Source organism: Dioscorea cayenensis, chromosome 19 (genome assembly GCF_009730915.1).
Source record: "Dioscorea cayenensis subsp. rotundata cultivar TDr96_F1 chromosome 19, TDr96_F1_v2_PseudoChromosome.rev07_lg8_w22 25.fasta, whole genome shotgun sequence".
In the NCBI taxonomy this organism is placed as follows: domain Eukaryota; kingdom Viridiplantae; phylum Streptophyta; class Magnoliopsida; order Dioscoreales; family Dioscoreaceae; genus Dioscorea; species Dioscorea cayenensis.
Window position 1 is genome coordinate 17,871,310 of NC_052489.1, and position 72,089 is coordinate 17,943,398.

General features: G+C 35.3%; 1 protein-coding gene, 1 non-coding gene and 1 pseudogene across 2 annotated transcripts; 1 reads left to right on the top strand and 2 right to left on the bottom strand.

The window, feature by feature from the left end:
* Nucleotides 1-31,185: 31,185 nt before the first annotated feature.
* LOC120250747 lies at nucleotides 31,186-31,292 on the bottom strand. The gene has a single exon (XR_005533086.1). It is a non-coding gene; the product is annotated as a small nucleolar RNA R71 (small nucleolar RNA).
* A 652-nt stretch (nucleotides 31,293-31,944) lies between these two features.
* On the top strand, nucleotides 31,945-33,195 carry LOC120284098 (annotated as a pseudogene).
* Nucleotides 33,196-43,645: 10,450 nt separating this feature from the next.
* Nucleotides 43,646-56,163, bottom strand: LOC120283352 (auxin response factor 12-like). The gene is made up of 15 exons (XM_039290011.1): nucleotides 55,830-56,163; nucleotides 55,634-55,749; nucleotides 55,436-55,534; nucleotides 55,283-55,339; nucleotides 55,036-55,191; nucleotides 54,847-54,931; nucleotides 51,656-51,746; nucleotides 51,402-51,566; nucleotides 51,196-51,318; nucleotides 50,884-50,959; nucleotides 49,324-49,471; nucleotides 46,257-47,248; nucleotides 45,990-46,180; nucleotides 44,857-44,977; nucleotides 43,646-43,949 (listed from the first exon to the last, which is right to left on the bottom strand). Exons 1-14 carry the CDS (start codon nucleotides 55,876-55,878, stop codon nucleotides 44,887-44,889), a joined length of 2,439 nt encoding a protein of 812 aa, XP_039145945.1. The 5' UTR covers nucleotides 55,879-56,163; the 3' UTR covers nucleotides 43,646-43,949; nucleotides 44,857-44,886.
* Between the last annotated feature and the right edge of the window lie 15,926 nt (nucleotides 56,164-72,089).

Below are 72,089 nucleotides of genomic sequence, written 5' to 3' on the forward strand. Positions count from 1 at the left end.
TAATAATGTTTCTTTTTATTTTGCAGGAAAAAAAGAAGAAATGGCACTTAAGAACTTAACCATGTCTGGAAGCCCGAAACTCACAATTTCCCTTGGTGAAGGAACTGAGGTTCAATTACCCAACTGCACCTTCAATAAACATTGGAGCTACAGGACCTGAGCTGACATTTGGCACAATATCTGAGTCAGTGCAATTTGTAAGGAGACCTACACCTTTGGAGGAGAACTTGACAGTCCCGCGCTTCCATCTAAAGGTCGTCACCCCAATGTGATTGTTCCTGCAACTAGCGAGGATGTTACTGTCAGGGAGTCACCAAAAGTATCTGCATTCAAGAGGCTATCCCACCCTAAAAGGGTAATTCCTATGAATGATGATGATGATGAACCCACCTTTACCATTACAGTAAAGAGGCGGGAAAGTAGAATTTTCCATTCATCTGATGAAGACACGCCAAAGAAGAAAAGTGTGTTTTCAAGGCTCACACAAAGGAAAGTCAAAATTCCAAAACAAAGGAAACTCAATTTAAAAGGTATTTGTCAACATGTGTGAAGAGAAAGTTGTTTCAAAATTTGCAAGAAAGAATCTTTTTCCAGTCTATAGAAGTAGGAGGTAGTAGTAATGTTGAAATGCTACTAGCCCTTACAAATGGCAAGATTGATATGGCAAAAATAAGAAAAGTTGTTGCACATTAAATACTCATGCATGAGCACCCCTGTCACGTGTTACGATTAAGAAGGATTGCATTCAAGTTTATAAGGCTGAAACAAAGAATTTGAAGGCATTATTGAAGAATGTAAGCAAGATAAGCTTGACCATGGATTTGTGGAAGTCAATTAATTAAAAGATTGAGTATATGATTTTGACGGCCCATTTTATTGATTCTAATTGGAGGTTTCAATAACGTATCATCAATTTTGTTCACATTCCACCTCCTCGTCAAGGTGTTGAGATTGTAGATTGCATTTTTAGGCGTTTGAAGGAATGCAGAATTGAGAACAAAATGTTTACTATATCTGTTGACAATGCTTCAAGCAATGATGTGGCAATTAAAAATCTTAGAGATACTTTTTAAGAATGAAGAAGTTGCTTTGTGGAGGAAAGTTGTTTCATGTTCGTTGTCATGCACACATTCTAAATATCATGGTTCAGGATGGTATTTTTTATATTAAAAATATAACTGAATATATTCATGAAAGTGTAAAGTATATTAATCAGAATGAGGCAAGGCTTATTTCATTTTCTGATATTGTGCAATATTTGCAGTTGCCTGAAAGAAAACTTATTCTTGATTGTAAAACAGTTGAAATTCAACATTTGAGATGTTATCACTTGCAATAAAATTCGAAGAAGTCTTTCCAATGTTAAAAGATCAAGAATCTCTTTATCAATGTTGTCCAAACAATGAAGACTGGGAAAAAGTGAAAAAAAAATTGTGAAATTTTTAGATGTGTCTAATGCAGTCACAAAATTATCTCTGATAGTAATTATCCAACTTCAAGCTTATTCCTAAATGAATTCTTTCATGTGAAAGTGTTGCTAGATAAAAAGACAAATAATGAAGATGATTTTATTCAGATGATGATTTGTCGAATGAAGATTAAATTTGACAAGTATTGTGGGGATTGCAATTTGCTAATGTTTGTTGCTGTTATCTTGGATCCAAGGTGCAAAATGAGGGCCTTTGAGTAGGATGTACTCAGATGCAGAAGCAAGATAAAATATAATCAAAGTTCAAGCGGCTTTATATGAAATTTATGAAGAATATGTTTGTGAGTATCAAGATGCCAGCTAGTATATTGGTGAAACTCTAATGGGTGGCAATGATCATATTGGTAGGAATGACAAATCTTCTACTTCAGCTTGGTCTGAATTTGCAAGTTACATAAAATCTATTGAAAAAGAACCACTACAAAAATTTGATCTTGATGCCTATCTAGCTAAAGGTTGCTTTATTTTTTATGAAGATCCTAATCAGTTTAATACTTTAGAATTGTGAAAAAGTAGTTTTTTGAAGTAACGCATCTTGTCTAGCATATTGTGAAAAATTTGATCTTATTGTGCTTCATTAGCTCCTGAAATAGTGTAAGCATTACTTCATGGAGGAGATTGGTGTCGAAATCTTCATTGAGTGAAAAAGAAGAACAAAGTTGGTTCATAGTTACTTTTTTTTCCTATTTCAAATTAATTTTGTTTTTGTTTAAGCCTTATTAATGATTTTTCTTTAACATGTCCTACTTGATGGAATTTAATTGTAATTTTATTGTATTTAATTCAATATTTTTCTTTTATTTTTTTAGTAATGCTTTAGTATGATTTGTTTTTTACTATATTTATTTTACTTTGTCTATTTTAGAAAGAGAAGAAGCCAATTGAAATTACACTTAAAATACCTTGAAGTTTAAGTCTTAAGTAGTATGAACATTAGTTTTGCATATTAATAATGTTTACGTTATTTATTCATGTCTTACTATTAATTTCCTTACTATTTGTTTTTACCATTAATTATTAAAATGTTTTGTTCTCAAATTGTTCTTTTATGTAGGTTTTATGAGAAATATGGGGGCAAATCTTCACATCAAGGCACTTTGATCCTAAGAGCATGTTGATGTGTTTGCTAATTATTTTTTGTTTGCTATGAACTTTTTTGCTTAAAATTTAGTAATATGTTCTATTGCCACTTGCAAATGATGTAGAGTTAATGTTGACTTTGTTGTTGGAAGTATGAATTGTAAACTTTTATTAAAAAACCAAACAATATTGTTGTTTTGTTGTTTGAATTTTGCTTTCATTGGTTGGTAGATTGATGTTATTGTAATATTGGTAGTTATTATCACTACAAATTTATGATAACGATGTTATGTAATAATGTTATAGTTGTTTTAATTTGATAGAGTGGAACATTGTTTTGGTATATTGTTGTTGGTATTCATTGATGTTATTGTAATATTATTTATTTATTTTTATTTTTTTATAATATATTGATATGGAAATTTTATGAAAAAAAGAGTTTTTATTTATTTGATGAAAATAAAGGGAAAAGGCTTGAATAATCAAGCTCGGGTTCAAGTAGAGCTCCAATCAAGCTTGAGCTCAAGTTCGAGCAAAATAATATTTATAGTCAAATAACTTAAATCAAATATAAATCGAGCTTAATCGAGCTAGTTTGAGTAGCTCGATTTATGTATCCAATCGAGCTTGAGTTTATAAAGCATGTTAGTTCCTCCGGTGTGGTTTGTGGGTATTAAGTAACACTTAAGCACTCATAGAAGTCTCACACAAACCAATAAAGAAAAAGCACACAAATAAACACAAGGAGACACACAACGTTGGTAACCCAGTTCGGCGTTCACTCGCCTACGTCTGGGGGCCAAGCCCGGAGATAAACAATCCACTAAAATAGGTAAAAAATAGATGAGTACAAACACTTGTCACTCACACTCTCAACAATAAAGATCACTACCCTCACTAGATTGTTTGGTGCTCACACACTCTCCTCCAAGAGTCACTCAAGAGTGACACCTACAATCTACGAGCAAGGTAGCTTATATAGACGCCTCAACGTCCCAAATATAGTACATACCTCTTTTAGAATCTCTGTGGCTACTAATTTAAAAACCTGCCGAAATTAGCTGTTGCAACTCCTGTTGTAACATAAGTTGCAACATGGTACTCGATCGCTGACTTGAGCGAGTTACGGTTACGTTGCGGATGACCTCAAGACCCATCAACCTCCCGGTCATGCTTAGTCCGAGTCGATGCGACCAAATCTCCCGATCCCTGACCGGCGAACTAGCCTACCTCCTCGACTCCTCATCACACGGTCCCTCGCAAGGGCGCATCGTCCCTGTCGTCTTCCATGAAACTTGCCAAATTCTCCTAAATTTGGTCTTCAAAGATTCTCCAAACTTGATCTTCAATTCACCCAAGTTTGGTCCTCAAATCTTGCCGTTAATAGATTTCAATCAATCCTCATCAAGGATTCTTCAAATCATATCTTCAATTAATCTTCATTCACACCATGAATAGATCTTTCTTTAATTAAGCTCCACCATATTTAGTCTTCAATCATATCTCTCTAAGTATGGTCTTGATATGATCTTGTCTTCATGTTTCCAAGAATAATTCCATCAAGATCTTCAAGATAGCTTCACCATGATCTTCAAGATATTTGGCTCCATGTTAGAGACTTACTAAAAATATCTCCACCATGATCTTCAAAATATTTGCCTTGCACTCCAAGTCTCCATGCCATGTCACCATGCTTGCCACGTCATCAATTATGCCTTGTCACCATGGTTGCCACGTCATCTGCCTTGGTGTCAAATCATGCCAATTTAAATAGTGCGGTTGCACTAACAATCTCCCCCTTTGGCATAATTTGACACAACTGCTTCTGCACCCAGACTGACTCCTGTTACAACATTCTGTTACAACACTGACCTGGACACAGACTAAACTGATGCTGTTATAACTTCCAGGTACAACATCAACTGGAGAACAGAAACTAGGACTGACATAAGATATCATCTAGTTGCTTACAAAATACTTGAGAAAATATTACAAACTGCAACTAGTGAGACAAAATACGATTAACTGACAAACATAACAATGTTCAACACAATAAGACTAAATGTTCAAATGCCCAAGAAATGAAAAAAACACAAACACATAACTAGTCAGTCTGGTGCAAGCACACTTCTCCCCCTTTGTGACATAATTGATGCCGAAGTCTTTATGAATTATTGCAAGTCTTGTTGCACCTTCTCCGGCAGCTCCCCCTATCTTCAGGTTTCCAGGTCTTCATCTCCCCCTGAGTCGTGGCCATCGTCTTCTCTCTTCTTCTTCTTCTCAATAATTTCCAGGCGAGATATAATCTTCTGCTTTTGTTTGGCAATGATGAACAATTCTACAGATAATGGTCGTTGCCTCCTCTCCGCATCTTCTAGTTGCTCTTTTAGCATCTTCTCATATTCTTCTTCTACCAATAGATCTGCCTCATCTTCATTTTCAGGCATTGGTGGTGGAGACACCCTTCCTACAGGTAAATCAATTTTTCTTACAGGGGTCGAGCGACTCGAGAAATCTTGACTTCTTCACTGCTTTGTGACTACTTCTCCCTTCACGAGTTGTACTCCATGTTGTAACAAATCATGCGACGAGTCAGCGGGATATCCAAGTGATGTTGAGGTGTAAGAACAGTCAGCTTCTTTAATAATATTCTGGAAGATCAGCCTTCCCAGATTGAACTTCTTCCCAGTTCCAATAGCAAACAACAATAGAGCAAGCTCCTTCACTATCTTTGGAATTGTGCGGGGTCGGTAACCAGTCTCGAATGCCAAGTCCGAGCAGAACATTGTACTTGGCCATGAGGTGGATCTTTGGGAGTCTTGTCTCTTCTCCCCATGACTCATCCTTCCTCCAGTGATCTCTTTCAGAACTTCTTCATTCAACTCAAGCCCTTCTTCATAGTTTCCCTTCACCTCTGGTTTAAACTCCAAGAATTTATTCAGACAAGTGGGAGTAAAAGGGATCCACTTACCTCGAACATAGACTCTAGTAATGCCTTTGTCAGATGGTAGTAAATTACTGTAAAACTCTTGGACCAATGACAAACTGTAGCTTTCTGGAAATGTTGCAACTTGTATAAACTTCTTTGTTGCAGCAACTCAGTTAATCCATACTTCTCAAAAGCTCCTTCATCAATCATCTTTTCAACCACAATACCTCTCTCTTCAACAGATTCAAACTTCTTCTTGGATGCTTTATCACAAAATCTGTCTTCATCACTGTCTTTTGCCTGTTGGGTTGCTTTCTTCTTCTTTCCTTTCTTAGAACTTGCTGATGGTTTCTCCCCCTGTTTTGTAGCTTCAGTACACCTTCTCTTATGTCTAGGGGAGGATTCTACTTCGGGATCTGAGAAAGACTTTCTTTTGGACTTGCCAGTCTTCTCCTTTTTCTGAATTTTCTTCCTTGACTGGGCCTTCTTTTCAGACGCTACTTTCTTCCCTTTAGCAATCTGGGCAACACGGTCTTTGAGTGGGATCTCATCAGAACTATGTGAACTTTCTGATGTTGCAGGAGTTGTTGTAACTTGTGCAGTGATATGGTCAGTATCTGTAGGTGCTTCAGCATGTCGGTGTAGATCACCCAGAACTTCACTTAGAATAGTAGCAGCCTCTTCTTCAGCACTAGTGGGAGCATCTGTACTTCTTTCTCCAACAGTTTCTTCTGCTTGTGCCCGGTCTGCTTCTTTTTCTGCAGCATCTTCATCCCTAGCCTGTTGCTCTTCTGAACCTTCTCCTACTGGAATAGTAGTGGAGTCCTCCTGTTCATCTTCCTCTGCTCTCTGAACATAAGCACCTGGAAAAGACTCACGAACCCATCTCAAGAGATCATCTCTATCTTTGACACCTGAAAGCAAATCTTGAGACGATGTTCCCGCTTCTCTTACTTCAGCATCCTGAGAAGAAACATAAGGGACAATCGCTTTCCCCAAATCTTCTGATTCTTCTCTCCTTGGTGGGCTTCCTCCAGAATCAGTCCCTCTCATCCTTACTTCCGCAATTCGGGCAGACAATTTCTTGTGGGGTCGGTGGAGCACGGCGGAGCCATCCTTTTTTTGTCCTCATCTTTTTCTTCTCTGTCTTCGCCTTCTCCTTTGCTTACTTCGATTTCAAAAACAATTTTTTTGGAAACAAATTGGGATATTAGGGTTTTTTTATGCCCCCATTAATTAGTTATAACTTCAAGGCACCATTTCAAAAACTCTTTTCAAAAAATAATCCCTCTCCCTTTTTAAATATTTTTATTTTCCCTCCTTTTTATTTCCTGTTTTTGTTTTTAACTTTGAGAGACATCAAGAGATTTTTCACTCCTTGGAGTGTTTTTGCTTATTGACTTCATAGGACCTCGGTCAACATATTGGTTGTTGTACCATAATGTTGTACATGCTCGATTTATCACCATCTTCAAACCCTGAATTGGAGGACTCTTCTTCTTCTCTTGGTACTTCACCTTTTTCGAATCCACAATTTCTTGATTACAATAGTCTTCCCTCGACTTTTCTTTTTAATGATTGCTTCTTCATGTCCAATTATTCTTCCACTTTTCAAGTCTTCTTTCAATTTGTTACACTTGGGTCTTATGTGACCAGTTTCTCCACAATGAAAGCATGTAGGCACTTCACTTTTTGGTTCTTCCCTTGCTTTGACTTGTTTTTTTCTTTAATGTTTTTGTTGGGCGGTGACTTGACAAACACAACTCCCCGAGTCTTCCGTCTTGACACTTGAGCTTTCTCCAATATACCCAATACCATGTCGGGCTTTACTAGTTCTTCCAACTCGAAAGAATCTCGTCAAGCTTGGCGGTACTCTTGTTCATAGAGTCCAAGGTCTTCTCGAGCATTGAGCGACTTTTTCTTTACATATACTCAACTCTTCCTCCAAGCGTTGGTTTTGCAACATCATATCATTAAATCATTCATTATGAGTTTATAGCTTGTGAGAAGATCATTTTCTGTTACCTCATTGTACTCACTCGTCGGTTTTCAGGTGGATGTTGTAGGCTGATGTTGCAACATATTACTGCAAGCGTGAGATCCATTCATCACGGCGAGGAAAGGGCGTATGATGGTTGCTCGGACTTCCTTCATCGTCTTCTTCGATTGCTACCATCGAGTCATCACTCCATCTAGCATTCGAGTGATTTTTCCTTTCTTTTACGAGAGTATTAGCACACTCGGCTTGATAGTGCCCCAAAGCCTCCACATTCTCTACACTTGATCTTCATGAGGGCGATCTTCAATTTCATCCTTTTTGTGATGATCTTCAACTTCTTCCTTTTTCTTTATTTAGACCATCTTTTTCTTTGAAATTTCTTGCCTTATGTCTTGTATCTTCTAAGCATGTCATGCATCTTTCTTGACAAGAAAACAATTTCTCTATCCTCTTCGTCTTCATCTTCTGTTATAACAGCCTGTTGTAACTCCTTCTGTTTTATTGCGTCAACCTTCAAGGCTATATCTTCTATTCTTCTTTCAGGATTAAGGTTCATCTCATATGCTTGCAAAGACCCCATTAGCTCATCCAGTTTCATAGTTGAAATATCTCTTGCTTCTTCTATTGCCGAGATTTTTGCATCAAATCTTCTTGGGAGTGATCTAAGAGTCTTCCGGACTAGCTTTTTATCCGAGTACTCCTTGCCAAGCTGGTAGGCTTGATTTGCAATGTCCATCAATTTGGCATTGAACATGGCTATCGTCTCATCTTCTCCCATCCTGAGATTTTCGAACATAGTTGTTAACATTTGAAGTTTGGATTCTCTTACCAAGTTGGTACCTTCATGTATGGTTTGAAGAATATCCCAAGCTTTCTTGGCACTCTCGCATGTTGCAATATACTTGAACTGGTTCTCATCAACACCTCCAAAAATTGCATTGAGAGCTTTTCCATTAGCATTAGCTTTGCGCATGTCTTCGACACTCCAACAGCTTTTCTTCTTCATGATCACGTTCTCATCTTCATCAACTAGAGTAGGAGGAGACCATCCTTCTTCTACAGCAATCCATGCACTCTTATCAATGGACTTGATAAACGCTTTCATGCGTGCCTTCCAATATGGATAGTTGGATCCATTTAGCAACGGTGGTCGTGTGACGGAAGCTCCTTCTTTTCCGGCCATTAATGGAACTTGTTAGGACCTCGCCGACTTTGAAACCAAAGCGAATACGGCGACCAAGTCTCTGATACCACTTGTTAGTTTCTCCGGTGTGGTTTGTGGGTATTAAGTAACACTTAAGCACTCATAAAAGTCTCACACAAACCAATAAAGAAAAAGCACACAAATAAACACAAGGAGACACACAACGTTGGTAACCCAGTTCGGCGTTCACTCGCCTACGTCTGGGGGGCCAAGCCCGGAGATAAACAATCCACTAAAATAGGTAAAAAATAGATGAGTACAAACACTTGTCACTCACACTCTCAACAATAAAGATCACTACCCTCACTAGATTGTTTGGTGCTCACACACGCTCCTCCAAGAGTCACTCAAGAGTGACACCTACAATCTACGAGCAAGGTAGCTTATATAGACGCCTCAACGTCCCAAATATAGTACATACCTCTTTTAGAATCTCTGTGGCTACTAATTTAAAAACCTGCCGAAATTAGCTGTTGCAACTCCTGTTGTAACATAAGTTGCAACATGGCCCTGACTGCTGACTTGACTGAGTTCTGGTTACGTTGCGGATGACCTCAAGACCCATCAACCTCCCGGTCATGCTTAGTCCGAGTCGATGCAGCCAAATCTCCTGATCCCGACTGCCGGCAACTAGCCTACCTCCTCAGCTCCTCATCACACAGTCCCCTCGCAAGGGGCGCACGTCCTTGTGCGTCTTCCATGAAACTTGCCAAATTCTCCTAAATTTGGTCTTCAAAGATTCTCCAAACTTGATCTTCAATTCACCCAAGTTTGGTCCTCAAATCTTGCCGTTAATAGATTTCAATCAATCCTCATCAAGGATTCTTCAAATAATATCTTCAATTAATCTTCATTCACACCATGAATAGATCTTTCTTTAATTAAGCTCCACCATATTTAGTCTTCAATCATATCTCTCTAAGTATGGTCTTGATATGATCTTGTCTTCATGTTTCCAAGAATAATTCCATCAAGATCTTCAAGATAGCTTCACCATGATCTTCAAGATATTTGGCTCCATGTTAGAGACTTACTAAAAATATCTCCACCATGATCTTCAAGATATTTGCCTTGCACTCCAAGTCTCCATGCCATGTCACCATGCTTACCACGTCATCAATTATGCCTTATCACCATGGTTGCCACGTCATCTGCCTTGGTGTCAAATCATGCCAATTTAAATAGTGCGGTTGCACTAACAAAGCAAATTTCGATCGAGTTCAACCCAAGTATCAAATGGCAAGTTTTCAATTGAGCTCGAGCTCGAGCCCTTACTACTCAGCTTAAACTAGATTGATCACACCTCTACTAGTAAACCATAAAATGACACTTTAGCTATATAAATCACAAAGATAATTAGACATAAAGGATATAATGTTTGGAAAATATATATGTATCTATTAAAAATAAATTTAATAATCAAATCAATTTAAGAATCAATGTCTATAAAATTTAAAAATATCTAGATTACAATTAAACATTGTCTTATAATAAAATATAGTAGTAATAATTTTTTAAGTGCATAAGTGCAGTTATGCAGTGGTGATAATTTTTTAATAAAATATAAATATTATGAGTCCATTTGGGTTTGGAGCATTAATGCTATATTATTAAGTATTTTATATAACTGTAATTTATTAACTATATATTGAAATTTATGACTATACAATTCAACATTATATTAAAATTAATTAATAACTATAATTTTTCATGAAAACTCATATTAAAATCAAACTTATAATTAAATTTCCTCAAAACTATTACCATATTTAAAGCAACTAACCTTAGATCTTTAATTTTTATTGTGGTAATATTTATAGGAATTCTCGTAATTCATTATTGTTTTTAAAATAGCCCCAAACCTATATTAAAATTTGCTCTCTATCTATGGAAAAATTACTTCAATAACATAATCCCAAACATCATTGTGTTTATGGAACAATATATTTTAGTAAAAATATATTTTATTAAAAATAATAAACCGTCCATTTTCCTTAATGCCTCTCATGTGATTTGCTTAACCTATACAGTCTAACCAAAGTTGAACAATATGGTTTCACTACTCATATCTATGTCAATTTATAAAAATAGCTTTATCCTACATCGATCCCAAATTAAAACTAGTTACTCTCGCAGACTACAACTAGTACAATTTTTAGGAAAAAAATTATTTTAATAAGAATTTGAATGAAATTTTACTAATGAAAGAGAGACGACTAAGATTTAATTCAATATTTTAAATAATATGAAACATTCGTTATAATGAAAAGTATAAATTTATTTTATTTTTTGCTTAAATTTATATTAAAATGACATATAATTTTCTTGTAACATTATCAACGATCCCGTAAACAAGCTTGTTAATGATGCTATAAATGATCCTATTAATGATTCTTGTAAATAAACTTGAAAATGATATTTTAAACGAGTCTGTTAATAATTCTTATAAACAAGCTTTTAACAATACAATAAATGAGTTGTTCACGACAATTAACGAGACGAGCCTTGTGATATTCAAGCTTGGCTCATTTATCTTATGTGCTCAACTGTTAGATTTGAGAATCACTCATTTAGCTTAATGAGTTACCCAAACCGAGCCCTTAATGAACCGAGTCTCCGAACTTTTAACAATCACATTGGTTCATTTACAGCACTACATATAATCATTTTCAATATTATTTTCTTCACTTGAATGTTACACCAAAAGGAATAAAGAAGCTAAAACAACTCATCACCATATTTCAAAAATTATATAAAGAGTATAAACCAACCGAAAATCAAAGAAGTTCAGATAAAACAATGTGAGACATTAGCAGATCCCAACCTAACCTAAAAATCTTCCACACTTTTTACCTAACAATTTAAACCTGCATTTGCTCTATAAAATATGTGACATAGGATTATACAAAGGACAACTTTTGAACTTATGAAATTTCTACACAAGAACAGTTATAGGGATATACAAGATCAAGTTCAATCAAGATGAAAATATTCAGAAAACACATGTCAAACATTTCCCCAAGAACCATAGAGACTTTTTTTTTATTATGGGAGTTGGAAAAAAGCTAAAAGAAAAGCAAAAGGAGAAGGTAGAAAACAAACAGAAGACATAGGGAAAGGGAAGCACAATGAGATCAAATAGGGAGACGACTAGAAATTAAAAGAAGACTCGGCAACTGCCTCCATTAACCAATTAGAAAGTTGGAGTCCTCGATGGAAAAGTGGCAATCCAGGATTAAGTCGTCCATGCGGCACAAGAGCATATGCTAGACTATTGGTGCTTCTATGAATATTTTCCACATGAGTGTGGGGGTTGCATGAAAAGGCGTCAGATGATGTCATGTGTCTCTCTCATCTGCCAAATCATTGGAGTCTTCATGCATGATCAAGTTAGCCAACTCTATGTAGTTAGTAAAGATGTAATCCAAATGTATCAATCTGTTATAACAATGTTTCAAGGCTAGAATAATCGCCTTAGATTCGGATTGAAGGCTCGATTCAGCAAGAGTAGAAATAGCACCTGCTAGAATAATATTGGTAGTCATTACAAAGCCAAGGCCACTAGGAGATAGATCATCACTCTATAAGGCATCACAAAAGGTTGAGATACAAAAATTAGAAAAGGACATAGGAAAGAGCTCAGTAATATTGACTTGAACCCTGATTCTAACATCCTTAATAAAGAGGATTGCTTTCTGGAAAACCTTGGTAAAGTTTGGGTTAATTCTTTTGAACACCAAATTGCACCTCGCTTTCCAAATACCCCAAGCACAATTGGCGATCAGAGCTTTAAACTACTCATTATCCACCCGAGTATTAAAGTGTTTCACAATCCAATCTCCCATCATAAGGCTCTCCACATGTTCCAAAGGGACAAAGGCAAATGATGAAAGAATTAAGAAGCATTGTTAGCTTTTGATGTAAAACCAAATCACATGAGCATCAGTTTTACCCTGAAGGCCACAAAAAGGACACAGAAATTAAACTATGGGCCCAAGTTCACTCTGTAAAGTAGGGAGAATGTCAAAGTGTGGCCATGCAACATCCCCCCATATAAAAAATTTGGCACTGGGAGTTGTATGGAGACTCCAAATATTTTTCCAACCCTTCCATCTAGAACAATCATCTAAAGAGTTCAAATTGAAAAAGTTATAAAGAGTACTGGCAATCCTAGTGCTATCTGATTTAGGCATCCAAACCCAGCTATTACCAATGGATGAATTAAAGGAAACCTTTTGAAACCCTATTCCAGTCTAGATTGTTGCCCTAGAGCACAAAGCTTATCAAAGTTAATAGTATTATCATAGATAAAATCAGCACAAGAAAGATGCTCTAAATCCAAATCTATACTAATAAAGCAAGGTTTGAAAGCAAGAGAGGTCTCAAAAAGCCAAGGATCTTTCCAAAAATCAGTGGAGTTAGGATTACAAGTGCTAATGCATAAAAAAGGCTTTAAAAGATCAACATTCTTAGCCATTAAGGCAGTTTTGGCAAGCTTCAAATTCCTAATTCCTTAGACCCCTCCCTCCCATTGATTTGGCTTAGGTAGTCATGTTCCAAGCTATCGAGTCGAAGCCGCTTCAATTGCCAATCCTCCATATAAAAACTTTGTGACCAATTTAGAAATTTCCTCCTAGATCGAGTCAGGAACTAGACAACAAGAGAGTAAGTGGGTAGGGATAGTACGAAGGGAACTGTTGATTAGGATAGCTTTGCCCACTATAAAAAGATTAGAAAAGTTCCGAGCATTAAGAAAGTTAGAGGCCCTATCAACTAAATAACACCACTGGTGGATAGTTAATCAATTAGGAGAGATCAACACACCCAAATATCTAAAGGGAATTAAAAGACCCCACATCCATATTAAAAATTTGATGCGTGACTCTAGCAATCTTATTGTTACACCAACTGAGAAGAAAAATGGTAGATTTGAGGTTATTAGGACTTTGGCCAATCAGTTTATTGTAAATATCCAAACAAAATTTGTAGTTTCTAGCAACTGATCTCGAACCTCAAGTGATAATCATAAGATCATTAGCAAACATCAAACAGTTTAAGTTAATTCTGAGGCCATCAACAAAATTAAGGATCATGTGTAAATTTAAGGCAGGATTAAGGAGAGTTGTAGGTTTTGAGAGATCAAAAGAAAGACAAATGAGCAAATGGGTTCTCCTTGTCTAAGGCTTCTATGAATATCAATCCAATCCGGGGGTTGACCATTAATTAAAAAGGAGATGCTAGCAATACACATGCAAGCCTCCATCTAGGAAATCCAAATGTCAGGAAATTTCATATGCTTAAGGATTGCAAGAATAGAATTCCACTTGAAAGAGTCAAAAGCTTTATCTATATCTATCTTAAGGAGCATCCTAGGGGGAACATAGGTATCATTCTTAAGAGAGTGCATAATTTCCTGAGGTGCAATAATATTATCAAAACTGGATTTACCCGACATGAAACCACATTACTCGGCACCTATGAGATGGTGAATGACACACATAAGCCTATTAGTATGAATTTTAGAAATAATTTTACAGGAAACATTGTAGAGAGAGATAGGTTTAAAATCAATGACATTGCGAGGGTTGTCTTTTTTAGGAATGAGGACAATATAAGTTTTACTCCAAGATTTAAGTAAACAAACAGTTTGAGAAAAGTAGGAAACAACTTGAAAAAGGTAAAGCTTGACGAAATCCCAATAAAATAAATAAAAATCAGTGTTCAACCCATCAGGGCCAACGCTTTTGCCTATTGGCATAGTTTTTAAGGTAGACCGGACTTCTCCTATGGCGACAGGTTTAGCAAGCAAGGTCCTATCACTCTCGATTAAAACAACATGATCATTAGGAAAGGCATAAAACATGCAATTAAAAGACCAAAGCTTAGTATAGAAATCAGTAAAGAAATTATTAATGGCAATATGATCAAATTGGAAGTTACCAAAGGTACCTTTAACGGCAGCAATTCTATTCCTATAATCTCAAGTGCCGGTAAAATCATGGAAAAATTTGTTATTGAGGTCTCCATTGTTAAACCACATAAGTCTAGCTCGCTGAGCCCAACGGATAGAGTTATATCTCAACAAGACAGAGTGACGATTATAAAGGGAGCAGAGAGTAAGGCTACTAGAGAGGGTGTGGGAAGAAGAACAATTAAAATCCTCTAGTCAATCGACGTCCTCCTCAGAGTTAGTTATATCACTTTCCAGAGAATTCAAACCCCATGTTCTACAATTTAGCAAAAAGGATTTAATGCAATAGATAATATGAGGCATGGAATTTATGGGAGAGGTGTGAGACTTAACATTCCAAGCCATAGTTACAGCATCATGACAACCCTAGTATTTGAACATGTAATTGTCGAAACAAAAGAATTTAGAGGACTTGTGTCTATAAATACTAGCCGAGAGTAACAGGGGACGTGATCAGAGAAAATTCTAAGCAAATGGTGAACACAAAGATACTCATAAGAGGAAGTCCACTCATTATTCCCTAAAAACCTATCTAAACAGAACCATTGGTGACCCCATCCTTGTTGGTTGTTACACCAGGTGTACTCAAAGCTAATGAAGCCCAAATCAAGCAAAGCATTATTGGAAACAAAATTTTCAAAAAATTTAGACTTCAAAGAATAATCGATAAAGAACCCTCCCGTATGCTCATTATTGGATAAAATAGCATTGAAGTGCCCAATAACAAGACATGGGAGATTAAGTACAATAATACCTAAAAGCTCTTTCCAAACATGCCTTTGATGAGATACCAATTAGGAGATGTAGACCACCGAAATAATGTATTATTATTTCTTCTCTAAAGAAATAACCAAGTGAAGGGAAAAGCAAGAAAGAGCAAGAGGAGTACCCATTCCCATAGAGGGTTTCCAGAGGACAATATCTCCCTTGCAATATCCTAAGAACAAGATAACTGCCCACTCCCACCTATGATCAAATTTTCCATGAAACTGAAGAGCTCTTGAGAGGCCTGCACAAGTTTAAATTAGGCAGATAATTAAAGGATTAAACTTAGAGATAAGTTCATAAATCCTATTTACCGTTCTGGGGTTGGAAAGCCTCTACAATTCCAATATAGAATGTTAATGTGATTCATAGTAAAAAAAATAAAATAAAGAAAGACGAAGGAAGGAAAACACCTCAATATTGAAGATCTCAACGCTTTTGCACCCCCACTTTTTGAGGAAGAACCAGTTTTCAAAATACCCTGATGAGCCAAAGCTTCGATCTTGGCTTCATTCTACATCTCCACTAAGGTCATCTCATTGTTAGTATCATCAGCTCCACTTTCCTCATCTAGTGGTTCTTCTTCCATATCTTCTCCTTAGTGAGGGTCTTCTCTATGAGGGGTTGAAAGAGCTTGATTAACCTTGTCCACAAGAATGGCATGACTATCTTCCACAAGATTGGAGTATAAGCCCTCAAGCCGAGCAGTGTTTGATTTCCCCCAATGTCCTATAAATTGATGAAAGGAGAAGAGCAGTCTCAGAGGTTTCATGCCCTAAGAGCCCCTCTCATTCACTTTCACTTAGCCAGGTATTAGGAATGAGAGGGTTTCCTCCTCAATTAGTGGTAGAGGGAACAGTTGGTATATAGAGCATCAGACATCTCTGTAAGGTGAGTAGTAGGAGTAAAATCCCTAGGGATAGGGGCTACACAGGACTGTTGGAATTCAAAGCGTTAGGATCATATGTGATGGTCACAGGATATGGCTTGCTACCCCTGGCACAATCCTCGAATGAAACCTCAGGAAAAGTAGTAGGCTAATCTTAAAAGAGGCCTTCGCGGACTTCCCTAACAGCAGATCTAGTGCATGTGTAAGAGAGGTAGGACAACAAAGATGGGGAAGGGAATGGTCACCCTCCACACATAGGGTTAAGACGTTTCTCTAACTGTTGGGCACATGTCCTTCCGATCCATCATCAGATGATGCTAAGGAGCAGCACCTAATCCCCGTTCATAACCGCAACCCTGGTGATACGAAGACATAACCCAAGGACCGAAGTCAATTTTTTGGTTCGGCACCATCTCTGACCCAACATTCAAGAGTTTAGAAATATCCAAGGCCTATGGTAGTTTGGAACTCCTTCATATCGCATCGAGCTACATCATTTATTAAAGTAAAGACGAAGAATCTAGGCTAACATCCTTTGCAATCGAGCTATAGAATTCAAAGGTACAAGTCTTTATGGAATGACCAACCCTGCCACAACTGTAACAAAAAGCCGAGAGCTTTCCATAGATAATAGGTACCATCACCAAGCCTTCAAAACCTTAGGGACACATCCCCCAAATAAGAGTTTTAGAAAAATCATCTCAACACATAATATAGCAAACTTAGCAAGAGAAATATTTAGTGAGTGTTCATCAATCTTCAGAAGTCAACCAAACGGATTCCCTATGGTTTCAAGCATATCTCCCTCCTAGTATTCCATGGGGAAATAGTGTAATGAATCCAAACCATGGCATTCTCTAGCTTCTTGAAGACCGCGTAAAAGTTCGGTCTCCAAGCAGCAAGTTTTTTTTGTGTTGAGGAGAGCTTTGCAGACTAGCAAAACGAAATGGAAAACAAAAAAAAAATAGAGTAAGCTCTAGAACTTCAAGTCACTCACATGGGCAGCCTTCACCAGCCAGTTTAGCAACTCGAGGCCCTGATGAAAGAGGGCGACATATGGGTTTCTCATCGCAAACTTTACAATTTTATTAGCAACAACGTACAGCCCCCGTGGAATACATAGCAAATTGATATTGTAACATTGCCTGATTAGTTATTCGATCTCCACAATCTGCTCCTTGGCTATCCACGCCATCTCCTGTTCATCCTTTTAAATCTAATCCACCAAAACTACACAATCTGCGTAGATATTCTGGGGTTGAAAACTCCTCTCCAAGCAGCACTTCAGTGCCACGATCAACACATTTAGCTCCCCATGAATATCGGATATTGCTCTTCTATTCCTAGGACCTACCAATAGAATTATTTTATCCCTGTTAACTAAAACAAAACCCATGCCACAACATTGGTTTTGTTCAATCCATGCAGCATCCGTAAACAAAGAAAAGGAAGAATTAAATAGAAAGTGAAATAGCTTCCCTGCTTTCAGTGTGAGCTCCTTATCCAAGCTCTCCACCATAACAACTGCTTGGTACCCAATTTGGAGAAAGTTGGGGCGGTTCAATTGAAAATCCAGCTACAGTGGGCTTTCTATAACAACCACGCACATGAAGCCATCGCAGCCTTGAAGCATCCATTCCCGCATTTTGTTTTCCATCTCTTAGTAATCCATTCACCGTTCATAAAGTTGTCGATCATATTTAAATCCATACCAACAAATTTTCTAATAACACTCCAACTCATCTTGCTTTTGCGACATTGCTATAAGATATGCTCATCTGTTTCACTCTCAAGTTCACAAAACACACATTCCCTCTCTGGCCCAATGTTAAGTCTGTAGAGGTAAAAGAAAGTCGGAGTCCTTCCATACAGCATCCTCCACATAAAGATTTTCACTCTAGGGATGATCTTCAATTTTAAGAGATATTGCCAGCCCTCCGAGCAATTTTATTTTTCATGTCGATCACCGCTGACCAACTATAAACCAAACTAGCAAGAGAAGAATTAGACCCCATTACTGCCCAAACCCAGAAATTGTTGCTCTCTCTATTAATGTTCCAATTACTCAAGAGAGACCAGTCCACATTCTCGCCAAAAACAAGTCTACAAACATCAGAATTAACTGAACAGTTCTCAATACAGTCATTAACAACAAAGGTAGGTTTATAAGCAATTGGAATATCGAACAACCAAGGATCCCTCAAAAAATCAATTTTATTGGGATTACACTCTTTAATCCAACAACATGCTTTAATTTTAGAGGTAGCAAGTCTCAAAACACGATAAAAACTAGAAACGTTTTTCACATTACTGGCATTCCAACAGTTAAGAGTCCCATACTTTAAATTTGAAATATGAATCCACAGTTTATCCTCACAATTAAGCACCATAAAAACATTTTTGGTCATTAGAGCAAATTTGACATTCCTTAAATTTCTAATACCAAGTCCCCCCTCAGTTTTTCCAAGTGTAGTAGTGCTCCATAGTATCATATGGAAGCCGCTACGATTGTAATTCCCACCCTAGAGGAACTTCCTAGCTAATTTAGAGATTTGATCAATAATGGAATCAGGGACCACAACACAGGACAACTGAAAGGTAGTGATGGGCATCAAGACACTATTGACAAGCACAGCCCGACCAACTAAGGATAAAGGGTTATGATTCCAAACTTTAATGCAAGACTAGGCTTTGTTAACAAGGGGTTGGAAACTATTAATAAGAAATCTCTTAGGCCCAATCAAACACGAGGTGGTTAAAGTTCACATTCAGTCTAGCATCAAAACTAGGGATCCAATTCTGATACAAGGCATGGTTTAACATGGCTGAAAGGTTCTATAAAATTAGGAGGAACAGATAAGGGGACAAAGGATCCCCTTGTCTGAGTCCCCAACCACTAGAAAACCAACGAGTGACATGGCCATTAATCAAAATAGCAAACCTAGCAATAGACATGCAAGCCCTGATCCAGTCGATCCACAAAACAGGGAAGATCATAAGATGGAGAGTTGCAAGAATAGCATCCCATTCAACCATATCATAAGCCTTAGCTACGTCAACCTTCAATAACATCCTAGGAGGGCCCTTGGTCTCAGACTCTAAAGAATACACAATCTCTTGGGCCACAATAATGTTGTCAAAGCAAGATTTCTTCACTAAAAAAGCACTTTGCCCTTGCCCAACAATCTTATGAATAATTTCCTTCAAGCAACTCGATAAAAGTTTAGAAATAATTTTATAAGAGACGTTACACAAGGCAATGGGTCAAAAATCCAAAACCGATTTGGGGTTGTCAGATTTTGGGATAAGAACAAGGAATGTTTCCCCCAAGAGTTAGGGAGCTGTGCAGTGGAAAAGAAATAGGAGATGGCTTTATAGAGGGGATCCTTAATTATGTCCCAATAGAAAATATAGAATTCGACATTCAAACCATCAGGCCCAAGACTTTTGCCTTAGCCATCAACCATATAGTCGCCAGGATCTCACTATAGGTGACAGCTTTAGTTAGGAAAGCTCTATCCTCCTCACTAATAGTAATGTGATCAAGCAGGAGGCTTCTAATTAATTCAGAGAACAACCACCTACACTTATGGACCCAAAGGTCCCGGAAAAAACTGGTGAAACAACTCTCAATATCAGCTTGCTTAGTAAAGTTTTGCCCGCAGACATCACTGACACTGGAAATTCTATTTCTATGGCTTCTGGTTTTGGCCATGTTATGGAAGAATTTGGAGTTTAAGTCACCTTCCTTAAGCCAAAGAATGCGAGCTCGTTGAGTCCAGCGAATGCAATTTTGCCTAAGTAAAGCACTGTAGAGGTTGTTCAAGGCCCAAAATGTTAGGATCTTATCAACAAAGAAGGGAATTATCATGAGAAAATATACATGCCAAAACGCAGTGGATAACAAAATTTTTAACGGTAGTAAATATAATAAAACCCTAACGCATGCTAGAACTAAGATTAAAATCTAAACAAATAGATAATTAAATGTTTTACCTTTATTTTGATGACGATTCTAAATGTACCCTTGTTTCCATAAAATTGAAAGGGGATGTGAATCATGACTCCTCTCTACAATCATATACACACGGACGCCTCTGGGAATCAAGTAGGTATGCTAGTACCTCAAGAAACAACGCTTGTTTCTTAATTTGAAATCGATCAACAAGACTCAAGAGAAACAATTTCCTCTTTGTCTCGAGTTCCGATCTGTAGAGAAGAGAAAAAGGGTTGTAGGAGCGGCGGCAGTAGAAGGTTCCGGCTGCGAGCTCTGATGTTGGGCACCGGCTATGATGGCCAAGGGAGAAGAGGGATGGGTGACAGCTGCTAGGGTTTCTCAAGAGACTATTTCTCAATCACTCTCTTTCTTTTCTTCTTATCTCATTTTAGGGTTAGACATCTATTTATTTTGAAAACCCAAAACCCTAATTTATGATAAAACCCTTCACTCCTAATCAAATTAGGAATCTCTTTTTTACTTGATTAATTAAACCATTTTAAATAACCAAATCGATTAGATTGGATCAACACTTAATAAGACCTAACTTGAATAAGCTATTTAGTCCACCTAACTAGGTTTTTCACCAAAACTCTAATCAGGTGATCGAATAAGTAACAAATACTGAACCTTGATCACAACCTTCTTAGTGTACGATCTTGTAGGTCCATTTAACATTAACAATGAGGTTAAACAACTTTAACGCTCATAAATCATAATTATTCTCTAACAGGATAATACGATTACCCAATATTAAATGAAAGTCAATTTTGAAAATTAACAGAACCTATCACAACCTTATACAAACTTTTGCCACTGAATATCTTAATTAGCATAAGGCATGGAGTGAGCCACCTTCAATTTAATGCCAATTAATTTCTTGGTCTCTTAGTGAACTGACTAGGTCAAGTAAATGATAACTCTTATCATTTACCTTAGGCGTGGCCACGCACTACTCAGTCTCACTAATCAAGTGGCAAGTGATATTCACTCTCTCTACAGAGAGGGGTAATCCCTTTACTTCATTCATGTCTCTCAGCATGAATCATGACATGCCCAAACATACCCATACTTGTCACTCAGTTAGGAATGACGTTAGCTGTAAGTCAAAGCATGTAAGGATTAATCTGAGATCCTAGTGATTTTAGATCGAAGGATTTGAGTACAAGAATTGCTTGAGAAAAACACTTATGACTTTACAACCATGTAGTGTTCTCAAGAGTAGATCAATCCAAGTATACTGTTTCCCAACATGTATCTATGTCCTTTGATTGATATCCCATACCCTTTGACCCATAAAACAAGGTCATCTCACAAAAGACATACTAGTCTTAATTTATTTTCATTCTCATGAAAATAATCGACTAGGGCATTTCAAATATTGTTCTAGTTTATGCTCCAATGTATTACTATCCAAATCACACATTTAATAACTTGAGTAGAACCAATATTCAAGGATGTTTTATCTTACAAACTATGCACATAAATAATAATAGATTAAACGATACCTTATAATAATTATCCAAATAATAAGAGTTCATACAATGTATTGGGGCTAGGTCTTACACTAACAATCTCCCACTAGCACTAGTCCCAATCAGGCATAACTCTAAGACCAAAAGGCCTAACATGACGATCATGTTTTGGCCTAACCAACTGCTTGGTCAAAGGATCAGCTACATTGTCTTCTCCAGCAATCTTGCGAACTTTCACATCTCCTTTATTGACGATCTCCCAAATGAGATGGAATCTCCTAAGTATGTGTTTGGACTTTTGGTGTGACCAGGGCTCCTAAGCCTGTGCTATGGCCCCATTGTTGTCACAAAATAGGTTTAGTGGATCTAGGATGCTTAGGACAAGTCCTTACCCAGTAAGGAACCTCTTAAGCTTATCAGCTTCCTTAGCAGCATCCGATGCAGCTATATACTCAAACTCTGAGGTAGAATCAATGACGATGTCTTGTTTTGAGCTCTTCCAGCTTACAGCATCTCCATTCAAGCAAAACACATAACCAGATTGCAATTTACTGTTGTTAGCATTGGTTTGAAATGCAGTATCAGTGTAACCCATTACAATGAGCTCATTCTCACCACCGTACACTAAGAAGTAATCTTTAGTCCTTCGCAAGTACTTAAGAATACTCTTGATAGCAGATCAATGGTTTTCCCCTAAATCCTGTTAGAATCTGCTAGTCATGCATAGTGCATGTGCGACATCACGCCTAATACATAGCATGGCATACATGATATATCCTATAGCAGACACGTAAGTGATCTAACTCATGTGTTCCCTTTGTTCTTCAATCTGAGTATAATCCCCTTTACTTTGAACAACTCCCTCAGACATGGGTAAAAACCCTTTCTTGGAGTTAGACATACTTAACCATTTCAGTATCGTATCTACATACTTTTCTTGACTTAGTCCCAAAAACCATTATGATCTATTCCTATAGATCTTTATACCTAGTATAATCTCGGCTTCACCTAAGTCCTTCATTAAGAAACACTTCCCTAACCATTACTGAACATTTAACAATGTCAGGATGTCGTTTCTAATAAACAAGATGTCATCGACATATAGCACAAGAAAAATGACTATGCTCCCACTAGCCCTCTTGTACACACAAGGCTCATCCTCGTTTTTGAGAAATCCAAACCCTTTGACTGCCTCATCGAAACGGAGGTTCCAACTTTGGGATGCTTGCTTGAGTCCATAAATGGACCTCATCAACTTGCACACCTTGTTAGGGTTCTTTTGATCAACAAAACCCTCAGGCTGTGTCATGTACACATCCTCAAAGAGGTTTCCATTAAGGAAAGTTGTTTTGAAATCCATTTGCCATATCTCATAGTCATAATATGTTGGTATGTAAAGAAGAATCCTAATGAATTTGAGCATGACTACTGGTGAAAAGGTTTCATCATAGTCAATACCATGAGTCTGTTTGAAGCCTTTCGCCACTAGTCTACCTTTGAAGGTGTTATCGACCTTATGTTTGAAAATCCATTTGCACTCAATGATCTTAGCACCTTCCGGTAGATCAACCAAAGTCCATACTTGGTTATCATACATCAATTGCATTTCGGATTTCATAGCTCCAAGCCATTTATCCAAATCGAAACTCTCAATTGCCTAAGCTTTGATAGTCAGTAATAAGAAACCCATATCTCTCAGGCTCGTGTTGAATCCTACCAAACCTTCTTGGTTCTTGTCTCATAGGTTCGGATTCCACAACTCTTTGTGAATTCGTTTCCATTTCCAAACTATCCTCTACATGAATTTGTGGTAGTTGAACCTCCTCAAGTTGTAATCCACTCCCACTGTTCTTCTTGAGAAGAAACTCCTTCTCCAAGAAAATAGCATTCCGAGCAACAAACATTTTGTTCTAGTTAGGGTTATAGAAATAATATCCCTTAGTTTCCTTGGGATAGCCCACAAATAGACACTTGTAGGTCTTAGATGCAGGCTTGCCCGATGTTAACCTTTTAACATGTAACTCACAACCCCAAATTCCTAGAAAAGTCATATTAGACTTTCGCCCATCCACATCACATATGGTGTCTTGTTAACTGCCTTAGTTGGAGTTCTATTTAGCAAGAATGCAGCAATCTTAAGGGTATGTCTCCAGAAGGATAATGGAAGACCAGCTTGAATCATCATTGACCAAACCATATCCAATAAGTCTGATTCCTCTTTCCTACCACACCATTCTACTGAGGTATTCTAGGAGGAGTGAGTTGTGAAACTCTTCCACACTCTTTCAAATAATGGTCAAACTCTCGGCTTAAGTATTCACAACCTTGATCTGATCGAATGGCTTTAATACTTTTACCAAGTTGGTATTGCACTTCATTCTTAAACTTCTTGAGTCATTCAAAAGTCTCGGACTTGTGCTTCATAAGATAAACATAGCCATATCTACTAAAGCCATCCGTAAAAGTAACGAAGTGCGCAAAACCACCTCTAGCATGTGTGTTCAATGGTCCACATACATCATAATGTATTAGTCCCAATAAATCACCTGCACTTTCACCTTGTTTGTTGAAGGGTCCTTTAGTCATTTTTGCCATGGAGACAAGATTCACATGTCTCAAATGATTCAAAATCAAATGAGCTAAGAACTCTATCACTATGAAGTCTTGACATACATTTCTCGTCTATGTGACCCAAACGACAATGCAAGAAATATGAAGGGTTCGACTCGTTCAACTTTACCCTTTTAGTATCTATGTTATAGATAGACTTGTGGTTTTTAAAGTCTCAAACGTAAAGCCCATTACTGAGCATAGCATTGCCATACAGAATGTCCTCACAAAAAATGAAAATAACATTATTCTTAATAATGAAGTTATAACCATCATTATCCAGACAAGAAATTGAAATAATGTTTCCACACATAGCAGGCACGTAATAACAATTTATTAAATTCAAAACAAGTCCAGAAGGCAAAGTTAATGGATAGTCTCCTATCTCTATGGTTGTAACCCTTGCTCCGTTCCCTACTCTTAGGTCAACTTTGCCTTTAGTCAAAAGTATCCTATTTCTATATACCTGCACATTTAAACAAATGTGAGAATTACATCCGCTATCCAATACCCATGATATAGAAATAGAGAGATTGACTTCTATCATATAGAAACTTGAAGTAGAGGCCTTGCCTCCCTTCTTCAACTTTTCCAAGTAGAGTGAACAGTTTCTCTTCCAATGACCAGCTTCATTGCAGTGAAAACACATACCCTTCTTCTGAGGTTTGGGCTTGGGTTTCTTAGCCTCCTTGCCTTTGGAATAAGGTCCAACCTTCTCCTTGGGCTTGGACCTGGCTTTACCCTTCCTCTTTCCACTCTTGCCCTTGTCCTTCTGTACCATAAGCACCGGGATGGATTTCTTAATACTCTGCTCGCAATTTTAAGTATCCTATACAGCTCGGTAAGTGTCTTATCCATTCCATGCATGTTATAGATCATGACAAAGTGATCATAACTATTTGGCAAGGACCTTAAGATAAGGTCCATCGCAAGTTCCTTTTGGATCAGCATATCAAGTTTCTCAAGCGTATCAATATACCCCTTCATCTTAAGCACATGGGACTTACCAGTGCTTCAGGCAATGGTTTCTCAATGGATTCCAGTTTCCATTATTGCCTAAGAACAATTCTCAAGTTTCGAGACCAATCAAGGAAATTGATTCCATTGAGCTTGTCCTTCTCAAGGACATATCGCAACAAAAAATTTTATGGATTTGCATTATTGGTTGTCATTATAATCTACACATAATTAAAAACAAGATTCAATTATGAGGTCTTATTAAGCTTTCCACAATTATGAATTAATATGCCAATGTAAATAATTCGTTATTAGTGATTTATTGAGGACCAAGATCCATATTTCACTTCATCTTGGTCAAACTGAGCCTGTACACTCAAGACTAGCTTATTTAGGTAGGAACTCTTTCTAATCACATCACATGTGATTCTTGGATATAATGGGGTTAACATTTGCTGTTAAAGCACACCCAATCTTTCCAATGCCTAGGGCTAGGACCGTCCCACTACCCATGTTAAGTCAATCCTTTACTCGAGTGTTGGACATAAACATTATCCCAACACTTGCCTTACAAAGATAATCTAAACACGCTCAGCTTTGGCATGACCCGCGTTTTGATGATCGATGTCTTGACAAGTTTCGAGTAAGGGAAGGCATTTTCATGACTTACTATTATTGGGATTAATTACAGCTTACATAGCAATACCGGAATTACATTCATCCAAACATATGTAAGGAATAAATAAAAAACAAAAATAAATGTGACATTCATGGGCCAGAAAATCCTAAGCCTAGAGACTATTTCTGGCAAGTTCATCTTCTGGCTGTGCCACGACGAGCTCTCCCACCAACCTTTGGGTTTCCATCTTTATCAAGTCGCCTTGTATTCAAATTTACACAATATAAAATTAAAAAAAACTAACGATGACACGCAGGTCATACACAAAAATATAACGACTCACAACCCGTATAAAATAAAATGACACGCAAGCCATTTAAACAGCTAAGGCCCATGAATGCACCAACCAACATTCAACACACGCATATTAAATAAACCAAGCAAGAAAGACATGGAATCTGAATTTTAATTAACTTTTAATTTAAGCCATACAAGAATTGTGTGTTTAGGTTTTAAGAACTAACCCAGTGACGGGCTTGGGTGTTAACCCAAACGATCAAACCCTTTGATCTATTTCATCAAATGAAATGTTCTTAAAAACCCTAAAACTCACTATTAGTTGATTTGTGCAATCAATAAAACTAATCCATTCCTTATATAGAATTTTTAATGTTTAAGACATAACAATTATACCAAAAACAATAAAGCAATCATACCATAAAAGCACATATATACATATGGCACATACCAAAAATAAGCCTAACAAAACAATTTTAAAGACTTATAAATGGGTGTATGGCCTAAAATATATATATATATATATATAACATATTTTAAAATCCTAATGCACCAAATCCTAATCCAATCAAGATTTGCAAATGGGAAAACAAATCTTTCTAAAAAATTAAGCATGATCAATTATTTTCTAATCATATTTGGAAATATTAACTAGTTAATCAAGTTAACAAAATTAACAAAATAAGGATCTATCATCCTATTCCATCAGCATGCAATGTTAATCAAATCATTATGAATATATCTAACATCTAATCCTATAGACATGCATAACCTGTCTCTGGTACCACTATTAGGATCTTATCAACACATAAGGGAATCATCATGCGAAAATATACATGCCGAAAAGTAGCGGATAACAAAATTTTTAACGGCAAGTAAACATAATAAAACCATAACGCATGCCAGAACTAAGAATAAAATCTAAACAAATAGATAATTAAATGTTTTGCCTTTGTTTTGATGACGATTCTGAACGTACCCTTGTTTCCCCGAAATTGAAAGGGACTGCGAATCGCGACTCCCCTCTACAATCACGTTCACACGAACGCCTCTGGGAATGAAGCAAGTATGAAAATACCTCAAGAACCAATGCTTGTTTCTCGATGTGAATAGCAAGCACCCGAGATCGATCAACGAGACTCAAGAGAAACAATTTTCTCTTTGTCTCGAGATCTGATTTGTAGAGAAAAGAAAAAAGGACTGTAGGCGTGTCGACGGCGGTGGGTTCCAGCGGTGGGCTTCGACGGCGGCCACCAGTGGCGACGGCCAAGGGAGAAGAATGATGAGTGATGGCTAGGGTTTCTCAAAAGACTATCTCTCAATCACTCTCTTTTTTTTTTCTTTTTTCTTATTATCTCATATTAGGGTTAGACCATCTATTTATATTGGAAACCCAAAACCTTAATTTATGATAAAACCCTTCACTCCTAATCAAATTAGGAATTTGTTCTTTACTTGATTAATTAAACCATTTTAATTAACCAAATCGATTAAATTGAATTAACACTTAATAAGACCCAACCCGAATAAGCTATTCGGTCCACCTAATTATGTTTTTCACCAAAACTCTAATCATGTGGTCCAATAAGTAACAAATACTGAACTTTGATCCCTGCATTCTTAGTGAACGATCATGTAGGTCTATTTAACATTGACAATGAGGTTAAACAACTTTAACACTCATAAATCATAATTATTCCCTAGCACTATAAATCGATTACCCAATATTAAATGAAAGCCAATTTCAAGAATTAACTAAACCTGTCGCAACCTTATACAAACCTTTGCCACTAAATATCTTAATTAGCAAAAGGCAAGGAGCGAGTCACCTTTATTTTAATGCTAATTAATTTATTGATCTCTTAGTGAACTGACTAGGTCAAGTAAATGATAACTCTTATCATTTTCCTTGGGCGTGGCCACGCACTACTCAGTCTCACTAATCAAGTGGCCGGTGATATTCGCTCTCTCTACAGAGAGGGGCAATCCCTTCACTTTACTCATGTCTCTCAGCATAAATTATGACATGCCCAAACATACCTATAATTGCCACTCAGTTACGAATGACGTTAGGCGTAAGTCAAAACATGTAAGGATTAAGCTAAGATCTATAGTGATTTTAGGTCAAAGGATTCGAGTACAAGAATTGCTTGAAAAAAACACTTATGACTTTACAACCATGTAGTGTTCTCAAGAGCGGATCGATCCAGGTACACTGTTTCCTAACATGTATCCATGTCCTTTGATTGATATCTCATATCCTATGACTCATGAAACAAGGTCATCTCACAAAAGACATACTAGTCTTAATTTATTTTCATTCCCATGAAATAATCGACTAGGAACATTTAGAATATTATTCTAGTTTATGCTCCAAAGTTTTACTATCCAAATAACGCATTTGATAACTTGAGTAGAACCAATATTCAATGATGTTTTATCTTATTAACTATGCATAGAAATAATAATAGATAAAACGATGCCTCATAATAATTATCCAAATAATAAGAGTTTATACAATGTATTAGGGCTAGGGCTTACACTAACACTAAGGTATCTAAAGTCCAGGGAAAGACAACTCGCAAGGTTGTCAAGGTTTTCCAGGATCTCAATGTCCCCCTCCGTATTATGGATTTCAACATCAAGCAGGGAGAGGCCAAAATTATTCTAGGCAATAAGGCGAAGCTTAGTATGCAAGACAAGGTACGAAAAGGCATGCAAAGGGGAAGAATTGGATGAAAATTCCAAGCGTTAACCATGGAATCATGACAACCCCTATGCTCAGACCAAACATTCTCAAAATGGAAAATTTTTCTTTTGGAAAGAGAAGGCAAACGAGTTTTCAACAATAACTGAGCATGATCAGAAGATATGTGTTGAAGATGCTCAACCGAATATGAGTCAAAAAAGTCCAGCCAGTCCAATTTAGTAATGAAATAGTTGAGGCGGGCCCACCGATGGGCACACACCGACTGCCCATTACACCTAGTAAAAGAAGACCCCGAAAAGCCAAAATTAATCAATATATAAAACAAATGAAATCATTAAGATAATAATAAGTAATAGATTATAGTATATTTTCATTAGATTTAGGCTTCATTTCTTTAGTTTATGCATTTCTCCCAATATTTCTAGCTTAATTTCACTCTTTTAGTTCAAGTTACTGGTCTTCATCAGTTTAGATGCAGATAAGTGGAGTTTGGCCTTTATTTGAAACGTGGGTGACCTGTGGTAGCTACCACACCCATGGATCATGATGTAGAAATTTAAAAGCCTAAAACCCTAGAAGAAGTAAAACCTGCCTGTGCCAGCTAACATAGGCGTGGATCTTTGTCACCATCGCAATCCTAATTAAAACCTTCTCTGTATAAAGCTAAGAAAAAGAATTTTAAAGGATCTTTGACTACGAAAACAAGGAGACGATTTCTCTAAGGGTTTGCAGATCATCTAAAGCTATCAAAGAGGAAAAAGAAAACAAAGATCAAAGGAGAGATTCATCAATCTACAAGAATATCACACTTGGAGGATCAAGAGTTTATTCTTTCTTATTCTTTGATTTATTTCATGGTTTGATCTATGATAGATATGAATGTTTTAGCTTATGAATCGAACATGAGCGAGTAGATCTTATGTTCTACGATTGGGATTAGCCCAATGTTTAGATAATTGACGATGTATTGACTTTTACTTTCTTATTAATGATTATTTTCTTTTGATTCACTTTTATGGAATTTAATGCTCGCGAATGAGTTGAGCCCCTCATATTTGCATGATTTTAAATACCAAAGGAAGGACCGAAAGGTGAACTAAGGTGTTGGAAACCCTAAAATTGAACCCGAAATCTTAGATTATGATTTCTTGAGGATAACTGGATGTCATAGAACTTAAAGGATCTAATTAGATTCAATTACCACAAAAGTAGGAGTTATTCTAAGTTAGATACCTCGTTATATTCTGAAAGAAAATAGTGAGTATCCTAGGATATTCCACCTTCAAAGCTATTAAACTAAATCAATAAAAAAAGTCAATACGAAGTCTTTTATCTATCATTGTGGTGAACCTTAATCCTAGAAGCCCTTGAAATCTGAATTATTCATCTAAGCCATTGGTAGCCTTAACTTTGACAATTTTAGTTTTCATTAGTTATTATTTCCATAATTCACATACCGATTAATTCGTCTAAATAACCCTAATTGCAAGAAATTGGTAATTAGCATCAAAGTCCTCGTGGGAAAGATATTTAGTTTACTACTTGAACGATCCTTGCACTTGCGGTACACATCAAGTTTTTGGCGCTGTTGCGGGGACTTTGCTTGTTGATAGTGATTAAAAATTGCAATTTGGTTAGTTTAGATATCTTATTTTTATTTTTATTGTTTTTCTTCACAGGAGGTTATTCCTTGTATGCAAAGATCGAGAGGTCTTAATAACCTTGTGGAGTTAGATCCAGAAGTCAAGCGAAGCTTTCAAATTAGAAGACAAAACCAGAGAAGGAAGAAAGCTTAAGAATCACAACCCTTAATCATGGAAGACAATAATAGAATTTTAAGGGACTTTACTGCACCAAATGTTCAGGGATTGCACTCAAGCATTACAAAAACCCACTGTGGAGGTAAATAACTTCGAGTTGAAGCCAACCCTACTCTCCATGGTTCAACAAAATCAGTTTGGAAGCTCACTGATTGATTATCCAATTCTGCATCTTTCAATCTTTTTGGAAATATTGTGACACCCTAAAGCTCAATGTTGTTTCTCCAGATGCTATCAGGTTAAGGTTGTTCCCTTTTTCTTTAAAGGACAGAGCAAGGACATGGTTGCATTCACTTCCTGTGGGATCCATCACAACATGAGATTAGTTATCACAAGTCTTCCTAGCCAGATACTTTCCTCAGAGCAAGACGGCTCAACTTAGAAATCAGATCACTAATTTTGCACAAAAAGAAGGAGAGTCTTTATGTGATGCATGGGATAGATTCAAAGAATTATTGAGGTTGTGTCCCCATCATGGACTCGCAAAATGGTTATTAGTGCAGACCTTTTACAATGGGTTGAATTATAACACCAAGATTACAGTGGACGCTACTTTAGGAGGAGCATTGATGAACAAGAGTGTGGATGAGGCATATGATCTATTTTAAAACATAGCATTTAACAATTATCAATGGTCAAATGAAAGAGGTAGTAAAAAGAAGGTTCCAGGGAAATACGATGTGGATGCTTTGGACCTCATCGCTGCAAAAGTAGATGCCTTAACTCAAAAAGTTGACAAGATCAGCATAAATGCAGTTGGTGTTATTCCTTCTAATGTGTCACATGATATTTGTGGAAATGTTGGCCATACAGCTATCGAGTTCCAATTGGGACTTTTCAACCCACAAGAACCACTAATGGAGCAAGCCAACTTTATCAACAATTTCAATCATAAGCCACAAAATGATCCCTTTTCAAATACCTACAACCCTAGTTGGCGGAATCATCCAAATCTTTCCTATAGAAATCCCCAAGATTAAGCAGGTTTTAACAATTTCAGACAACCTCCAAGATTCCAACCAAGGCCTCTTGATCCACCACATGTCCAGAAATCAAATTTGGAGTCTCTCCTTGAGAACTTTGTAGTAGCTCAAACGAAACAGAATGAGGAGTTTAAGCAACAAGGTCAAGCCATGAATGAAGCACTAAGACAGTTAATATTTAAAGTTGATTCATTGGCTACTCACAACAAGATGCTTGAAACTCAAATTGCTCAACAAGCAAGCTCTTCTTCAAGAACTCAAAGGATGTTCCAAGGAAAACCAAAAATTAATCCGAATGAGTATTGCAATGCAGTGACATTAAGAAGTGGTAAACAGTTAAAGGAACCAAAACCCCGAAAAGAAGTTTTTTTGAGTGATTAAACTGAGGAAGCTAACAATATTCCTCCCTCAGATGGGGTAAATGAAGACAAAGAAGAAATTGGACAGAAAAGAGACAAAGAGCCCAAGTACATTCCGCCAAAGCCATACATGCCACCAATTCCCTTTCCACAGAGATTGGCTAAAGCCAAGATGGATAAGCAATTTGGAAGATTCTTGGAGGTTTTGAAGAAATTATACATCAACATACCATTTACAGAGGTGTTACAACAAATGCCCTCATATACCAAGTTTCTCAAAGACATCTTGTCCAACAAAGGAAGACTAAAGGAGTACGAGACTGTAGCAGTAACTAAGGAGTGTAGTGTTCTTATTCAAAACAAGTTGCATCCAAAGCTAGAAGACCGAGGCAGTTTCTCCATTCCGTATATGATTGGCACCACAAGTTTCGAACAAGCACTATGTGACCTTGGTGCTAGTGTAAGTCTTATGCCTCTTTCTATGTGCAGGAAGCTGGAAATAGGCGAACTCAAGCTAACTACAATCACTTTGCAATTGGCAGACCATTCTGTCAAGTATCCGATAGGTATCCTTAAGGATGTTCCTATTAAGGTCAGTAATGTTTTCATTCCAGCTGATTTTGTTGTGCTAGAGATGGAGGAGGATTCTTAAATCCTAATCATCTTGGGTAGACCATTTTTAGCTACAATAGATGCCATTATAGATGTTAAAAATGGTAAATTTTCTCTAACTGTCGGTGATGAAAAAGTTGAGTTTGATTTCTCTAATGCTATGAAAAAACCTTTTGTTGAGGGTTCTTGTTACAGGATTAATATGCTGCAGGAGATCATTATTCAGGAAGAGACCAAGCACTATTTTAAGGACCCACTCGAGCTTTATTTGGTACGTGAGAACCTCAATAATGATAAAGATGATGAAGCTAGTCAGTATGAGCATTTACTAGAAGTACAATCCTACATTCAACCCCAAAAAGCTAAGATCGAGGAATTGAGGTTAGAATCTTCTCTTAGCATTCTTGAGGAAGAACAAACTCCAAAGTAGAACTTAAACCCCTTCCTTCCATTCTCAGGTATGAATTTCTAGGACCCAACTCTACTTATCTTGTGATTGAAAAGCTACTTAGAGAACTTAGATCACATCGCAAAGTCATAGGGTACACAGTTGATGACATCAAAGGTATTAATTGCTCGATTTACATGCATAGAATTCTTTTAGAAAATGATTATAAACCATCTGTAGAACCTCAAAGATGATTGAATCCTAATATGAAAGAGGTAGTAAAGAAAGAGGTGTTAAAATTACTATAGACACTAGAATAATCTATCCTATCTCTGATAGTGAGTGGGTTAGCCCAGTACAGGTAGTTCCAAAGAAAGGGGGTATGACTGTTGCGAAAAATCAAAATAACGAATTGATCCCTACTAGGACAGTCACAGGGTGGAGAATGTGTATTGACTATCGAAAACTCAATAAAGCAACTAGGAAAGATCATTTTCCACTACATTTTGTTGACCAAATGCTTGAGAGACTAACGAAGCACTCTTACTTTTGTTATTTAGATGGTTACTCGAGTTTCTTTCAGATTCTCATTCATCCCAATGACCAGGAAAAGACTACATTTACATGTCCAAGTATTTTTGCATATAGAAAGATGTCTTTTGGTCTCTGTAATGCACCTGCTACTTTTCAACATTGCATGCAATCAATATTCTCTGATTTCATTGAAAACATTATGGAAATTTTTATGGATGATTTCTCTGCATATGGCACAAGTTTTGATAATTGTCTAACTAATTTGTCTCAAGTGCAACAAAGATGTGAAGAGGTGAATCTTTTGTTAAATTGGGAAAAGTGTCACTTCATAGTGCATGAAGGAATTGTACTTGGACATTTATTATCCAAACATGGAATTCAGGTGGACAAAGCTAAAGTGGAAATAATTAAGAAGATGCCCCCACCAACGACAGTCAAGGGAGTGCAAAGTTTTCTAGGACACGCTGGGTTTTATAGACACTTCATTAAAGATTTTTTAAATTGCTAAACCTTTGACTAATCTACTAATTAAAGATGTCCCTTTTGTTTTTGACCAAGATTGTTTAAATAATTTTCACATGTTAAAGAAAGTATTGGTGATTGCTCCAATTATTCAAACACCAGATTGGGCCCTACCTTTTGAAGTTATGTGTGATGCAAGTGACTACGCAATAGGAGAAGTTTTGGGACAAAGGAAAGACAAGAAGATGCATGCCATCTACTATGCGAGCAAGACTTTGGATGAGGCTCAGATTAATTATGCCACCACTGAAAAGGAGCTTCTAGCTGTAGTTTTTGCCTTTAACAAATTCAGATCATATTTAGTGGGCTCCAAAGTAATTGTGCACACTGATCATGCAGCAATCAAGCATTTACTAAGTAAGAAAGATGCCAAACCATGACTTATCAGATGGATACTCATCCTTCAAGAGTCTGATCTTGAGATTCGAGACAAGAAAGGTACAGAAAATATGGTGGCGGATCACCTTTCAAGATTACATATAGAGATGAATGATAAAGCTAATAGAATGTCGATTGATGATTCTTTTCCAGATGAACAACTTCTATCTATCTCCACATTAAAAGCTCCTTGGTATGCTGACTTTGTCAACTATCTTGCTTGCGGAATTCTTCCACCAAAACTCAATTTTCATCAAAAGAAAAAAGTTTATCGCTGATGTCAAACACTTTGCTTGGGATGAACCCCTGCTATATCAATGTTGTGTTGATGGGTTGTATAGGAGGTGTATCCCGGAAAATGAGATTTAGAATATTCTCTTCCATTGCCACTCTTCCTCATATGGTGGGCATTGTAGTACTTCTAAGACAGCTGCTAAAATACTACAAGCTGGATTTTATTGGCCATCTATCTTCAAGGATACCATAAGATATGTGCTAGCTTGCGATCATTATCAAAAGACCGGTAACATCTCCCGACGATATGAAATGCCTTTAAACAACATTTTGGAGGTGGAAATCTTTGATGTATAGGGAATTGATTATATGGGGTCGGTCCTATCTTTATGTGGAAACAAATACATCTTAATAGTAGTGGACTACGTTTCAAAGTGGGTTGAAGCGTTACCATCTTCCTAAAGTGATTCTAAAAGAGTGATAAAGCTCTTTAAAAAGATTATCTTTCCAAGATTTGGTGTTCCAAGGGTAGTTATTAGTAATGGTGGTTCACATTTCATTGAGCGACAGTTTAAAAATCTTCTAAAAAATATGGAGTGGCCCACAAAATCACCACACCATATCATCCTCAAACAAGTGGACAAGTGAAAGTTTCAAATAGAGAAATCAAGAATATTTTGGAAAAGACAGTTTCTAAGTCAAGAAAAGATTGGGCATTGAAGCTTGATTATGCTGTGTGGGCATACCGTACTGCTTATAAAACTCCTATTGGAATGACACCCTTCCGATTGATTTATGGGAAACCTTGCCATCTTCCTGTTGAATTAGAGCACAAGGCTTATTGGGCAATCAAGACTTTAAATTTTAACTTGAAGAAAGCCGGAGAGCGAAGAAAGCTTCAATTACAAGAACTTGATGAGTTACGACTTGATGCCTACGAAAATGATAAAATTTATAAAGAGCATACCAAGCGATGACATGATAAACAAATTGTTCGACGAGAATTTCATGAAGGCAATTTAGTGTTACTTTTTAATTCTAGGTTTAAGCTCTTCCCAGGTAAGCTCAAATCACGATGGTCCGGTCCTTTCAAAGTGAGCAGGGTATATACTTATGGTGCAATTGAAATATGGAGTGAAGCAACATGTTTTTTTATTTTAAACCCAGAAAAGTGAGCATGAGGCCCGACCCAGTTATATTATATTTATATTTTTTATTTTAAACCCAGAAAAATACTCTAAAATTGCTAAAATAATATAAAAAATATCCTAAAATTCAAAAACATAGAACTAAAAGCCTTATTGACTAAAAAATAAAAAATATACCAAAAAAATAAAAAAGAAAAAAAGAAAGAAAATACATACATTTGGCATGCCGGGCCATATTGGCCCAAAGCGGGCCGCGGGCCGTGCCAGCCCATTGGCTGCAAACCCCTAGCCCAGTGCGGCCCGGGGTTTGGGCCGTGCTTAGCTTGGGCACGGTGCTACAATACAGTGCCCAAGCCAAGCATGGCCCATCTCTTATCAGGCCGTGCCAGGCCCTAGTCGGCATGGCCCATTTGATATCACTAGCTGTGCTTTATGGGACGTGAAAAAAAAAATTCGGAGGAAGAGAAATTTTTAAAAGGTACGCACCAATCTCAACGGACCAACCATCCGCCCTTTTTGAATTCTTTTTAATTTTTTTAAAATTTTATTTATTTTTACTTTTTGTTTTCATCTTTTGAGATTCTTATCTTATTTTTTAAAAAACAAAAAGATTTTCTTCTTTTATTTTTTTTTAAATCAAACTTTCCTTTATTTTTTTACTTTATTTTAAATCACTTAATTTTTATTTTTAAACAAACTGATTTTTTTCTTTTTAATTTTTAATTTTTATTATTTTATTTATTTTTTAGAAAAAAAAAATCCTCTCTTTAATTTTAAATTTTTTTTAAAATCCGAATTTTTACATATATATATTCGAATTTTCATATTATATATATATTATTCTTTTTCTTCTCTTCTACTTTTCATCACTGTCTCCATCAACACAACCTTTCCCTCCGACACTCTCAAGATGTCCCCTAAACGTGCAAGGAAAGACGAGTCCATAAATTCCCAAGGCCGCCCACGTGCTCCTCCTTCTCCACGGCAAGGTAAGTCATCTAACCCATCTAATACTCATGGAATAACCTTTAGAGATTCACAACAAGAAGATCGATATAACATGCTAGCAAAAAGAAAAATCGTGAATACTAGATATATCGATAATAGTGTACTCCGCACATTAGGGTTATTTGATGGCATACAAGTAGGATGGACACAACTTAGAAAGATGAAATATCCTACTTATGAGAGACTCACTTTAGAAGTTCTAAGTTCCATTGACATTAATGTACTTTATGGCCCGGGATGCGAGGAAGGAGAAATCACCTTTCATTTATCTAACAAAGAACATCACTTAACCTTAGATACCTTTAATGGAATTTATGGATTGCCTTGTGGTTGTGATAAACGACTCCCTAGAGCCTTTCATGCACATGAATTTGGAATTCTTTAACCAATGAATCATCCTATGAACCTTCACGAGGTACGGCAACTAGTCTATGGAATCCTTGTTTTCGGTATATTCACTGTATTATGGCACATACGGTTTTTGGTCGTGGTGATAGTGATGGAGTGGTTCGACAATCAAGTTATTATTTTTATGGGCTATGATGAATGAGGTCCACCTTGACACGGGCTCGTATTTAGCTAGGCTATTTTCTCATGTAGGGCGATCCACATCCGGTGACATTGTTATTGGTGGCCTCATACTCCTCTAGCCCTTGCTTTTAATTATGACTTATCTTCTTTGAAATAAGCTACAGGCAGTACACGGATCGACATGGAGTCCTGCATTGCAATGCAGATGATCATCAAAGAAGGCGATGTCTATTGCCTGATCTCCCTTATCCTCTTCCTGACCCTGAGAAGACTACTGTTCAAAGGCGTGAAAATTAGAATTTCCCCAGTGATGATCAACCTGCCCCACTAACTACTGAGAAAGGTGATGGAGGACTTCCATCTTTTCCATCTGACCCAGCCTCTACCAACTCAGAGAGTGAAAATTTCTCATGCGTATATCGCTCTCTCTCTCTCTCTCTCTCTCTCTCTCTCTCTCTCTCTCTCTCGCCATCATATCTGAGCATCGCCGATAGGAAATTCTCTTTGCACAACTTCACCAACAGATGCGCGACATAAATGTCAGGATGAAAACTATGGAAACCACATTGCAAACAATATACAACTGGCATCTTTCCCAAGGCCACCTTCCTCCACCACCATACTGATCTTGTGAGTAAACTTTTTCCCCTCTCCTACATTGAGGACAATATCTCTTTCAAGCATGGGAGAGTCTTTTTTGCATTAGTAATATTTTATGCATGTTGCATGATGGGATTTAGGTATTACATGTTTAGTATGCTTACCCTTTACATAGTTATCATCTTAGTGCATATAGATTCATTTAGGTGTTTCATAATAAAAATTTGAAAGAAAAAAAAATTCGTTAATGGATTTCAGAATTCATTTGACTAGAATTTTTTATATGACACATAAAGATGGTCTAAGATAGAGTCACTATTTATTATCAATAGTTTTTGGGCATACACTTTTCATTTACAATAATATTTGTGCTACCTCTATTGTTCTTGATCATATGCATCTTAATCCGGTATATATCCTTGCAAATGAAATTCTTGAAAGTCCAGGACTTTTATTATATCTTACAATTGGGCAATAAGGAAGAAGTGATATAAGCCAAATTTATGTCAATTGAAGTTTAATGAAATAATAATTTTTCGGCACTGTTCCACTGCTTTGAGTGGCCGAGTAGCCTGGGGTTCTGGCTCCTAATAAGAGTGTTCCTCTAGTAGAAAGGCCATAACTAAGCATAAACGCGTACATGTAGATTTGTAATTTATAATTACAATCTATGTTAGTCAAAAAAAATTTAAAAGGGAAGAAAAAGATGAAAAAAAAAGTGATGAATAAAAGACCCGTTCATCTTTGTGACTTTCTTATTGTTTTCCATGTTAAATCAATTCTATCATTTGAGTTTTGACTAAAAAAAAGGTTAAGAATAATGAATTCTCTTTGGATTTCATGGTTATTTTGCTTGAGGACATGCAAAGGTTCAAGCATGGGGGAGTTTGATAAGTAATAAACTATAGTATATTTCTATTAGATTTAGGCTTCATTTTTTAGTTGACCATGCATATTTCCCAATATTTCTAGCTCAATTTCACTCTTTTAGTTCAAGTTATTGGTCTTCATCAGTTTACATACAGATAAGTGGAGTTTGGCCTTTATTTGAAACGTGGGTGACCTGTGGTAACTACCACACCCATGGATCGTGATGCAGAAATTTAAAAGACTAAAACCCTAGAAGATGCACAACCTGCCCATGCCAGCTAATATAGGCATGGATCTTTGTCACCATCGCAACCCTAATTTAACCCTCCTCTATATAAAGACAAGAAAAAGAATTTTAAAAGATCTTTGGCTAAGAGAACAAGGAGACGATTTCTCTAAGGGTTTGGAGATCATTTAAAGCTATCAAAGAGGGGAAAAAACAAAGATCAAAGGAGAGATTCATCAATCTACAAGAATATCATACGTGGAGGATCAAAAGTTTATTCTTTCTTATTCTTTGATTTATTTCATGTTTAGATCTATAATGGATATGAATATTTTAGCTTATACATCGAACATAAGCGAGTATATCTTCTGTTCTAGGATTGGGATTAGCCCAATATTTAGATAATTGACGATGAATTGACTTTTACTTTCTTATTAATGTTTATTTGCTTTTCATTCACTTTTATGGAACTTAATGCTTGTGAATGAGTTGGGCCCCTCATATTTGCATGATTTTAGATACCAAAGGAAGGACCGAAAGGTGAACTAAGATATTGGAAACCCTAAAATTGAACCCGAAATCCTAGATTATGATTTCTTGAGGATAACTGGATGTCATAGAACTTAAAGGATCTAATTAGATTCAATTACCACAAAAGTAGGAGTTGTTCTAAGTTAGATACCGCGCTATATTCTGAAAGAAAATAGTGAGTATCCTAGGATATTCCACCTTCAAAACTACTAAACTAAATCAATAAAAAAAGTCAATACGAAGTCTTTTATCTATCATTGTGTTGAACCTTAATCCTAGAAGCCCTTGAAATCTGAATTATTCATCTAAGCCATTGGTAGCCTTAACTTTGACAATTTTAGTTTTCATTAGTTATTATTTCTTCTAAATAACCCTAATTGCAAGAAATTGGTAATTAGCAACAAAGACCTCGTGGGAGTGATATTTAATTTACTACTTAAATGATGTGTGCACTTGCGGTACACATCAAGTAATTAGCAAGGTTGTCAAACCCTCAGACTCGGACTGGTCTGGCCGGTTCAACCGGAAAAACCGGGAACCGGCCATGTGGCCGGCCGGGTATACCCCATTGAACCAGGTAATAAAAAAACCCGGTGTTAACCCGGTGACCCGGGTGTTTCAACCGGGAACCGGTTGACTCGGTCGGATCAGTTGGTCACAATGTTTAATTTTTTTTTACAATATTTAATAATTTATTATTATTTTCTCATTAGACAAAAAATAGAATTACAATATATATATATATATATATATATATATATATATATATATATATATATATATATATATATATATATATATATATATATATATTATAAACATACCAACAAAAAAATTAATATTTAAAAAAATAAAAATCTATTAATGTGTTATGTAAATACTTTCTAAAAAAATTTAATTTATTAAAAATAAAACAATAAATGAGTGTAATTTTTATTATAAAAAAATATAAAATTAAAAGTATTTTTAATTAAATAAAAAATATAAGAAAATTTAAAACAAAATAAAAACTCAATTGAGATATAAAAATTAATGAATTAAATTTCTTATCTATTTTAACAAAATCAACCAATAAACAAATAAATAAATAAATAACACTGAGAGAAGTTCGATAATTATATATTAATATATTAAATTTGTAAATATTTAAAAAAATATAAAAATAAATGACATAATTAGAAAACTCTACTGTATATAAGATCATTTATCAATTTAAATATCAAATTTGAGTAGATTTTTATATTATAATTATGGGTTTAATATTATATTTACTCATTATTAATTATTATAATATTTTCTATATTTAATTATTGACCCCGATTCAACCCCGGTTCGATCCGGTCGAACTCATTGACACCTGACCCTTGGGCTTAGCCAGGTCATTGCCCGGGCCGGGTCTGACAACCTTGGTATTTAGACTTAGCTGTATAGTAGTTGAAATTTCCACCCCGATGCTCCTCCTAGGAGACAATGGCATTGAAATCGCCAACCGCCAACCAGGGAAGCTGTAATCTCGCAAGCATGGACAGTTTACATTCCACACTTTGATTTGAGCCTCCAGAAGTTGAGGATTATAGACAACAGATAAAATCCAACTATCCAAATCAAAAAAAGTAATTACCAGGTGCAACGCATGTTTGGTCAAAGCGATAGGTGTCACCCTCGCACACCCTTTCTTCCACAAAGTCAAGAGGCCCCCAAACAAGCCCTGTGCTGGAATTGCAGCCTAATCCCAACATTTTGACATCCGATTACAAAAACGCAAAACCCTATCTTCGTTGGCCCTTGTTTCTATGAGACACAAGATCTGCGGCTTGTGCTTGTTCAGCAAATCTTTGATGCAGTTCCGTGTAACTAGGTTAGATAAGCCCCTGCAGTTCCAACAAATCACGTTAATCATTTGTATGTACTTCATAAAAAAACTAAAGATAAATACCACCCCAAAAACGCAATTCATAAGGGTTGTTCCTCCCTTTCTTAGATCGATTTGCAGCTTTCGCTACCCCTCTTCTGGCTACTGTCTCTGCTCGGGCTTCCATCTGATATTGAGACAATGTCATCTCCTCCTCCGATTCAACCCTATCACTAGAGCCGTCAGAGTTCCCCGCATCCTTGACCTCCACGAGTCTATTCTACAGACCATCCATTATTTGGTCAACCAGGTTGTTGTGCACTCCACTCTCGTGTTGCCTCATAAACCTTGACGAGGAGGGAGAATGGTCACGGCCTTCGGTTACGAGGCTACTAGAGGTCATCAGAAGTGGCCTTAGAGAGCGGGGGGAGGCCATGATGCCTTTCCCCTTTTCCACTGCTTTCCTGATCCCCATCTCATCAACATCCCCTTGGAAATCTACCCCGCCCTCAAAGTCTCCTCGCTCTAACAAATCCCCAGGTAGAGGCCTCGAGCCAGACACCTCTATCCGCCCATTACCCAAGGACGGCAAGATCACATCCCCGATTGGAGGATCCATGGAGATTTGGTCTGTCTCTGCGTCCCGAAACACTCCAACGATCAGATTTGGATCAGCACTATGATGTTGATTCCTATCTCGAGGCATCGCAAAGTGTCCCCCACACGTCACCCATCAATTACCACGAGGCTTTTGCGTATCTGCCGGTGCAACCACGTGTCAGTCTCGCACCTTCCCCTCCTTCCACATGTCGCGCATTGACAGACCCCCTCCGTATCTCGCTCCCTGTCCTGGTTTCGGTACCTGACCACCCCCACGCCCCCGGCGGCGATGTTGGACCACCAACCACGGATCGTACAGGTTGCCAGCTTCCGGTTAGCTATCCATCTTGGAAGCTCTACTGGCGTCCTCACCGATGTCCAGATGCCTAGTTTGTTGGCCATGGAACTGATCGACGACTATCGCTCCCTCACCTGCCTCTCCACTCGCTGGCTCCCCAAGACCAAGGGGGCAAGAACCTTCACCATGTCCAACCAATCCACATTTAAAACAGAACACAGGCAAACATTCATAGAAGACAGGCATCATACAACCGTTGTCGTCGTCCCCAATCCAAAAACCCCGTTTTAAGGGCTTAGATAAGTCGATTTCGACACAGATCCTTGTGAACTCGATTCGGGGTAGCTTTTCCGTATGATCGACCATATCAACACTCTAACACTTGATATAAAAGAAGCTATTTGGCATATTAACTATTGTGAAGCTACTATGCTCTCTCCAGATGTCCGAAAAAGTGAGCTTCAATTGATCAAGCGGTAGAACCTCCCCAAGAAATTTGCCGTAGCGCAAAGTTCTCATGCATGCCCTCATGTGTTCCAGGGCACACGTAGTTGAAATTCATTGTCCATGGCACGGTTCAATGAAGGGCCTTCGTTTGGCGAAGAATTCTCTCCACCCTTCCCTACATTTGCCCATGATCTACCCACCACTATAGGGTTCGAAGGAGCCCTCACTAGCCATGGCTAAGGGAAAAAGGAGCAGGGTTTTTTTTTAGAACATGAGCAAAAGCTAAAACCACACGACCTAACTTAGAAACTGAATTGACTAAAAAACAAAACAAAACAAAAGGAAAAAAAAATTAAAAAACAAGTCATGCTTTTTCAACTGCATTCTCAATCCAACTGGGAAGAAAGGCGCAGGTTAGAAGAAAGGAGAAACAAGAGTGATGCCCTCGGGAGGATGAGTTAGAGACTTTGGGCAAATTAATCCTCCATGACATATAAAGAACGCATTTTTAGCAGCAAGTACCATGCAAGCATTATCCGAAGTGATTGGGCGTAAGGAAAAGAAGAGAGAACATAACAGCGCATACCCAATTCCAACATCCTAATCTTGCAATCAAGCTGCTTTGAGGAGCATAATTTCTCACTAACTACGCTGATGATAATTTTGATTCAACAGATGAATGAAACACAATCAAGCAGACATGACCATGATAGTGGGTCTACAATGCAAAATAATCATAATAACTTAAGTATTAAGGTCCTAACAGCCATACATATTTGATAGGTGCTTCACTAACTGAGAGCACTTAGCATCGAGTCCAACAGTTAATTTAGACGCAAATCCTGCAGATAGTCAGATAACATTCAAAACAAAGTAACAACTGACAAAAGTTATTTTACTTCTCATGAGTGTCTAAGTGAATTTGCAGATTCAACTGCTGAGATTCACCGGTAAAAACTGATACGATGGTCATCACCATGGGGGCATTCTTGGCATTCTTGAGGTCACAAGGTAAGTCTACAAAAAAACAATACAAGTCATATAGACAAAATAGTAAAACTTATATTAAAATCCAACTAGGACTACACATTCTGATAATGAGAACCACTATGAGTACTTAAAAAATCCATGAATCTCATATTTTGTCTGTTAATAAAGGTACCCCATTTAATGAATAGTTTTCCTTCAAAATAACAAGCAAACCTCCACAGATGCTTCATCAATTCAAAGAAGTAGGTAAATGTGTTCAAATGGAGGTGGATCCAGCAGTAAAAAGGTCAGGTCAGATTTTACATACAAAAAGAGAGATAAAAACAAAGAAGGTATCAAACAGAGAAACTAAAATATAACTGACATTTCTATATCATAGGAAAGTTCAAAATAAGTTTGCTTTCAAAGCATATAGGAGGGCACAGGTGACTTAAATCAACTTGCATGGTTTGCTTAAATGAGTACATCTGTCAGCTTGGCTTAAAATATAAAATATAAAACTATTTTTATATGAGTTTTCAGAAATTGTTCCTTCTTCCATCTCTTCCTGATTATCTTACAAAAGAAATGAGTCATTCCCCTGATGCTCTCTGGATGAGCACAAACTACAAATATTCTTTCTATCAACATTATTCCACAGAGGACAATCACATCTCCATTATACATAGCAATTGAAGAATATTGATGTGATCTTAGATAGGTAAAACAGTTTTTTCAGTTAAATTTAAAGAAAAAGATCACTTCAATAAAGCAAGGATCACTAACATTCTTTACCTAAAGTCAAGATTTTCTAGTGAACTATAAGCTTCTATCTTAGCACAGGTAACAAATCACCATCTCACCAAAAAACAAAAGTCAAAAGTAACTAGTCTACTTTTAGCATTACAACCATGAGGTGAATAGAGAAACAAGCATACATGTTCCTACAACTTACCTTTTTCCAGCCTTTTTGGTTTCAAACTCATCAACAGAAAGATTTTACTCCCTGCTTCCCCATTTTTAGCACATCCTCGGGGGAAAGTATCTTAATACACCACACATTGTTCAGGAATGCCCTGCATTTGGCAAATCAGGTGGACAAGAATTTCTGTGAGCAGGCAACTTAAGTTCCAAGAGAATTGATATAGGAAAAAACAACTGAAACACAAGAAATACTGGATCTATCATACAAACAGATATATAAACAGACAAAAATCTTCACAATCCTAGCACAGAAGATGGAATAATAAGATGTGATCAAGTGACTAATCTCCATGATCGCAGCCACATCAATCTTAACTTCTACTATCAATTGTTAGATGTTTTCCTAAAGCATGGTACAAGATATTTCCAATTTCATTAAAATGTTGAGGACAGTAACTCCCCCAGTTAGACTGCAATCAAGAATCGAAGTGCAAAAGTCAAGCTACAAGGCATTCCAATTTTTTAAGAGCTCAAGCAGATAAACAAAAATAAAATTATCAAATTTGTCGATTACAAAAACAGCCATTTTGAGATATGAAAACTACGTGAATTGTCAACATCAAAAATTACATAAATGGAATGTGATGTAAGCATGCAAAACAGACTTATCAAGAATTCATAGCGCCTCTGGTTGTGCTCATGTTAGAGATCTTGTTTACAATATATTACTCTTACCAAATGTTGGAGAAAACATACTATTAACTAATTACTAAATTTTTGGGAAAAAATAAATAAATAAATAAACAACTTTTCCTATATTAGCTCATGCACAAAAAGGGAATTTGATTAACTGCAAAGAACAATTAAGTCAAGTTGCTCAAATCTAGTAACACAGACATGACCAACATGTCAAAAACTCTTAAAAGACTAGATATTGAATATGACTCCACGACATAAAGTTTTTGTCAGTTATAAGCTTGATAGAAGGTTAGACAATTGCTAAGCAATTTAGTTAGCATGGCAGCCAGCCAAAAAAGGAGGAAATCACACTTGAAACAACCTAGGCTAATTGATAGCTTCAGAAAGACTATGATAACCACAAATTATCTGAATAAATACAACTAATAAAGCAAATACACTCGTAGGGAATTGGAACTTTCTTACTCCCATGGGTCGTCGCCAAGGAGAAGAACATCATTCTCCCTGTCAACAAATACAAGCTGCCAGCCTGATCTTAGAGGGTCTTCCAATTCACCCTCAATACCAAACATCTGACCCAGCTCTTCACGAAGTTCTTCGTAATTGCTGAATCGGGTGATGTCCAGTGACCTCCCAACTGATCCTGATTTGTAAACCTGAGAAAATATATAGATACAATTATAACATGCCTTTGTTAAAAGTCGTTTAAGCAGATCTCATTGTGAGAATCACCTTCACAAATGTTTTGGTTTGCTGATCAGCCTCTCCAGTGTTTTGCAGCATACCAGATGACTCATCCAAGCAACCATATAGAGAATTCTGAACACAAGAAGCACTGTATGGCGCTGGAGAAACATCATCTACAGCATTAGCACTATTTAGACTAGGAACCGCATTGGAGAGGAGAGAGGATGAATCTATGCTAACACCAAATAAGGTGTGATTCTGTGAGTCTGCCGTACAATTTTCAGGTTCCACAGAACCATCTTTACCAGGAAATGGTGGTAGCAAGTTGGCACTGCCAAGGTGAGCGATATGAGATAGTGTGTACTTTGCATCCCATGGTTGCAGGCGTTGGTCACTCATCATGGGCTGACCAACTCTAGAAAAATTCAGAAGATTTGCACTTCCTTGAGTGGAAGCAGATTCTATCATATTCTGAAGAGATGTGGGTGCTAAATTAGTTGAGAAGTTAGCCAGTGTATCAGGAAATGTTATTTTCTGGCCCAATGAAGACAGCAAAGGTGCTTGCTGCTGCATCATGTGATTGTTGGCATTCTCAAATGATTCTGCATAACATTGCAGTGATGGAACCTGTGGGTTTTGTTGCCCATCAGATGGCACATGCAATTGCTGATGTGGAACATAATGAGACTGATTTTCTGGTATGCACTGTGCCTGAGAATTCACAATCTGCTGAGCCTGAGTTTGTGGAACAATATGCTGCTGCAAAAATTGGGTGCTTCTGCAGGCCTGCTGTGGAATTTGGAAAGGCTGCTGGAAGTTCAGATATTGCTCCTTCAGATAATTCCCTCCTTTCATATCCTGCAAGGCTGCAGCAGTCATTGCTTGGTACTGATCACGCTCATTTCCAAAAAGTACAGGGTCAAGCCTTGGTTGAACCCAAGAGGCCATGCCAAATGACTGAAAATTCAGAGACTGAAACCCTTGCTCTCCAGCATCGCTCCGCAGCCACATGTAAGCATTCTCATCATCTTTGTTGTCTGGTAATATCAGTTACAAAGATAGTGCTATGAGTATGCAAGGCTTTTTTGCATTAATAATACTGACATTTAACATCAATGATTAGGCACTAGGAGAAAAGATTCATATACTGGTCAAGTGTGGTATGTCTGCGTGCATGTCCAGAAGATAGGAATTTTGGAAAGCTATTTAGGGAATGGTAAAAGATGGAGCTAATGGTGATGGAGGCAGAGGACATGGCAAATATAGAAGTGGTGATGAAGGCAATGGAGGAGATTTAGGGAAATACAGTTGTAAATTACAATAATTTGATAAAATGGAAACATCAAATTGTTAAAGAAATCCTTCAGCAAAATCCCTTTGAAACGGTGAAGAACAACAATAACAGTTTTTTCCTGCGACTGATATTCCAAGAGGAAGGGTTCCTATCAAATAGTTAGAAGATAGCCTTTTGTAATGAAAAGGGTGAAGGATGTTAATAGCAGAAGTCCCATTTAAAACTTCAATGTCTTTCCTTCAATCATCTTTCATTATTATCATTTCATATCAGCTCACAGCTGATCAAATATTTGCACTTTGCCAAGACAACAAGTTATCAACAACATTATCCTCACAAGATCTGAATGTAGACAGATAGTGATGTATCATCACAAGCCTAAATTTCTGATACTAGGCAAAAGTTGACATCATAACAGTCTACACCACTACACTTATACTTAAGAGTATAATCTCCCATCTACTTGATTCATCCCCTAAATCATACTATATTATCCATCTTAAGAATGTGCATCCACCGAAGAAGACTGGTTCCCGTCCCATTTCAACAAGCTATATTTTGGTCACTTTGCCACAACAAAGATAATCTTGGATAATAATTATATGATTTTTCTCCACACTGTCCTCTTTGGATCAAGAAAGATGTGAAAACAGAACTAAAGTCATTTATACATTTACATGTCCCTTGGTTCAACCCACTAAACTAGCTCTAATAACCCTTTTCCAGGATCATCCTTCAACTCTCCCCCATGCTGTCCTCTTTGGATTGAGATAGATGTGAAAATATCAGTAAGTCATTTATCAATTAATATGTCCTTTGGTTCAATCCACTAAACTAGCTCTAATGACCCTTTTCCTGGATCATCTTTTAACTCCTCCCAACACAAACATCAGTGTCCTCAACTTTGGCCAGAGCTAATATTCTCAACATTTTTATAAGCAGTACGATCCATAAGGTGCCAATTTGACTATATTCAAGCATAGATAATAAGAATATATCACCACTTTCTCTTAAGGCACTGGTATCTTTTTGCTCACCACAGTCAATGAAAACCATATACCATTTTCAATAACAAATCAAGTTTGTAATTACCTATTCCGGTGGCCACACTAAATCTTATACACCTTAGCACAAGTGCTAATATATAGAGCTCACAATGGTGTTCAAATATATTAAAAAAACAATAGAAAACAAGCACCTCTATGATGCTAACTATCTCCATCAGAGATGAAAAATTCACTAAGATGTGAAAATTGTCGGACTATAGTGGTTGGCATGTGAGCTTAGCATCAATTGTAATAAAAATAATGACTTACAGAAGATATATATTCCAGAGTTTTGGTCAGAAAATTGTGATGACACATAATGACAGACAAACTAAAACTGAATGGTACTCAAAAAATACCTATTCCGGTGGCCACACTAAATCTTATACACCTTAGCACAAGTGCTAATATATAGAGCTCAAAATGGTGTTCAAATATGTTAAAAATACAATAGAAAACAAGCACCTCTATGATGCTAACTATCTCCATCAGAGATGAAAAATTCACTAAGATGTGAAAATTGTCGGACTATAGTGGTTGGCATGTGAGCTTAGCATCGATTGTAATAAAAATAATGACTTACAGAAGATATATATTCCAGAGTTTTGGTCAGAAAATTGTGATGACACATAATGACAGACAAAACTAAAACTGAACGGTACTCAAAAATTTAAAAAATAATTATTCAAATGAAAAACTCATCAATCAAATTCAAAGAAAAGTGGGCATAATTGGATAAAACCATAGAGGATTAGATTTATAGAAAATATACCCAAGTAAGAGGGAACTGCAGGATGCCATGGTCGCTTAAGCCTGAGAGGGAATAATGATGGATACATGGGAAATGTCGTCAAAGGCTCAATCTCCCACAATGAAACTCTAGGTTGCCTTTCCCCTGCTGTTGATTCATCCCAGCCAACCTGCAGTCATAGAAAGAAAATCTATTTCAAATTCGAAGCACATTCTCAAACATTCACATAGAATTGACTATATATTGGCATTTTATATTATGACTTGAAGCATCACAAAAAGTAATCTTGAAGAAAACGAACGAAATTCAAGCCTTGAGTGATCTTCCATATTAGAGACTAATTTAAAGCAAGGAGTCATGGAAATAAGAAATTATGGAGAAAAAAATTCTAAGTCCCTAAAAAGTAAGTAGCACTTAAGTGAATCTACTCCTGTCATTTATTTCTAGGCAAGCATGGAGTGGAAAGCAGCTTATCTTTGTTCATTTTAATTGTATTCAGTAAACTCATGCCCTGCAGGCACTGATGATTGCCTTCTGTATGCTCATTTCGTGGTATGCATTATTCAGGGTTATGTTCCAACTAATCCCAGATAACATTACCAAAAACTGCCTCAAAAAAGAACTTGGCCCTCAGTATATATGTGGCAGTACCATTTTCACTTTCCATTACTTTTTGACGGTTACAAGGAAATGTTGCTCCCCAAATAAGCAGAAAAGGAGATGCACTGATCACAGTCTGAATTATATGGCGACATGGACATCTTTAGTGAGATGTTTATAATGACTTACCAAAACAACTGGTATTTTTTTATTTCAAACATACTGAATGATCAAAAAGGTCTAGACCATGAGGTGGTGGGTTTGCTGTGTTATAGAAACATAGGAATTAGGTCCATAAGATCACAAATAACATGTCTGACTAAAAAACAACGGGCACATCTCGATCAAATTACAAGGTTTTAATAAGAACCTTGATTACATGATCCCAAATCAAAATCAGGATGGGGAATAAAGCATAACTAAAAAAACCTAATGTCTCATCGAAAGATGGACAAAGAATGACTAGTGAACACAGCTTTGTATCTAAATTATACACTATCTGAACCACCACAATATGGTTGCTAACACCAGGCAGGGATCAACCAACATGTAACTGTAGTAGGCTAGATCTACAAAAAAAAATGGGATGACTACACAAACAGAATCAACACTCAAAATCCCAAAACGTAAAAAGGGTTGAGTATAAAGTCAACATAGTATAAACAATTGTACTGAAGATTCAAACTATATCACTCATGTACAGATCCAAAATGATGGTAATCTATAATTCACATACTATAAAAAGAAAAAGAAGAAGGTAGGTAAGATTTTTCCAAAGGACAGTAGCTTCAAAAACCATGGCATAGGGTTTCTAAGCATAAACAATTTTTAATTGTTTAAGCTGAACTTCAATGATAAATAAAAATAAGCTCCTTCTAAAGGTTTTAAACCACAAGATAGAATTATAACAAACATATCAAAGTGCCATAATAGCATTTGGGAGATATAATATTTATCAAATTGTTTCCACAAGTGCTTTACCTTAACTGACCTCCAATGAGAATTTGGCCAACGAACAGGATCTAAATCACTTAAGCCTGTTATAGTCCCCATGTACCTAAATTAAACATAAATTTAATTCAAACTGCTGTCTTATTTAAAAGAAAACAAAGCTAATTAACAAAATATAATGTGATTGAACCAGTTAATCTATAAGCAGCCAAAAGAAAAATTACTGATACGCCTATGTTTTGTAAAAACAGTGGTATCCATATTTGAGGATCGTCAACAAACAAAGTAAGACAAACAAATAATTTCTCAGTCATGTATGATGGTCGGGCAATGAAAAATGACCTGCGCACACTCGACTCCTCGGTCTCAAAAAGCATACGGAAACGCATGCCAACTGATACACGAGTGTGAAAGACGGCCTTAACATACTTTGAAAGAGGAATCACAAACTCAGATGGGCTTGCCCTACAAATTTGAGTTTCAAGCAAAACATTAATGCTTTACACAGATAAACGTCTGGCATAGATAAACATGAATCTTATAACCACCTTGGATTATAAAAGATGGTGAACCGGCTATTTGTAGCAGCAGCATGAGCAGCTGCAGCTAGAAGTCCTATATGCATGCTATCACTTGATAGAACCGAAGAAGGCATCACAGTTTGAGGGCGGCTAGCACGTCTAATTCCCAGAAGAAGCTGATTCTTTTCATTCCTAACAATCAAAAAAGTATGTAATGTAAAACCATGCATGACAAAAGATTTAATTTAATACAACACATTCAACAGGAACTGGAGAATCACCAAATAAAAAGAACTGAATCACCAGCAACAAGTCTCTTAGCACTGACAAAGACACTCCACCCTGTGGTGAGAAGATGCCTTTTAGGCTGACCTGCAACAAGGACTTATTTTAAACTATAGTCTTCCATATTCCATGTGTGGAGAATAATAATCAGCAACAAAAGCAACATAGCATACAAATCTGTGAAGGTTGCATTAGAGAACAATACTTACACATTAATTCTGAAAACTTACAAAGTATAGTATCATGTAGCTCTCCATTTAACACAGATTTTAAATGCAAACAAGTTTTGAGAGGGAATAGAACTCTAGGAAATCCAACCACAGGTGGCATTCTTTGCATAGATCTTTACAATATTTAAATCCTTTGCAGCAAGCAGCATGTGTGTGTTTTGAGTTGAAGCTACAATGTATTATTAGATTCTCATTTGGTCACTCTTACAAGTTATCAAAGGAAAAGAAACGGAAATTCTTAACTGCCAGCTACCCTTTCAGATGAACATCATCATTCCAACAAGACTTTCACATGCATCCACTAGACATTCATTACCTAAAAGAATTAACCTCACAAATCAATATATATCACCCTTCAAATGGATTGTCATTAGCTGATAATAAATCATGTGACCCTCCTAGAGGCTTGCTACTTTAACCTACAAAGAAGCAAATATCAATCATGCCTTGAGAATCCTACTTAAAATGACATAATTGAGCCCACCTTCATAAGAATTTAACAACACATGACAAACCTTTTCCCTTGGAACTTAGATCATCTAATGAATTAACTTCAATAACACCATCCACAAGAAGGCTTTAAATCATTCTTAATCTTTTCAGGCACAACATCAAATAGATTATCAACTTGCATGTGTCATCAAAGGAATCTAGATTAACCCCTTTCCATCTGGATCCCCTTGTGTAGTATAAGATTTTGGCAAAAGTTTTCAGCATAAAACCATATCTAACTGAACTGGTTAAACCAATAAGCCTAACCTTTTTAGCTTTTATAATGGCATTCCCTGATGTTTTCTTGTTCATTTTGTTCCCCTTGCATGTGTCCAGCTTGTGCCTTGAACGTAATAAATGGACTGGTTCTCACTTCTTAACACCACCTCAGATTTTAGCAAGAGGATTTAACTAATTAATGAACCATTTTAAAACCTAAAAGGTGGCTATTTCTAGGGCTTCCTGCACCATTCCTTGTATGAAGCCAGGGTTATAGTATACCATACCATAGCATGCCTAACTGCTTTGTATTTGGTTGCTTCACAAGCCTTAAGCCATTACACTGCCATAGCAGGAATGATAAAAGTTAGCCAACACTCTTACAAACACACTTCTTAGAATCTTCTCCTATACGTGAACCATGTTATCCTTGTTCATAATAAATTTATTGCTTTATAGTCTAGGCACTGATCATTGTTTAGTACTCTTCTCGATTTCCTACTGCATGCACACTAAAGAGTTCAAAACTGGAATAGACAACATCGTCTTGGTTTTATCACAACCTCCTCAACATATTTTGCATTTTTCCAATATTAACCTGTGGTTTCTTCTGTATAAGTTGATTGTTAGGAACATATGATAAAAAAAAATTTTAAGTATGATGGCAGGCCAAATTATGTAGTCTGAAAAAAGCAGAAGTGAGTCAAGTGACTGTCATAGAGGCCATTGAGAGAAATCTAATATAAGAGAAACTTACAACTACCCGTTAGCTAATTCCAAGGCCCTGGATAATTAGCACCATTTACAATATTGTACATTTGCCCCCTTTATACTTAATTTATTGCTTTTCATCTTCCTTAATGATTGCTCAAAGATTTCATGTCAAAGATACTTTACACAACAATATGGAAAGCTTTGTTACGAGAACCAAGCATTATTTATTATTTTCTGCAAATCACCAAGTAAAGGTGGCAGAAGCAAACAAAATCATTCTAGAGTGGACATATTGCCTCATGGGTCTCATTTTCTGTTCCTATCAATAAAAAATTTACTAAATTACACATGCATTAAGGCAGCACACTATCAAGCTTTCCTGTATGCAAAGTTATCACAATGAAGATCTCTTGAGTTAAAATAGTTAATCGACACCTTGAGGAATATCACTCACATACTGAGAACCTATAAAAAAGACTACTTGTAAGTTAGTATCTCATCAAGTTTTAGAAAAACCAATCACACTTGGATTTGCACTAAACAGAAATATTCTGACACTACCTCTAGAACTCATTCTACAAGGAAACCCTATCCTTATTGGCTCAATGCATCATAGATAGAAACTTCATTAATTGATACAATTGCTTCGCTGATGAGACATCATCAGCCTTATAAGCTGGTGAAAACATCTGTCAGCACCTTATCATGGATGCAAGCATCAAACTCTACAAGCAGCCTATATACTTCAGTGCACTATTGCCAGTATCACCTTTCAGCTTCATGAAACTCTAGTGATCAAATGGATTCTTTGCTATTATTAATTATCTCAAAACATCAAAATGTTAGGTTTTAATGATCTATTATCTTCAAATACTCTGAATTTTCTCACTAACTCCTTTCTTGTGAATATTGCTCTCCAGAAGTCTTATGTTCTCCCATTGAGTCTTGCTAGTTTTTATGCTCCCTTATTCTGTAAGGATCATGCCACCTTATAGATGATAATAATTAGGACAGACAACAGATGACTGCAGAATCCAAGAATACCTTGATTCTTCCTCATTAATTCCCTCTATTCTGAATTCGCCTGTGTCTTAAGTTGACTTAGTTGAGCCTCATTTGTGTTTCTGTCTGGATTTTATTTCCAGACACTGATGTCAGTTCGCCATTAATGTGATGCCAATGACTAACTCCAGAACATGTTCAGCTTCCATTTTACTGTTTTAATTTAAAATCGTAAAGTTAACATTTTACTGTTTTAATATAAAATCATAATGTGAGCTTGCGGCAAGCATCTGGCTTCTGATTGAACTCCAACTTATGCCAACTCATGAAAGTAGAAAAGATACCACAACCGAAGGGAGAAATTAATACCACTTAAACCAAAATAAACTTGTTCCACAGATAACTGCTACTTCTTTCTCTTCAAACATGTGCTATACGATAGTTTTCAATTTGTACATGTCATTAATATAGACGTTGTACATATTTGTACACGTTATATTAATGTCTCAAGTTCATAATGAGATACTTACCTCGAAAGATATGCCTAAACTTCCATTCAACATCATGAAGGTCCCGAGCAATAAGCTCCTGCGCAGGAGGCGTCTGAGTGAAATCCTACAGACAAATAGAATGTGAAATCATTAGCCAAAAGCTATAATACCTCTAAGGTAAACCAACGAAGACTTAACCAATAACATATAAATTAATAATCGACAAACCAGTGGAGGAAACACTTTCTCAGCTGCACGACGGGGAACAGAAAACCCTCCGTGCGTACTAGTGTCACTTGCTGTCAGAGTCTTGCAGAAATAATTCATTGGCTGCTTGCTCGGAAGACCCATATCCACCGGAAGGTAACTATCCTTCTGCTCTTGCTGCACACAAAGCAAAACATTGCCATAACTTCTACCGAGCAACAGAATCATAAGCATCATAAACTTGCTGAATAAAAATCAAAACTTTTACAGGGCTCAGAGGCTGCAGAGTCATCTGAGCGTAGACTTCATCAGTCTCCACATCCGCCTGATAACACACAATCACAAGTCAACAGTCACACAATGCGCTCCCTATTAAAACATCCAATCAAAAGAAAGCAAAACAAGATCACCAATAACTGACATGCATAGTGACATTGTGGAGCTGGCAAATCAGCTGAGGAGGCAAGCTCGGATAGTTGGGAATGTGACCCTCAACCTCCTTGTTCGTCGAAGCAGCAACCTTTTTCACAATCCAACAAAATCCACTTCAAGCATTACCTTCAAAACCTCTCCAAATCTCAAACTAAGAGCACCAAAAACAAAGTTCCAGAGATCTCACCTGCTCACTATGACCCTGAGGGAAATACACAACCCGAGTGCCGACATTCGGCAAGCACACCAGAGGCCCAGCACAAGCATGCCAAAGCTCCGAATTCAAGCACCTCTTCTCCACCCCTGCAAATCAAAACCCCCCAAGATTACTCCATCCCCACCAAAAATAACACCCAAAAAGCAAGATTAAAGAGAAGCAACACCTTCTTGCGACTGCTGCTGGCCAGAACCAGCTGTAGAAGGCTTCATCATCAAATCAAAACTCCAGCATCAAGAATTCCAGCTAAAAAAACCCCCAAATCACCACCAAACAAAACAAAATCAAGCTCAAACTGAAGAGCATTCAGATCTCTCACATCCTCCTGTACTCCAAACCCAAGTCGACATCTCCCCGAGCTCTCTCAACCGAGCTCCAAGAAGCTCTCGTTCCGCGAGATCGCCATCACGGTATCTGAATCCCAACCCAAGAGATCCCCCACTCTTTTTTCCTCCTCTGTTTTTTAATTTTTTTTTCTAAATTTTAAAAAAGAAAAAATTTTTGATGATTTCCAGCCACAGAGAGCGTCCAAGCTAACCTTTATTCATAAATAAATTAATTAATAAAATAAATACTGAAAAATCTGGGCCGTTAGAGACTCTGATGAACGATCTGAACCGTTAATGGTGAGTTGCTGACGTGTGTAAGAGAGAGAGAGAGAGAGTCTGAAAGATCTTTTAATGGTCGTTGTCAGGGTAGTACGGTGCATGATGCTCTCAAAGACTCTCTGTATATAAAAATTTATATTAATATATATATTATTATTATATCTATAAAGATGGATGGATACAACTGGGTGGGTCCCAAGAGCTGGGATTTAAACTCGTTTCCCTTTGAGTTCAGGTATATGGCACGGAATCGTTTCCCAACGTTAACGTTCCGTTTTCTCTCATTTTGCATGGGTGTAACAGGCACGTGCCTGTACGTGCAAAGAAAGCAGACACGTCCCATGTCCCTGAAACACATAAATTTATTTATATTAATAAACTAGTATATATTAGTTTTTAGGATTTTATTATTACTATTATTATTATTATTATTATTATTATTGAGAGATTTTATAGTTAAATTTTAATTAAAAATTTCTCGATGAATTTTATTTTATTTAAAAAAATAAATATAATTATTGAAGTGATGAAAATGGTGAGAGTGGCTCCTCTAAATCCGGGGAGACAAAGACAATCAAATTTTTATATTCCTTTTTTTCTTTTTCGAGACTGTTTCATTCTTAATTAATCGATTTTATGTTTGATTAAATCATGTATTTTTTGAAATTTGTGAAAGATATAAAAATTAATTAAATATTTGTACAAAGTATGGCAGACATTTAGAAAGCTTTAGGTTGGAGAATAATACTATTTGAGGATAAGTGAATATTACTTACAACCGAACACCTTCTAAATTTTTGTTGACAAAAAAATAATTTAATTTTATAAATACACCCCCATTCTAAAATTTCAAGTCGTTTAATAATCTCACTTCTCACATAAGAATTAATGATAATGTTAAATTTTTAAAAATTTTAGAATAAAAATGAATTAAATTACTAAACTATTCTTTTCATGGAACCATATTTTTTTAAGACTATAAATATGTTTTTTTTTTATTTATATAATTTTAAAATTGAAGGATGGTAAAATTATATAAAAAATAAATAAATATTGAGTTGTTATTATAAAATGATACTATTTAAAAAAATCGAGGAAGTAAATATCTTTTAATAATTATTTTTAAAAAAAATTAATGAAAAAATATTATCACCAAAACATAATTTTAAAATATTTAATTCTAATTGATACTATATGCGTGAAATCAAATAAATGTTTTCATTCCATCTGATATATATGGAAAAATTCCACTAATCTCACACTTAATTTACACTTAATTAAATAAAATAGTGAATGTTTGAACTTACCCTAATTTTTCCTACCAAAGAAGGTGTCTTGGCTTATTAGTATTTGAGTCCCTTTGTACGTGGGTGAGGTCACATGTCATGTTATGACTTATCCCACTTTTTTTATGAATGTAGACAAGCTACACCTGAGGTGTGCGTAAGGAAGAAGTTAATAGCTCAATCCACATATGCCTTTCCCCTACTGTGTATGAGCTAAAGTATGAATTCGTTTTCACGACAATGACAGACTCGATACTAATAAACTAAAAATGTTGGTGTGGCTTATCCACTTTGTAAATATATATATATATATATATCATTTATTATTCAAAAAAAATATACTAAAATACTAATGTCCATTAAAAAAATAAAATAAGACTAATAGTTTGTTTGGATGGCTTGACTTCCATTTAAAAAATTAAAGGTTTGACTATCTTTTGAAACAATATTGAGAATTTAAGATACCTATCTATAGGGTGACTTGCCTGCATTCTAAGGAAAAAAAAATTGATGCTTATTTATTGTTTAAAAATCACCTCAATCTTTATTATTAAATTACCTGAATACTAATATTTAAATACTTAATTCTCAGATATAACTATTTTATCGTAATTACACCCGAAAATTATTTTTAAAAAATAAGCAAATAAAAAAAATAAATGCAAAAAAACTTAAATTCAAATGCTTTATTCGATTAAAAAACACAAATGCTCCATCCAACTAATTTATTTACACATTTACACCAGAATAGTGCACACTCTTATGAAATTTATTCAATTCAACAACTATAAATAAGCACCGATGTTATATTCCATTATTAAATTGCATATACCAATTGAAAGAAATCAAAGTGATAGGAATGGGGATGGAGGTAGAGCTGTCAAAACGAGCTGTGGCGGGCTGGCCCACGGCCCGCCAAAAACCCGCCATTTGGCAGGGCGGGCGGGCGGAAAAAAATGCCAACCCGACCCGACCCGCTTTTGGGTTATGGGTTGGGCAGGGCGCCCTGCCAAAAAAATCAAAAATAATTAATTTATTTTTATTTTTTTATAAATGTTATAATATATGAAACATTGAAACATTCATTATAAATTCATAAAAAAACTAAATTAAAAATTAAAACATGCAATAATTAACAAAATAAAAAACATCCATTATAATATTCAAAACCTAACAAAATCAACAATAATTACAAAATCTCTAAATAAAAACACTATTATAAATTTAAAATCAACAAAATTTTTTTTAAAAAAAAACAACAACAAACCACAAGATAAAACATCTATTACAATTATAACATTCATCCATTACAATCAACAAAAATTTAACAAAATTAACAAAGCACAAAATAAAAACATCCATTACAATCATAATATTCATCAAAATCAACAAGTTATTAAAATGTTTTGTTATCTTTCAGATGATTTCTCCCCTCAATCCCTTGCAGCTATGTATAATAATCTTTCAGCTTTGCATAGACAGAACAACACTAAATGGGCCCAAAGGGCTAGACTTATGTGGGTTCAAAATGGTGATATTAACTCCTCTTTCTTTTTTAATTCTGTTCGCTACCGCAATCACTACAATGCTATCACTAATATTGCAGATTTGAATGGTAATGTGTATACTGACATTCCGAGTATTAGTCGGAATCTTATGAATTTTTTCTCAGATCTTTGGAATGATCCAAAAAGTAGGCAAGTTCATGAGATTACAATGGAGCTTCCGGATGATCTTCCGAAGATCTCAGAGAATGAAGGTGAGGATCTTATCAAAGAAGTAACAAAAAAAGAAGTATTTGAGTCTTTGCAATCATTACCTGCTGGTAAGAGCCCTGGTCCAGACAGTTTCAACGTAGAGTTCTATCGTTTTTACTAGAATGAGATAGGTGATGCCATCTTCTCAGCAGTCAGGTTTTTTTTCAGTCACTCAATCATGCCTAATAATTGGGGTAAAACATTTATTTCTTTAATTCCTAAAAAACCTAATCCTAAGTTTGCTGCTGATTACCGTCCAATTTCCCTTTGCAATGTTTGCTACAAGATTATCTCTAAAATTCTTGCTAATCGTCTGAAATTGATCCTCCCTAATTTGATCGGTAAAGAACAGTGTGGTTTTGTGAATGGTAGATCTCCCTTTGATAACATCATAACTCTTCAAGAAGTGGCTCATTCTATTGATAATGAAGCTTCCCCCCCTAGGATGTTGATTAAGCTAGATATAGCCAAGGCTTATGACACGCTGAGTTGGTCTGCAATTCTTGCTACTATGTCCAAAATGGGGTTCCCTGGTAGATGGATTAGCTGGATTAAGACATGTATTTGTAATGTTTCTTATGCCTTGTTGATCAACAAAACTCATACTTCTTGGTTCACTGCTAGTAGGGGCATTAGACAAGGAGACCCTCTTTCCCCCTACTTATTTATTCTTGTTGCTCAAAACTTGACTACTATGCTCAATTATGCTCTGCAAATCAATGCCATTCCTGGCTTTAACTCCAACCTTCAAAGTAATTTCAACCATTTGATGTATGCGGATGATATTATTCTTGTCTCGAATGCTTCTAGAAAAGCTGCTAGGAATATCAAGAGTTGTCTTGCATTTTATGGTAACTTGACAGGGCAAAGAGTCAATAATTTGAAATCAGAAGTCATCTTCCCTAGCCGCTTCAACAAACACCTTTCTTGTAAAATTTCTGAAATCCTTAATTATAAAGTTGGTTTTTTTCCTTTCTCCTATCTGGGAATTTTAATTTCACCTAAACGATTGGCACTCTCTTGTTTTTCCTCTATGGTTGACAAGATTGAGAAGTCAATTGCTTTTTGGTGGAAATCTAAAATCACCCCAGCAGGGAAAACCATTCTTATAAATGCTTCTATCATGACTGCGCCTCTGTACTACATGTCTGTTTATTCTGTTCCAAAATCTATTCTTGATCGGATCAATAAGGCTGCCAGGGCCCTATTTTGGTCTAAGGATAGCAATAGAAAGGGCATCAACTCAGTCGGTTGGAATGAAATTATGCTTGATCGATCTGAGGGGGGTTTGTCAATTAGAAATATGGGTCATTCTAAAATTGCTCTTATGGCCAAGAATGTTATGAGTTTGCTGAACAATATTAACAAGTGGTGGGTTGACATTATGAAAGACAAATATGGCAAAATGGATGTCTGGAAAGGTAATATTCCCATAAAATGTTCTTGGATTTATCGAGGTATGTTTCGCACTGCCCTAGTCATCAGACCTTTTCTCTGGATAAATTCTTTTAATCCGAATTTGACTTCTCTTCTTAGTGATCCTTGGTATTTTGAGATACCGTTAGCTCTTAAACCTACTTACCTTAATATGGATCTAGATTATGAGCATTTGCATATTTCTGAGTTATTGGTTGATATTCACTGGAATATTTCTCGCTTGCATTTTGTCTTTGGTATGCACTTGAATGATAATGTTTTGAGTCATAGCCGTATTGATTATGAATCAGGCAATAATTGGGTGTGGTTACCCAAATCTAAAGGTTCTAAATTGTCCACTATGGTTTATTCTTTTCTTAATCATGATAAGAGTTCTGGTAATTTTTGGAAGGGTTGGAAGAATTTATGGCAGCTCAAGGTTGCTCCAAAGGTAAAACATTTTATCTGGTTACTATTTCATGATGCTATTAAAACAAATGATTATTTACATCGACTGAATTTAGGTCCTCAAACATTGTGCACATTTTGCAACTTACACACTGAATCTGTGGAGCACTTGTTTTTACACTGTGATAAAATTCAGGATATTTGGATTATCACTTGCTCTAAAGTTGGTAAGCCTATTAACCTCTCTGATGGGATTTCTTCTGGCATGTGGCTGAACCAAGCGGTGTCTGGTAATGATCGGTTTATTCAGTCGCTTATTGCTTCTACTTTGTGGTTCATTTGGAAAGCTCGTTGTAATAAAATCTTTAACAATAGCCAGCTGGATGGTGCTATGATTTCCCAATGGGCAATCGGGCATGCCATGGAGTTTTCTTGTGCCTCATATCCTCTTTTGGGGAGGAATCTTATTTTAAACAATTATACATTTGCTGATTGCCCAGTTCTGCTTACTGCCTCTGTTCTGGATGAAAATAAGTCAATAGCTGGGATAGGTTTCTTAGTTGCTGATTACAATGCTAATTTGTTAAATTTTGGATGCTGTAGGTGCTCTGCAAATTCTCACATGGAGGCAGCAGCCAAAGCTATCTGTTTTGCTCTTCAGGATGAGATAAACAAGGGACTGAACATCAGAACTGTACTCTCTTCTAGTGCAGATTTAATAGATGCTGTATCGGCTGATGCCAGGACTGATTTGTGGAGACTTTACTCGCAGATCACTCTCTTGAAAGGTCTTCTTGATGAGGCATATTGTCCTAAGTTGGGTGTTATTCCCAAGCTCTGGAACAGGCCTACAATCTCTTTAGCTACTTATGGCCTTACCCATCATGAAATGTCTCTGTTTCACTCTGGCAGGGACCTTCCCAATTGGCTGATGAAGACTTTTAGACTTAGTGGTTTTTTGTATTAATTTGCTTTCTGTTTTCTTTCAGTTTGTTCTGGTTGTTGTTTAGTTCTCAGTTTTTTATTTTGAATTATTGTAACTTAAACTCTTTTGTACCTTTTTTTTCTATTAATAAAATAGCTCTCATGAGCTCTTTCCCTCAAAAATGTTTTGATATCTCCATATTTCTTTTAAAATATAATTAAATGCATATTAAACTTCATTAAAATTATTTATTTAATTTTTTTAATTTAAATCCTTAATAATATGTCAATATATATATATATATATTATATAAACTATATTATATATATATTAGAGGCGGGTCACGGGCCGACCCGCCCTCAACCCGCTGCCCGCCCCGCCCAACCCGCAGCCCTGGTTGGCTCGTTTAGAGCCCGCCTCCAGCGGGCCTATAAAATACTAACCCAACCCGCCCATTTTTTATCGGGAGGGCAGTGGCTCAGTGCGCTCGAATCGATGACTCTAGATGGAGGTAAGGGTTTAGGAATAGTGAAAGTAATGGGAAAAGAAATCAAGTGATAAGAATAGTAATGGAAACTATGTTTGATTGGATGGATAAGTTATTGGAAATAGAAAAAATGAGGAAAAAAATATGATAAAATTACTTTTATACCCTTAAAAATTGATATTTGTATAAAAAATATTGAGTTGTGTATAATGATTTTATATTAACTACATTTTTATTTATAAATTATTTTAAATAGCATTATTATTTTTAAATAATAAAATTAAATATTTAAAAATAAATATCTTAATTTAATAATTCACTATTTAATTAATATGTATCAAGTGAATAATGTTTTAATTTGTAAAATATTTGAGTATGATTTTTATTTTAATTGCTATAATTAAATTATTTAATATTTTAATTTAATATTTATTTTATTTAATGGTTATTAATTAACTATGTAAATTATAATATATAATATATTAGATGTATTATATAATATATTAGATGTATTTAAATATATTTTATTATAAAATATTTACATAATATGAAGGAGATGAAAACTATATAAAAAAAATATAAATAGACAAAAACTATAAAATAAAAAAGGGCATAATGGGTATTTTACATGAGGTAATGGTCATTATCCTGGGGTAGGTCATTACCCTTGCAAAGGTAATGGTTACCCATGATGGATATTCAAATATGGTATCTATCATTATATGTAATGGTTGCTCCTATTGAGGAGAACCATTACATCCATCCAAACATACACTTATTTAGGTTAAAATAATCTATGTTACTCTATTATAAAAAAAATAATTTTGTAAATAAAATTCGGTAGTTAACATTTACATGATAAATTATATTTTATAAATATATAAACTATTTAAAATTTTTATAAATATATTTATAAATTCGAAGAATTTAAGTTAAAAAAAAATTAATGGCAAAGAAAATTAATGGTTTTGTCATTTCTTAAAAAAAGGTTAATTAAATTATGAATAAATAAAAATAAATATTTAAGTGAAACACTGAAACCCTCCGGAATATCTTTGGTCATGTCAAAACAAACATGCTCTCAAATCAGGGTACTAATCCTCAGTTCACGTTTCCCAAAATCCCAAATTAAAAAAATTATTAATTAAAAATAAATGAATAAATACCAATAATCGATTCCCATCTCTAAGGCGTTCGGAACGCGTTTCCCCGATGTCAATAGAAGCGGAGATAGCGCCGGCCGGTGAGCGTCCGCCGCTGGCGTCCGTGCGGAAAGCGCATTATTAGTGTACTGCGGGGGAGGGGCCCAACAGAAAGATGCCGGTCACCGGCGGTGAGCTCACCGGTCGCAGTGATGAGCGCGTGTCCCAAAGGCTCGTGAGTGGCCACGCGTGTCCGGCCGTCCGTCCAGGTGTCCTCCACCCTGTCCTTCCTCACGTGCCCACCAGTGTTTTTTTTTTAACTTTTTTTTAGAAGATTAAAACATGTAACTTACAGTAAAATATGAAAGATAATTATAAGAAAATACGTTTACTTTCACAGGGTTTTTGAGGATAAAATATGTAAATAACATTGATTTCCTTATAACATAATTAATTAGATCGAAATAACTGTTAACAACAGATAAATTACATATTATATTTGTCTTAATTCGGGATAAAATATTAATTAAATTAAAATATATTTTTTTACAAATATGATAAGTGCCATCAAAGACATAAAAATATGGACAGTAATGTAACGACCCTTTAAAGATAAATTTATCATATCATACAATTTTAAAGGCAAGGAAACACCTCTCCTTTCATGGAAGCCTATAGTACTAGATCCTAACATACGGTTTGTAAACAAATTGTAGTGTGAAAATAAGGTTTTGAACTCTCATTTTTTTGAGCACCATGTGGTGAGTTCTACTAGTTTAAATTTTAAACTCTCACCCACACAAACACACAAAATATAATATTTAACTAACGGCCTTTGGGTCAATTAGTACTAGTTCTCTTGAGTAGGGTATTCGTTTCTGGGAGCACCCGAGATCGAATCTCATGTCCGTTCAAGATGAGGGCACGTGGGTCAGCGTTAAGCTCTGCTCCCCACACGTGTACGTCCCTAACTTACCCTTAAATTGGGGGGGTAGGGGGGTTTGTCGTCTATTTGTCAAAAAAAAATATTTAAAAAAACCCAAAATTACACGTATAAATATATTTTAAAAATATCAATTTATTTAATAAATGGATATATACATAAATCTCAACAAAAATCAAGGAGAATACAAATACATTTTGTTATTTCAAAAGAATATATTAGTGAGATGCAGGGGCGGAAACTAAGGGGTATGTATATTACATATAAATGCATATATCATTAAAAAATAAAATTTTTAGAAATTTTTTTTTTGAAAATTTATTATTTAATTTTTTTAATATTTTACAAATTAATTTATATAGTATATTTTTTAAGATAAAGTCTATTGTTTGACCAATCATTTTTTCGTAAATCAATATATATAATATAAAAATATTATAGTTTTAGAAAAATAAATTTGTAAAATTTTATTTTTTTTAACCTTTTGATATTTAAAAAATTAGTTATATAGTAACAAAAAAAATTTGTAAAAATTTATTGTTCGGTAACTTAATTTTCTATAAATTAGTATCTATATTATTAATATATATTTTATATGAAAATCTATTATTAATTTACTTCCTTCACTTTTTAGTTGTCTTTCAAAAAAAAAATTAGTTCATTCTAAAAAAAAAATTTTGGTCCCTCTAAAAACCTTTTCTGCTTCTGCCTCTAGTGAGATATGAATAATTAAAATAAAATTTATATTATAAATTTAAATCTTAAATTATAAAATCAAAATTTATGTTACTTTCTTTTATTTATGAAAATTAAATAAATCATATAGAAAATATATTCAAATATATAATCCAATTTTAACTACATGTACTGACTAACGTATTGAATTACAAAAGAAGAAACTCTTATTGATTTTTTGATATATTGAAATTCGGTTTGCTACATAGGATATTCGTATTTTTGTAAAAAAATAAAATAAAATAAGCGAGTTGAGCTCACTCATGGTGAGAGTGCATACTTAACCCACTTCTAACTTGATTTGTTTACTTTATTAAAAAAAGACATAAAATATGAGCTGCACATTAAGACAGTCTAAATGACAAGTGATACGAGCCGGTTCAATCAATAAACATGTCAAATGCTAATTACTCCAAAACACTAATTACTGAATTTTAAAATATATGTTGATATACTCGCCTTGATGAGACGAGGAGGTCGGTCTATTTATGTATGCTAAAGTAACAATTTTTGCAAAGGCCACCAAACATGATGGATCATATTTCTGAATCTCTGGTAACTCTCATGTAGGACCCCACCCCAAGTGGACCTAGACCCAGACCCAGACCCAGACCCAGACCCAGACGGGGGGCCCGGTCCAAAGTCAAAGTGAGTGATATAGGCGGATCGAGTGACAGAGCAGTGTGGGTTGTGTGAGGAAGCAGAGGCACATCAGCACATCAAAACAGAGAGCATGACAGGCCAAATGGATTTTGGCTTGGCTTGACTTGGCTGGTAAGAATAAAGAGTCAAGTCACTATATAGTTTTATTATTTAATTATTTGGTAAAAGCTCCTATTTCCCAAACCAAACCAAACCAAACAGTGTGAGATAAGTATATATATAGACAAAATGTTAATAGACGATGTTTGATATATATATATATAGACCAAACGTTAACTGCAGATGTTCATAGAACATTCACGATTGGAAACAGTGGAGATGATAAAGAGACAATGAGCTTCATCAAGGGGGTGATTGGTTTATATAAAATTTGTTGTAGTACTAATAGAAATAGGATAAGACAGTTCAGATTAATTGAGTTAGTGTATTGATCACAATCTGACGGTTCGGATGAAAGTACTATATATCTCATTTTTCACTGTACTACCATTCATAAGTACAATATTACTATTTATTCAACAATGAATAACCATTAGATTGAAATTCATATATTGCTTCACAAACACTAAATCTTTGACCATGCATGAGAAAAGAAATAAATCTTTGTTTTTTCACATAAGCATTAATAGCACTACATGGATTTTATAATGCTAACTGATATTTATCAGCTTTAATATTAACTAAAAAGAATATTTTCTTTTCAACCAAAGTATCAATCAGTATAGGATCCATTTATAAATATCTAAAATTAATTGAAATATTGTAGATAATATAATAGTCATGTTTATTAGATTTAGTGTTATATAATTTATGTTGAATTGCAAAGTTATTATTGTTGAATCATGTTTCAAATCATTAGCATTCTTATTAAGTAGCTACAAACACTAATAATCCCACAATATAAAAGCACTACCCATCTCATTAATAACCCTCACTTGGACCTTGAACATGATTGATCCACCGCACAATTAATATAGGCAACAAATGAAAAATAATAATTTACAAATATATACTAAAAAATATGATAATTATTCAATTTAAGAGTTAAGGTGAAATCAAGTTTGTCACAATTTTCACAATAAAATCTTTTGCTAACAATGACTAATTTTTTTTAGACATTTTTTATAGGATAAGTACTACCAATTTTTATCACTCATAATTACACCAATAGTAACAAGAACACAAGAACAACAAATGCAGGATAGTAAAATCATGAAAAATACATGAGCAGAGTAATAGTATAAAAAAAATACTATTAGTTTTTTAAAATAAAAAAATTATAAATAGTTTTATTTAGAAAAAACAAAAAACATGTCTGCGAAAAGTATGTATATATGATTTATTTGTAACACTTACATCTATAAATTCTTCTGATTGTTCAATGCTTATTACATTATTTCCTCAATTTGCTAGATTATTAGAGATGGGATAGTTAGATGAAGAAGAGATTTTTTTTATTCGAAAAAAATGAAGAAGAGATTTGACTTAACTTTTTGAAAGCTACAACCTTGTGTGCTCAACAATCTTCACATGAACTAATTACTTAATTAGAGTAAAAATAAATCATGATACTAATAGTAATCTCCATATTTATTCATAAAAATTTAACTATACTTTTTTTGAAATTTCGATAATTTCTTTGATAGGGGTACTCACTAACAGCTTTGTAGTATAGATATTCTAACTATACCTACAAAGAAATAGTTTCTTATTGAATCATGTAAATTGGGTAAATTTTTTAGTAGGTCACTAAACTTTAATTTGGCTCATTTTCACTTTGATCACCGAACTTCAATTTGTATCAATTTGGTCAATCAACTTTAATTTGATTTCAACCGGTAATAAATCAAGAATTTCAACCCCCAATTGATTACATGGCTGTCTAAAAATCTAAATCAGTCATCCCCATAACACATTATTAAATCTATTAGAGGTGTCCACGTCATCGAAAAAGAGCCACATCATTCATTTGGAGGTCGAAATCCCTTGATTTATTACCTAGTGAAATGAAATTAAAATTAAATAATCAAATTGATATAAATTGAAGTTCAGTGATCAAAGTGAAAATGAGCTAAAGTTTAGTGACTTACTAAAAAATTTACCCCATGTAAATTACACAAATAAAATTTTTAATGAAAAGTTTATACATTTAAAAAATTATAAATATAACATCTCAATTTTTTTTTACAATGGCAATAAACGCAATTAATGGGATATGTAGGTACAGAAGTGCACCAATTACAGTGGCTTAATAAACCTCTAGGTATTTATCAAGGCCTATCACATGTGTCCAAGATGATATACTAAAAAACATAACCCCACAATCGTAAATCCCCCATGCTATACAATTATGGAGGTGTGGAGAATATGACTCCTCCGATAGGAGATCCATACTAGGACCCAACAAACAATAAATAAACAATATTCTGCAGTACTGAAGACCCAACGAACATTATATTAACAGTACTGCTATAGTAAATAAACATGTGGTTTCGACCCCATACATGCCCATGCACTGCCAAATACCTTACCATTGCACTAAGCTAGTGTTGACACTTTTGAATTTTTTGACATAATATAGTTGGAGCATGATAATTATAAGTTATAATTTTTTAGATTTTAGATAAGCATTCATCATATGTACAAAGTCACCTTATAAAGTACACGATATCAAGATTCATACGATAGTACATCTAAATAAGATTATGATTTTTAATATATAAAAAATTCTCATGATCTGTTGACATATGAAGTTGAATTATAAGAATTGTAAGTTAGATTAAATGAATGTAAGCATGCCAAAAAAGAAAAAATTATGGATGTAGCACATTCTTGATCCTAAACCACAATATTAATGAATTTGTTTGTTTTTCACAAGATTCTTCATATTTAGTATTGTTTTTTTCCAACAATGTCTTCAACAAAATTATATTTTAAATTGTTAGTCGTAAAGACATAAATAATTACATAAACAATTGATATTTATTAAACAATTCCTTTTCATTAAATTCGTTTGCACCCAAAATATCAACAAACAATCTGAATATACACTTTTTTCTTTAAAAATTTTTATCCAGATCATCTACAATATCAGTCTTTAGCATAAATTTTAGTTTACACTTGTGGCTTATAGTTGTATATTTCATATTATTGTACCAACAACAAAATTGCATATAAAATATAGTTTTTCTTCATCAATGTTTTGAAAAACCAAATTAACACATGTTTAAGTTTAATCCTTCCACCCAATAGATTTATTTGATAAAACAAATTGAAATAATATATATATATATATATATATATATATATATATATATATATACAATTAACATTATGTACATATGAGAAATAACTGTTTTGTTGACAATATCAAATGGACATATACGCATCAACAGAAATTTAATTTCATTTATTATAAGATAAGATAACTTACCCTAATATTATAAATATTTTAATATATATTATTATTTACATAATGAAGATACAGTTACTATTTTTACTTAAGTGTAAGTTTGGGAGGGAGAAAATTTATAGTTAATTGGCACGTGGCCAAAACTTGAGCAGAGTATCCTACATCAACATATATATATATATATATATAAATAATTAAAGATAAATATATTCAGTACTTATTTTTTAAAATATATTCATAAATATTAAATTTTATCATAAATTACAAATATATTCTTTTAACATAATATAATATAATATTTTATTTTAATTAATACTAATTAATTCAAAATTTTGATAAATCCAAAAAACTCTCACAAAAATAATTCACATAATGTATATGTGCATATATATATATATGAAATGATTAATTATTAATATAATTTTTTTAGAATTTTTTTGTTATTAAAAAAAAATAAAACAAAAGCAGATGTCCTTATCCTCTGACTAAACACCAAATTTGTGTGCGTGTGGTATGGAATGTTTTGGATGTGTGTGTGTGTGTGTTTTGCGAATAATTCTTTTTTATTCTCTAACATTTAATTAAGCAACACATTTGATATATAATTGTTATATAAAAAAATCCCTTATTATATTCGCATGATATATAAAATAAAAACATTGTAAAACAATCCTAATAAATAATCAAATACTGATAAATCTTCATTTTATGGAGAAAAAAATCGATGATACGATTCTTGGACAAAGTGGATAAGACATTTGCGGCCTCATTCTACATGAGGTGAGGTGAGGTTCGAACTAGTCTCCTCGGCAAAAAGACAAATGCCCTATATCAGAGACCTGATACCAATAAATCAAGAAGGCATTAGACAATAATACTATTCTCAAAATGTTACTCTTTTTATACATAAATTTGAGACAATTGAGATTGCCACACACACCTCTCTCTCTCTCTCTCTCTATATATATATATATATATATTCTTCAATCCAATTAGTGATATATATATCGACAATATGGAAAATCCACCCCACACACTTACAACCCCAAATTCTTAATCATGTTTTTGGAGAAAGTTATCTTATCAACCTTTCACATAGGAGTTAATGACATTACCATTCATTTTTTCATAAAAGAGTTAACAACACTACCACTCGCCCCAATATTACGGTAGTGGTAATTAGCGAAATTTGATCATTTAATAAAAATAAAAATATGAAATACATATTTTTTTACATTTATTATAAATAATATTTCAAATATAATTAGATTGATTATAGTTTACCAATTTTTATATATTGTGAGTTATAATTAATAATCCATAAAATATTGTATATTTACAAAATAATTATTTATTTAATTATTATCTTAATATAGGTAACAATAATGTAAGAGAGAACAAAAGTTTGAGAGAATTTAAGTTGCACAAAAAGGTTCTTCCATAATATATTTTAATAATTTAATACAATAATTTATGGTCAATTACTAAAGGCATATATATATATATATATATATATATATATATATATATATATATATATATATATATATATATCTATTAACTAAAAATGTTATCAATAAAAAATTGTAGGTGCATGCATGCATGAAATCAATGGTACTTGATTTTAGATGAACTGGAAACAAATCTTATTTTGGATGGAGAGGAAAGAGCCAACATGAAGACTAAATTAAAGGATACCATTTGTTCCTCCTTTTAACAACATATGGACCTACACTATTATTCACCATTATTCACTCCCAAAACTTATATATATATATATATATATATATATATATTGAATTTGTAAGGGTTTAGATATAATTGTTGTATAAGGGACAAAAATTATGAAACAGTGGCGATACTTCGAGCATTTGCTTGCTCCCAAAAGAAGAAGAGAAGAAATAGGAGTAGGGGAAGAAAGAGAAGGATGAGTTAGAGAGAACAAAAGATAATTAAGGAAAATGAGCAATCTAATTCCATACTTTTTTCTTCGTACAATATCACATATTTTATAGCTAAATTGTGTATTATGCTTTTCGTGCATGCATGTATAATTTTAGGAGTACCAACTATTCTCCTTGATTAGCTCACCAAACGGCTCCCCCTAATTTCCTTAATCTTATTTCCTTCTTAGTTATAGACATAGTTGTTATCCATCCAACTTGTCGGGCGTCTTGTCCAAGTTGATCGTCAAGACTGTTGCATGGATGGATTTCCCATCGTAACATACCCTCTCTTTAGAAACCACCTTGGCCTCAAGGTGTAAATCAGGATAATTAGAGGTGATGTTAGCGGCAGGTTCCCATGTTGCATTCACAGGTGCCCTCATAGCTTCATTGAACTAGAACTTCTTGTTCGACCTTTCCATTTCACGGCACTTTGCATGATCAGTAGATAACCATCGATGTTGAAATTAGTTGTCCATCTATGAATTCCGCCAACAACGCTAAAATTGACTCTGTTACATTACCTTGGTATGACTCGAGCAACGAAACATGAAAAATTGGGTGCAATTTGGTGTGGTCTGACAATTGTAAGTGGTATGCCACTTTGCCCACTCATTTTAGTATATTAAATGGGTCGCAATACCGCTATTCAAGCTTCTGGTTTTGACGCTATGCTAATGAGTGGTACAAATATGGTT

Coding starts and splice junctions, on each gene's coding strand:
- LOC120283352 (XM_039290011.1), bottom strand. CDS start 55,878: ATGATGAAGCCTTCTACAGCTGGTTCTGGCCAGCAGCAGTCGCAAGAA. Junction 51,567..51,655: donor GATTCAGTTCTTTTTATTTG/GTGATTCTCCAG, acceptor TTTGATTGTTAG/GAATGAAAAGAATCAGCTTC. Junction 44,978..45,989: donor CTTGGCGACGACCCATGGGA/GTAAGAAAGTTC, acceptor TGCCAAATGCAG/GGCATTCCTGAACAATGTGT.